The sequence below is a fragment of the Triturus cristatus genome, chromosome 7 (assembly GCF_964204655.1).
Source record: "Triturus cristatus chromosome 7, aTriCri1.1, whole genome shotgun sequence".
NCBI lineage: Eukaryota > Metazoa > Chordata > Amphibia > Caudata > Salamandridae > Triturus > Triturus cristatus.
In genome coordinates this window covers 433142120-433214208 of record NC_140590.1, presented here as the reverse complement: position 1 = coordinate 433214208, position 72089 = coordinate 433142120, and the positions used below count along the sequence as shown (strand labels likewise).

Genomic DNA, 72089 nt, shown 5'->3' with positions numbered 1-72089 from the left:
GCACGGACACCAACACACGGAAGTGTCCCCTGATGCCCGGTACAGGGTTTATCACACCTGACTTGTCACTACCCACGGTATACAATGTGACTATGTCATGTATGTGTGGGGGCTTCCCATCAGGTTGATGTTGGTGCACCCTAAAAAGCTGCAGCCGTTGCAGCAACCAACATGTGTCTGTGTGTAGATTGTCATTGCACACTGTTCCGCACACCATGCCACATGTGGTATCGGATGTGAGGTGCACATGTATGCATGGGACACGGAGTAGCGTGACAAGGACATGTCAGCATCCTCACAAGGAATGTGTGGTGAGTCATTACATGTGCACCTTCATGGCAAGGTGTGTGGGCTGTCCTAGTGTAATGTCATGTGACCTGTGGCTCCAGTGTTCCGCTACCAGTCTCTGCAATCGGCATCCTACTGCTGCTGATGTGTGGGCGTATGTCACTCCTGTCTTGCGTCTGGCTGTTCACTTGCACTGGGACACAGCTATTCCCATGGCGTGGCATGGGGAGGTTCTCAATCTCCGTGTGTAGCTGGGTCTTGGAAGGAGTGCCACCTTGCATCCATACGTGTCCTGGCCATGTAGCACATACCTGACTCCCTATGTAGCATGTGTGTATTGCCAGATTAACATGTGCTCAGTACACATGAGTTGTTGTCGTAGTGCACTCACTCTACCTTGTCACTTCCTAATTACTGCAGAGCGCCGCCTCTTGCCCGGATAATTCCAGACTTGGCTGCCATGCAGGAGAATGACAGCATCCGGCTCTACCGCTTCCCCCAACGGTTGATTCTGGAGTTGACGGCGAGACTGGCACCACACCTGCAACCGCTGCACAGGTATCCCACGGCACTGACACCCCAGCTGAAGGTAATGGCTGTCCTACATTTTCTTGCCACAGGTACCTTTCAATATACCATAGCTCATGTTGGTGGCATGTCCCAGAGCATGTTCAGCGGTGTGCTGCCTGATTTCTTAGAGGCCATGTTGATTCACCTGGATGACTTCATCAAGTTCCCAACCCCTGAACAGATGACAGAGGTCAAGCGTGGATTCTATGCCCTGGGAGGGATGCCCCATGTCATTGGGTCCATAGATGGGACACATGTAGCTTTGGTACCACCACACGCACGGGAGGTGGCGTACCGCAATCGGAAGCACTACCACTCCATCAATGCCCTTGTGGTGTGTCTGTCCAACATGGTGATTTCACATGTCTGTGCTCGTTTTCCAGGATCAGCACACGATGCCTACATCATGAGGCGTAGCGGGATGCCTGATATGATGATGCAGCTGCGCAACGAACGTCCATGTGTTGTTGGTGGGTACAGTCTGTCTGTCCTGTATTCTGTATAGCCTACCAGCACGACCGCTTCACCACTTCTAACGATGACCATGTGCTTCCCATGTAGGGGACGCTGGCTATCCCAACATGCCTTGGCTGCTGACACCTCTCCGCAACCCCATCACGCCTGCCCAGCTCCGCTACAACACCGCCCATGGCCGGACAAGGCGAGTGATAGAGAGGACGTTTGGCATGCTGAAGAGCCGATTCCGGTGCCTCCACAAGACCGGCGGTGCACTCCCTTATGCCCCGGCGAAGGTCTGCAAGATCTTCATGGTCTGCTGCATGCTGCACAACATGGCAGTTGAAAGAGCTGTGCCACTCATCCTGGATCAACATGACGAGGACCATCCACCCATGGAGGACGAAGGGCTTGGCAATGGGGCTAGTGATGTGGAGGATGTGGAGCCGCAAGAGGACATCCGGACTCGGCTCATACGCGACTTCTTTGCTTAGTGGTGAGTACCAGTGTCTGAGTGTGCACGCATTGGTCCCCGTGTGGCATGCGTTGTGATGTGTGTCTCCACCTGCATGTATGGCACGTGAGTCAGAGGTGTGTGTGGGTGTGTCACTGGAGTGATGGTGGCAGTGATGGTAGTATTTCCCCACTCATAATTGTGACCTAGCATGTTGTCATCCATACATGTGTCGAGTAAATGCACATGCAAGTGGCTGTGCTTTTTGTGGCTGACTTCTTGTGTGTCTCTCTTCCCCAGGTACCTGCGCATGCCGTCTGCTGGTTGCATTGTTGTGGCACTGCTATTCCTCATGGACATGACATCGTGGGCTGACTCAGCGTTACAGGCACGGACACGTTTGGAAGTCTCCATGGGGTAAGGGATGCATCTGGGGTGTATTGGGTGTGGCAGTTGTTCACGATGTGTGCACACTGCCCCTGTCGGGGTTTGGTTCCTCTGCAGCCATGTCGCATCCCCATGGGACACGACATGCAGCTGTGTACACCTGAATAGATGGTCTGCCTGGTTGACAGTCATCAGTGATGGGATAGGGGATTGTGATGATGGCATCAATGTGTGTGACACTGCCCTCGGACACATACGGTTAGCATTGTCTTGACATGGTGTGGGACTTCCACATCAGCGGATCTATGGTGTATGGCAGGCTCTCCGTGAGCAGCTGTGGGTGTTTAGCTGTTAGCCGACGCTTGTGTGCCAGTTCCATGGCTAACACGCATTTGTGCTGCAGAAGGGGGGTGCCAGTGTTGGACCCACATGTTACTCCACATGATGTGTTCATGTGTACTTCGAGTTGCCTCTGCAATCCCGAATACATGACTGATAAAGGTGTCCCTATGCCTCCAAGGTGCCTCTTCTCAGTCAATGCTGGTGTGTTGCCACGGTGCATCCTGCTTGTCTGGCATGGTATTCCCTGATTGTGGCTATGTGTCAATGTGTCGAGTGGCAAGATGCAAGCTGTGTGTGTGGGCTGAGACTGTGTATTGTGCATGATGTCCATGACTGTGTGGGTATTGTGACATGTGCCATCCCCATGCATCAAACGTTGGCCAGGCCCCCATTCCCTGCATCCACCGGACTCAAGCTTGCAGGACATGTTTCTGCCACCTGTCTACACATACCTGGGTGCCCCCCAGGACACTGGACTGGATCCCTGACCTCTGCGCATGACTGTTGCTGTACTCAATGTGTGTGTCAGCAAGGTTGTTCGGTAACCCCCTCAGCTGGTTGGGCCCATCACGGGTGTGTATGGTGCTCCATGTCTGTCTTGCCTAATACACTGTGACCCATGTGTCCTGTGCCAGACTCAGGCCCCAGGGTGTGGATGGTTGAAGATAATAGATGACTCAGGCATGTTTAGACTTTACAAGACACATGTTAGGTAATTATGCAACCAGCAGGCATCTACTGTTCATAATGTGATTTATTATTGGGGGGGGGGACAACAAAGTGAGTGTATTTCCGGGTATTTGGAATCCAAAGTTCAGTAGGGGAGTTGGTGTCCTTGCCATTGGAAATCCTCAGAGTCCATGCCACAGTCATTGTCAACATTGGTCAGCCAGTGACCAGCAGGGCCATGTGGCAGAGAATGTCTCTTGATGCTGTGATGCTGTTGCTCCAGTGGGCCAGGTGCCAGGCCAGGTGTCCTGGGAGATGGTGATGTAGCGCCGACCCTCACGGTCCTTTCCGTGGACGACCCGGCCTCCTGCGGGGAACCTCAGCAGCAGGCCGTGACGACGTCTGGGATGCTCCGTCGGATGTTTCCTCCTCCTCCTCCTGGACCCTCCCTGTGGGTGGTGATGTTCTCCGCCTTCTGGCACAGGGAGGGTCGGCCATGATGTCGGCCATCCGACGGAGTGTAGCGTGAATCCCCTGGAATGCCGTCACTTGCTCAGCCTGTCTGTCCTCCATCCTCCGTTGGTGTTCCAGTAGACAGGCATGTTGCTGGGCCTGCTGTGCCTTGATCCCCTCGAGGACGGACACAACCTGGGCCATGCCCGTGGTGTCCTCCCGGTATGTGTCCAGGATGTTACGGACATGGGACAATGCCGGATCCCCAGCCAACTGGTCAGGCTCGCGCCTCCGCCGTCCTCCACTCCCACCACCCCTGCCCACTTGCGCCTGGCCTGCCCTTGTGGGCACATGGGGTCTCCGGGTCCCCTGAGGGGTGGCATTGGCGTTGTCGCCTGCCTCCTCCTGGGTGCCCGGGACACCGTGTCCCTCCTGGCGAGCCTGGCTGCATTGTGGTGTTGGGGCAGGGATCGTGGGTGTCTCCTGGGATGTGGCAGGAGTGGGGGTGGTGGTTGGCACAGTTGTACCTGACGCAGGTGCTGCAGGTGGTTGGACACCAGAGGGGCCAGGTCGGTCGGGATCGTCCGCAGAGTGGTGAGAGTGGTCGCTGCCGGTGGGATCGGGCTCCTGCAGATCCAGGTCCTGTGAGTGTTCCCCCCCAGTGTTGGGGGGTGCACCACGACGTTGACCTGTGTGTGAGAGAGACAATGTTAATTTTGGTCCATGCAACATCCATGTTTCATCATTTTCAAAGTTGGCACATTTCCTCTTGGAATTAGGATCTGTCTTGCATTCCACTCACAGTGCACTTGTGCATGGGTGTGTCCCTTGGGCACCACTTTGGCCCCTTTAACTATGTGTGGCACAGTCTTACTTGATGCGTCAAGTGTGACTGCAGTCAGCAGTGGAGTGTGCAGGTGTGGCGAGCCATGCATTTGCGCCTTCCGTGCAGCACTGTACATGTGCACATGGAGTGGATCCACACACTTATATGATCCAGGTAGCTGTCCTTGTGCTCGTGTACAGGTTGTGACATGACCCTGTGTTTTGCCATGGTGAAGAGGGGGGGTTCTGGCACTGGCCACCCTTGTCTACATGCACGCAGTCTACCTGCTGACGAGCAGCCATTCGCACACGCCACACGGCTGATTTGCTCTCCCTGTGTCTCGCTCCCTCTCTGTCCCCCTCTCCCTCCCTCTGTGTGTCTGCCTCCTCCCTCCCTCTCTGTCCCCCTCTCCCTCCCTCTGTGTGTCACCCTCTGTCACCTCAGCCCAGCTTCCTGGGCACACACTGTTAGCAGATCTTTGAGTGGCCCTTGGCTTGTTGATGTGAGTTTGTTTCTGATCTCCAGGCACCCATTGGGTGTGATATGTGTCTGTGCGCTGCTGCTGTGGTTGTGTGTGCTGCCACTCTTTCACAATGTTGGCTGTTCATTAGCTGCTGTCATGTGCAAAACAGTGCCTTCACCCCCATGTGTTGATGCAAGGCGTCCGCCATTTGCTGGCAAGTCATTCCTGTGTTGGGACACACTGTTTGTCTGGCTGTGACCTAGGCCATATGGGCAGAGTGCATTGTTGTCTGCTTCGGAGTCGCACTATGTGATTTTTGGGGCCCAGCCTCCCGCCATCCGGGTTACCGTGTCATGTGTTGTTGTCTTCTGTGGCCTGTGACTTGACATTGTCCAGCTGGGTGCATGGGTCATGGTGGCAGCAGTGGCATGTGCCTGCTCATGGAGTGTGGTTGAGTCATGCGATGGCTTGTGGTGGTTGCGTGCCTGTTAGTGATTTTGGTTGTGGATGCAGTTCCCCCCATGTGAGGTGCGTTGTTTGTGTACTCACCCGGGTCTCGGAGTCCTTCTAATCCTTCGACTGCCTCCACCGGCAGTATGGCCATCACCCTCTCCTCCCAGGGATGGTACTGTACGGGTCTGCGGGAGGGCCCTCCTCCGGTGGCGTTGGCCTGGTCGTGTTCCTCCTGCCTCTTGGCTCTGACCCTCCTCCGCAGATCGTACCACCTGTTCTGGCATTCCTGCTTGGTCCTTCTGGTGTCCGCAACAGCATTCACAGCATCGACGATGGTCTGCCACATGGCTGTTTTTGCTGCCAGGCTGGTGCTTCTGACCAATGTTCCAAAGAGCTGTGGCTCGACTCTGAGGATTTGATCAACAAGGACCTCCAACTCTCGGTTACTGAACTTTGGATTCTTGGTAGTGGGCATGGTGAGGGGTGTGGATGGGGATGGTGGGGGGGTGTGTGGATGTTGGGGGGGGTGTGGATTGTTGTGGGTGTGTGTGTGTGAATGTGATGAGAGGGTGTTTGTGAGGGTGGTTGTGTGAAGGTGTGCAAGTGTAAGGTGTGGTGTAGCTTGTAGTATGGTTCTGTGGTGTCTGGCAGCAGTGAGTCTGTTGCAAAGGCTCATGGTTTGTGTGTGTGGGCCCTTTTTATTGGTCCATGGGTGGGTGTGGCAGTGTTTGAAGTTTGGGTGGGTGTGTTATAAGGAGTGGTGGTGTTTTGGGCCTCTGTTTGTCTTTGGCAGTTGAAGGTCAGTGAAGGTGTATTTGTAGTGTTTGTTGGCCATGTTTAGTGGCTTTGTGCCATTCGAATGGTGTATTCTTGTGTTGTTTTGTTTTGTCCTGGTTGTGTACGTGCGTTTTGAGCGTGTGTAAGGTGTGTACATGGGCCATTTGGTTGTACGGTGCTGTCCTTGTGTGTGGGTTGGTACGACTCGTACATGCGGTTGTGATGTTGGGGCCTGGGGTGCGCTCTATGCTTAGGAGGTTGTGTTGGGGGTAGGACCGGAACGTACTGGGGTGTACATGGATGGTGGTACGACACGTACAGGGGTGGGGGTATGACTCGAACTTACTGGGGTGTAGGTACACGGGGGTATGACACGTACAGGGGTGGGGGTACGACTCGAACTTACTGGGGTGTACATAGACGGTGGTGCGACACGTACTGGGGTGGGGGTACGACTCGAACGTACTGGGGTGTACATAGACGGTGGTGCGACACGTACAGGGGTGGGGGTGTGACTGGAACGTACTGGGGTGTACATAGACGGTGGTACGACACGTACTGGGGTGGGGGTACGACTCAAACGTACTGGGGTGGGGGTACACGGTGGTGCGACACGTACAGGGGTGGGGGTGGGACTCGAACATACTGGGGTGTACATGGACGGTGGTACGACACGTACAGGGGTGGGGGTAGGACTCGAACGTACTGGGGTGTAGGTACACGGGGGTATGACACGTTCAGGGGTGGGGGTACGACTCGAACGTACTGGGGTGTAGGTACACGGGGGTATGACACGTACAGGGGTGGGGGTACGACTCGAACTTACTGGGGTGTAGGTACACGGGGGTATGACACGTACAGGGGTGGGGGTATGACTCGAACGTACTGGGGTGTAGGTACACGGGGGTATGACACGTACAGGGGTGGGGGTACGACTCGAACGTACTGGGGTGTACATAGACGGTGGTGCGACACGTACTGGGGTGGGGGTACGACTCGAACGTACTGGGGTGTACATAGGCGGTGGTGCGACACGTACAGGGGTGGGGGTGTGACTCGAACGTACTGGGGTGTACATAGACGGTGGTACGACACGTACTGGGGTGGGGGTACGACTCGAACGTACTGGGGTGGGGGTAGGACTCGAACGTACTGGGGTGTAGGTACACGGGGGTATGACACGTACAGGGGTGGGGGTACGACTCGAACGTACTGGGGTGTAGGTACACGGGGGTATGACACGTACAGGGGTGGGGGTACGACTCGAATGTACTGGGGTGTTGGTACACGGGGGTATGACACGTACAGGGGTGTGGGTACACGGTGGTACGACACGTACAGGGGTGGGGGTACGACTCGAACGTACTGGGGTGTAGGTACACGGGGGTATGACACGTACAGGGGTGGGGGTATGACTCGAACGTACACGGGGGGGTTCGACTCGAACGTACACGGGGGGGTTCGACTCAAACGTACACGGGTGGGGGTACGACTCGAACATACACGGGGGGGTTCGACTCGAACGTACACGGGGGTACGCACCGTACATACACGGGTGGGGGTACGACTCGAACGTACACGGGGGGGTTCGACACGTACACGGGTGTACATACAGGGGGGTTCGGCGCGTACCTACGGGGGCTGGGGGGGGTCGGCGCGTACCTACGGGGGCTGGGGGGGGGTCGGCGCGTACCTACGGGGGCTGGGGGGGGTCGGCGCGTATGCGGGCACGTCTCCATGGTTGCTATGGGAGTTCGGTGCGGACGGTGATTTTTCCATACGGTTGTAACCTCGGACGCACGGGATGGATTGTGATTCCTCGGTCGGACTTCACCTTTCACGTTTGTACGGTAAATCGTACGAGGACGTGTCGGACACATTTTCCGACCCGAGGACGTGTGGGGAATGATTCCCAATGCGGTTCGTATGGACTTTTTACCATGCGAATCGTGATTGCCAGTTCGTAAGGCACTTGTACGATTCGTACGGTAAAAAGACCGGATACGAGTCGCACTGGGATATTTTTTACCGGATCGTGATCGGCACCTAGTGTTTAAATCCCTAAAACGTCCCGAGATCATCCATGAAGATCCATAAAGACCCCAGGATACATGCAAATACATTTACATTCATCCACATTTCACACCTTACTGTTATATAATTCTTGAAGATGTTGCCTTGACAATACTGATTCAGGATGATTAGGATCAAGGATTATGTCCAGTTCTCCTAGCTCATTCCACCCTAATAGGTCGGAACCACCCTTAGCCACAAATATAATGCTGTTAGACATTTTGTTATCAAAATGAAGCATAGTAATGAATTGACCCGATGCTTCCACCTTTTCGCCCCATATGCAAAGATCTCAACTTGTGACTCATTCAAAGATAGAACATTCGATCTAGCGAACTCAGTTTCCCCAATCAACAGAAATGGCCATTTCTTTTACCTTAACGTTGTTTATTGATGCCACAAACAGGAGGTTTCCTTTTCCTTACATCACATATAGACAATATATGTACTATCTCATCACCCTGAGATGATGGTGATAATATCAATATCACACTCTCTTCATCATCTGGCACGCTCTCCTTGACAGACTTCACACTCACTAGGTCACTGTGACTTTGGGGTCTATTAGGATGGCGGGTGAACTCCTGTCCTCCTGCCACCCTAGCGCCGCCGGGACCGTCCGCCAGTGGTGTGGCGGTCCCGCACTGTCAATTAGGATGCCACCACCACCGTGGCGATGGCATCCCGCATTCACAACATTGTGGCGGGCGGTGCTCACAGCACCGCCCGCCACAATGTTGTGAAGGGAAGTGGTGCAGCCCCCACCCCTCCAACCCCCTGGGGGCCCACAATGGGCTCCCGTAGCATTTACTGCATGCCTTTCCATGGCGGACTCTCCGCCATGGAAAGGCATGAGAAATGCCCCATAATAATATGGATGGCGGTGTCTTGCAGACACCGCCACCATATTGAGTACATTTTCCACCCGGTTGATATTTCGACCGGCGGAAAAGCGACGGACGGTCTTCCCATCCGCCGCGGTGCCCCCGCCAGACTAATATGGCGGGGGGTGAACCAGGGACATATTGTGGGCGGATCTCCACCGCTGGGCCGGCGGATCTCCACCACCATGCCGGAGATAAGCACCGCTGACCTGGCGGTGGAGCTCCGCCCGCCATCCTAATAGACCCCATTGTGTTTACTGCTGGGCAATTCTTCGCATTGCTCAAGTGTGACTTCTACATCTGAAACATGTCAAATCAACATGCTAACATGCCACTTTCAGATTTCCATGCTCAGTAAGTGTGTGTGATTTGTTAGATGCAACTTTTACATTTCCACTTGTTTGACAGTTTGATTAGCCTCAAGTATGGATACATTCCCACCCAGTTCCTTCATACAGTGTTCAGAATGATATATGCTTCTTGCAATGGCAAGCACTGCCTCTAAACCCAGATCATCAGTGGACAACAAGTTTTCCTGAATTTTAAGATCATGATAGGTACATGCAACAGCCAACGTGCAAAATGCAGCTACACAGTCGTCATGGGCCCTCCAGGTGCTTGCCAACGCTGAAGGAATTTGTGCTGTTCTAATACCACATTCTTCTTAGGATTAAACCTTTTGTCTTTTGTTCAGGGTACATACAACAGAAGCAGTTTCATTGACCACCTCACCGTCTCTGACCTCCCCAGAACCGACGCGTGCCAATACAGTGTCCACAGGAAGACTTTTGCATTTGCTTCTGCCCTCATTACCTAAGTTATAAATCAATAAAGATGTATTTTTCTTTGATGTATCCCAATCAATGGCATCGAGGTAAGCATGAATGCTTCATTTTACTGTGGCCAAATCAATGGAGGTGTGCTGGGATTGCAAAAAATTACGGTGGTGGAGTAATTTCTCCATGGTACACTACAATTATCCTTAACACATATACACTGGGCATATCTGGATAGATGAGTTGCTGCCACAAAGGTTCAATATATGTATTCACATGTATATGTGTAATATTGTGTAATTAACTTAAAAAGGTCCTGGTGTGTCTGTCACAATGAACAGGCTAAATTTCTCACTCTGGCAATAACTGGCAATCAAAAGCAATTACAATGGCCTGTATAACTATACTGCTGCTGCACAGGTTGTCATAGTAGAGTCCTCAAACCAAAGATGGCTGCCGATAATGCATGTATTTGGGTTTGAGTATTATGAGGTTCCCAAAGCTCTAAAATGGCCAACCAGGTGATGGGCATGCACGCACAAGGGAAAGGTTCCCAGTCCTTAAAAACGGGCGTTGATGATGCTAAGGGTGAGCATCAGCCGCTATGAGCGTTGCTTTGAGAAAGATTCCCAACCCTCCACAAAAAGCTAACCAGATGATGCGCATGCGCGTGCCTGGTCTCTTCAGTCAATGGGTGCCGAAATGCAGCAGCGCGCTTACCAGCTCATTTTCTGGTACATCAGTTTTCTTTTTTTCTTCTTTCTTCAGAGAGGATGGAATCCCTTCAGACAGCCTTTCACCCTCCAGGATCTTCATGGCCTCGGAGAACTCTCCAACCATCCTTGTGACCCTTGACAGCCTCTGTGACTCTCCAGACAGTTTAGCTGCCCTCCACTAACGGAGCCACATGCTGGGTCCCTCTGTTGCCGCTGGTCTCCACTTAAAAGGTGGAAGACAGATGTTGCAGAAGGTAAGTTTATTGTACATAGCAAAACTGAGACTCTTGCAGCAACTGTTGATCTCAGACACTCGCATTCCACTGTTTGATTTCTAATCTCCCAGAATGCTGTGGACATTAGAATGCAAACAAAACACAAGACCGAACAAACACCAAAGCCAGGCTTTTAATAAGACAAGAGGTTAATCATAGATTCCCAATACACTTAAGATAAATTGGACATACACCTATGGATTATAACTTTTTATATAGCATAGGCAGAAAGAAATTGCTGGCTGCATTGGTGCATTTCTGCCCCCCTCGCCTCAGCAAAAAATTATATAATATATTTTTGGCAATGTTTTGATTGTATTGTATGGACCGTATATGGTGGGAGACATTGGTTTCTGTCAGAGTCAAGGAGCTGAATACTGCAAAGGTGTATACAATGTAACACACTTCAAGTTAATATCTCCAGAATGGCAGAATTGAAGGAGAGCTCTCTATCAAATTTTACACCAAGATTTTTAACAGACTGCTTGGGCAAAGTAGAGGCACCCAAAGCTTTCAGTCAGGAACAACCCAAATCAAAAGGAGAGGGGTTTCCAAAAAGCAAAACCTCTCAATGGTCAGTTAAGCTTCAGGCATCTAAGCAGCATCCAGTCTCCTACTGCTTCCAGACAGACATGAAAGTGCACCTCAAGTGAGCTGTTGTCTTTCTGAAAATATGGCAATAATTGTGTGTCATCAGCATACAATACAATCCCAAAGTCCCATGGTTGAACCACCTCCACCAGAGCATAGAGTATGGCTTAATGCTGATCCTTGAGATACACTGAATCGTAGCTCTCTAAAGCTGGAGGTAAATGGGGAGAGATTGGCCATCTCTCAGAGGAAGAATTTTTACCACATGATTGCCCTATCCCTAACCCAAATTATCTCAAGATGTTCTATCAAGATATTGTGGGATACTGTGTCAAAAGCCACAGGCAAGTTCAAAAGGATAACAACAGTCTAAATACCCTCATCCAAACATACTTTGACAAATTCAGAGACCTCCAAAAGTGCTGATTCAGTACTGTTCACATGGTGGAAGCCTGCCTGGGTAGCATGTGGAATATTGTTAACTTCCAAAAATTGCATCAATTGTTTATTAACTATTTCTTTAAGGTCCTTGGCCATCAATAGAAGCAAAGAAATAGGTTTTAAATTATTAAGGTTGAAAATGCCCGTGCTTGTTTTTTTCTGTAGTGAAAGCATTAGTGCTTGTTTTAAACTGTGGCGAAAACTTGCAAAATGTAATGGTTGAGTAAATTGTTTATTATTGTAGATGTTCAAACAAAGAGCTCCTTTCTTTAATATCCACAGGGGTCATGGATCTAATCTGACCCATAGTTGGCCACCAAAATGCCCACTTCAGAATTTTCAAGCAAGAATGAAATGAAGGTATTTAACATTGCTACCACCTAAATATATAAGGGGAGCTAAAGAGTCCATGGGGGTAGCTTTCCCTGTGGAAAGGGTAGAATGAATATCCTCCTCCTTTATACAAAAATGAGCAGTTAACTTGCCCATTAAAGCCAGCAGGGTTAAGGGAGATTTTTTGCTGATTCGCCTCTCGGGACAGAAAAGATTTCATAATCTTAAAAGTCTCCCTTGATGAATACTATGATTGAGATATTAAACTGGCAAAGGTTTCTGCTTTTGTTTTTTAATCAATTTCCCAAAATATTTCAAGTTATCCGTAGATATCACCTTATCCATTGGGAGACAGTGTTTATTTTCCAAATACTCTCCAACCTTTTACATGCCTGTTTTGAACTTTGGCAATTTGGTCGAAAGGAAATCCAGACTGATGAAGGTTTTTTCCTTCTATTTCCCCTACTGTTGATCAGGTCAAAATAATCGAAAGCCTGATTAAGGAATTGATTAAAATGATTGGCATCCACCTCCATGTTACCCATCACCAGGCTGTACACACTGCCTAATCAGCTAACAAAACCATTAACATCAAGTTTATGTAAAAAACCCGATGGCACTTTCACTATTCATGGCTTCTGCACTGGTGGGGAACCAAAAGAACAGTCATTGGACAAGGTTTGACAGAGTTGAGAGAGTCAAGGTTTGTAAAAATCAGGTCCAAAGTGTGACCTAATTTAATTTATTTTTTGGGCCGGCGACCTTTGAGGTAAGATTAAGATCACAAAAAGCCTCTCTAAGGTCCTTGCCGGCTTTATTGCCAGGGTCATCCGTGTGCACTATAACATCACCAAATAAGGAGAAATTAGAATCATGTAGGTGACAAGGGGCAATGGCATTTAGTAACAACTCATCGAAATGACCAAAATATCCTGGAGGGGGATGTATGCAAGTCCATGAGAGAAACATGTTGTCAGAAATTTTGAGGGAGGAAACAAATCCGTCTGCATTGCCCAAGCCGGCAAAGGTTACTAATGGTGCCCTGGTAAAGGGATTGAAACACAACTGCAATTCTCCCTTGCTCACCTCCCCCTCAGGGCGACCATCATGGTCAAGATGTAGATTGGAGTATCTATCAGCTATGGTAAGGGCAATGTCTGGCCCTGTTTCAGACATTATCATCCAAGAGACTCCAAATGTCCAGCTTATGCATAGGAAACATTAATTAGTCCAGCTCGAATATGGTCCAATTTAGCATTTTCAAATGGGAATATACTGTCAAGTGAGCTGAATGACTTGAAAGATTGCTTCTCCTTGTCCTTAGATAATTTGATGTTGAAAACACATATATTGCATCTATAAGACTCTGACTTAATGATAGGATTGAGACAATTCTCCCCAATTTGTTCACAGACTTCCATTTTCTGCAATTTTCTCCAGTTTCCTATCCCAGGTAAGCCTTACCTGGCTATGTAGTTGGACACTGGCAGCATGCTGCACCGGCTGGCGCTGTCCATTGTTTTTTTTGTGGTTATATATCTTTATTGGCATTTACAACAATTATGACAGACCAACTTTGACAGTCGCAGAAATTATACAATCAGACTTGTCACAGATTCATAACCACAAGATTAACTGCAATAGATACAATCCATGCATATGTGTTAGGTCAACAGTTAGAAATGTTGTCCCCTCCTTGTGTTCTCTATCGCAGCAGTCCTTGTTTCCTCAGATCTTACTTCTTGAGGTCAGGTTTTCATTGTGTTCGAAAACATTCCTATATCAAATAAACCACACATCTATCCCACCTACAACTAAATCATACCCCCTCCCAAGTCTGGCATGTGTCTCTGTAGAATAAACTTGTGTCTTAGCCAATTATTCCTACCAATGCGCTATCTATTATGTCCACAATGAGTGATCCTCTTTCATCTAGTTGCCCCCTAGTTAATTACCCGACTGTACAGTCTCGGTGATCTCCACGCGTGGCTCATCATCCTTCCCCCTGTTTTTTTATGTAATCCAGCATTCCCCCCCCCAGCCCTCACATCATCTTCTAATCTTCTAGTTTTTCATTGTGTCTTATCTGTTGCAACCGGATCAACTCAGCCGTCGCCCGACTCCTTCATGTCCCGTACCCACTGCGTCATGTTGGGTGGTTTGTAATTTAGCCAGGAAATAGCTATTCGACGCTTCGCTAAAACCGGTCCCAAAAGGATAAACTTCCTACTAAGAGTTTTGTTTTTAGGTCGGGGTAGCAACCCAAGCAGCACCAGCCGGATCTCTCTTAATATGTCCCACCCCGTCGCACCTCGTAGTGCAGTCAAGACATCCATCCAGTATAATTGAAGCTCTGGGCAGGACCAAACCATATGAATATATATAGCATCTGGGACATTGCCCCAATCATTCCGGGTATAACCTATGTAACATCTTGGGGGTAAGATACGTCAGGTGTACATAATTACATTTAATAAGCTTGAACCTGACATTTGAGCTCACCTGCTTAACCCCTTCATAGATTTTTGTCCAGTCTCTCGCTGTTATGGGGTCCTCTGTCTCCCATTTTGTATTGTATTGTATTGTAAAATCACTTGTATAGCGCATGGCTACCCGTAAGCATCCCAGCGCTTTTGATACAGAGTGGGCCTAGGGTTAATTCACATCACATTGTTATACTGCATTAAATTCTGGGGAATAGAAACGTTTTAAGTTGCTTCCTAAACTTAAGGAAGGTATGTTCCAGTCTTAAATAATCCGGGAGGGAATTCCATTCTTTTGCTGCTTGCAGAGAGAAGAGTCGGCCGCCTGAGCGGGCTCGTTTTATCCTCGGGATAATTGCCAGATTATGTTCGCTCGATCTGAGCTTACGTTGGGGCCTATAAGGATGTATCATGTTTTCCAATATGGAAGGACCTTCTCTATGTAGGATCTTATGTGTAATGCAGAGCGACTTAAATCGCACCCGCTCCTTCACCGGGAGCCAATGAAGCGATCTCAAGGCTGGCTTTGCCGACATATATCTATTAGTGCCCGTTAAGATCCTAGCAGCATAGTTTTGGGCCACTTGCAAGGTTTTACAAGTGGAAGTTGGGGCCCCAAGATATATAGCATTCCCGTAATCGATTCGTGACAGGACCAGCGCCTGGACTACGGTCTTCCTTGCTGTTTCTGGAAGTTGGGACAAGATTTTACGCAGGGATTTCAGTATCCCATGACAGACTGCAGATGTCTTTCTGGCTTGACTCTCAAAAGATAAACCATTATCAAGCCAAAAGCCTAGGCTCTTTATTTCTGTCTTAGGAGATGGTATAGCACCCATACTGGTAGGCCAGGCGAGATGGTCGGGAATATCCTGTCTGCCTAAGAGCATCAGCTCCGTTTTTCCTCCATTGAGTCTCAGTTGAGACAGATTCATCCAATTTACCACCGTCTCCAGACAATTTGCCAGGTTGTTCGGCGGGGACTCTATTTGTTGCAGAGAAAACACCAGCTGGGTGTCGTCAGCATAACTTATTAGCTGGATGCCAAACGGGGCAACCAGTTCTGCCAGCGGGGCCATGTATACGTTGAACAGTGTGGGGCTAAGGGAAGAACCCTGTGGTACCCCACACTGTAACGGTAGCAGGCGGGAACAGCTATTGCCCTCAAACACCTGGAAGTATCTATCCTCCAGAAAGGATCTAAGCCACCTCCAGGCTTTTCCGGTTATCCCAAGATTCCGGAGTCGAGTCAGCAGCAGATGGTGGTTAACTGTGTCGAAGGCGGCGCTGAGGTCCAGAAGGATAATGGCAGCGCTGCCACCTGCGTCCAAAATCCTTCTGGCTTCTTCCACCACCTTCAACAATGCTGTTTCAGTGCCTTGTCCCTTTCTGAATCCTGTCTGGGATGGATGGAGGAGATTATGCTTCTCCAGAAATGCCGCCAGTTGGCTGTTTGTCAGTTTCTCAATTAACTTCCCCATCCCAGGTAACAAGGATACCGGGCGATAATTCGCTAGGTCTTCAGGGTCGAGGTTCGGTTTTTTAATTAGAGATCTGACCATGGCCACTTTCCATACCTTGGGAACCGTAGCCAAATCCAAAGAGGCGTTAACCATCTTGGTTACCGGTTCACTAATGGCAGGAAATGCCTGATTGAGAATTTTCATAGGAGCTGGATCTCGTGGCGATCCACTTTTTATGCTCCCCATCAGAGAGGGAAGAAGCTCTTCCGTAAGGGGGGCAAACTCTGAGAGTGTTGGACATTCACTTTTTTCCTCCCAAGGAGGGACCGGGTGGCATACCGTAGAGTCCACTACCGGAATCGTCTCCAGAATCTTATCTATTTTAGTCTGGAAGTAGTTTGCCATGTCCTCGCATCTTGCATTCAGCTCACCTGCTATTACAGGAGGATCCGGAATTTTATTAAGGAGCTTCACGATCTTAAACATTTCCCTGGGTGCATTGGCGGCGGATTCAATCTTATTTGCAAAGAAGGCCGTTTTAGTAGCGATAAGAGCATTTTTATATTTCTTCAGTAGGATTTTATAACTGAACTTCCTGTCGGCACTAAAATCCTTCCTCCAATGACGTTCTGCCCTTTTGCATTCTTGCTTTAGCAGCCTTAATTCTGAGGTGAACCATGGGTGTTTCAATTCTCCCTTCCTCATAGTTGAAGGTTTTTTAGGAATAAGTTTGTCCAAGGATTGGGTAATCCATTGATTAAAGTTATTAGCAGCCACCTCCACATTGGAGTTATCCAGAGGCTTGCTGCCTTCTAATAGTCCCTTCCAGTTGTCCACATCGAGTTTGGACCACGGTCTTATTAACACTCTATCTGAGGAGGTAGAAGTATTCATTCTGGGTATTTTCCAGTGGAAAGGAATCACCGAGTGATCCGACCAAGGGACACGATAAGGCTCCGAGACCTTTATGGTCTCAACGTTAGTGAAAATGGGGTCAAGGGTGTTACCTGACTTGTGCGTGGGGCTCCGCACCCTCAAATAGAGGTCATAACTCTCTAGGTCATTTTCCAGATCTTTCGCTGATCTATCCTCTGGCTTGTTAAAATGGATGTTAAGATCTCCCAATAGCAGGAAATTCGTGGCCGTACAGACCCCTCCTATCACTGCCTCCAGCAGGCTTTCCTGAAATGAGCCAAGAGGGCCTGGAGGTCGATAGATCAGAAGCCCTGTTAGTGAGCTCTCATCTGAGGGGTGGAGAGTAAAATGAGTGCTCTCACATCCCTGAATATTCGTATTCTGTAGACGGCAACTTATGTTCTCCCTGTAAATGATTGCGATCCCTCCCCCTATTCTTCCTGGTCGGTCTTTATGCTGTACTCTGTATCCTAGGGGTAGTGCCTCGACCAGATCTGGGGCAGAGTGTTCTCCCAGCCAGGTCTCCACCAGAAACAGGACATCAAGGTCACTGAAAGCAATTAGGAGTGAGATTTCCTCCTTGTGTCCAGGCAGGGATCGGCAGTTAAGTAAAGCCATCCTCAGGTTTTCCGACGGTAGGTTTTCGTCGGGTGCCTGTTCCGACGTGAAGAAAGGGCACCGATTACATGCATGGTGGCCTTTCGTCAAGTCTAACGAATGTAAACATCGGGGAGAGGTCGTTCCCTTATACACTAGCAGCTCGGTACGAGAATATACTCTTACCTGCCCAGAGCATCCGGGCCCGAGGCCCGATCGTGCGCGAACGGGCGCAAATGGGCTTTCCTCTGGCGCTCCTCCGGCGCTCATCAGGCGCTCCCGCTTCACGTTACCGCTGCGCGTCCTCATGGCCCGGTTATGAAGGCTCTCCTTCCAAGCGTCAGAGCGCTAGAGCGCTACAACAAAGATGGCGCCGACAAACGGCGCTTCCTCCCTAGATCCTCACCAATGATGGCGTCCTAAGTGACCCGGGACCCGCTCTAGAAGCGGTGAGTAACTCGCCAAAGCGGAATTTTACGGTGCAAGTGGGGGGCAGCGTATGCGCTCGCGGCGCGAATTAAAATCCAGGGAAAAATAAACAATATTAAACCTAAATACACAATAGGGATAATTATTTTTAAAAAGTATGTTTCGCTAGCGCAATGCGCTTCTGTCCTGCAGTGCTCAAAATAACGCAGTTTAACAAATGTAGCGCGTCAGTACCCCAGCGGGCTCCTTGTTCCAGGTTGCACCTACCTGAGTCCTCAGCTTATGAAGGCTCTCCTTCCAAGCGTCAGAGCGCTAGAGCGCTACAACAAAGATGGCGCCGACAAACGGCGCTTCCTCCCTAGATCCTCACCAATGATGGCGTCCTAAGTGACCCGGGACCCGCTCTGGAAGCGGTGAGTAACTCGCCAAAGCGGAATTTTACAGTGCAAGTGGGGGGCAGCGTATGCGCTCGTGGCGCGAATTAAAATCCAGGGAAAAATAAACAATATTAAACCTAAATACACAATAGGGATAATTATTTTTAAAAAGTATGTTTCGCTAGCGCAATGCGCTTCTGTCCTGCAGTGCTCAAAATAACGCAGTTTAACAAATGTAGCGCGTCAGTACCCCAGCGGGCTCCTTGTTCCAGGTTGCACCTACCTGAGTCCTCAGCTTATGAAGGCTCTCCTTCCAAGCGTCAGAGCGCTAGAGCGCTACAACAAAGATGGCGCCGACAAACGGCGCTTCCTCCCTAGATCCTCACCAATGATGGCGTCCTAAGTGACCCGGGACCCGCTCTAGAAGCGGTGAGTAACTCGCCAAAGCGGAATTTTACAGTGCAAGTGGGGGGCAGCGTATGCGCTCGCGGCGCGAATTAAAATCCAGGGAAAAATAAACAATATTAAACCTAAATACACAATAGGGATAATTATTTTTAAAAAGTATGTTTAGCTAGCGCAATGCGCTTCTGTCCTGCAGTGCTCAAAATAACGCAGTTTAGCAAATGTAGCGCGTCAGTACCCCAGCGGGCTCCTTGTTCCAGGTTGCACCTACCTGAGTCCTCAGCTTATGAAGGCTCTCCTTCCAAGCGTCAGAGCGCTAGAGCGCTACAACAAAGATGGCGCCGACAAACGGCGCTTCCTCCCTAGATCCTCACCAATGATGGCGTCCTAAGTGACCCGGGACCCGCTCTAGAAGCGGTGAGTAACTCGCCAAAGCGGAATTTTACAGTGCAAGTGGGGGGCAGCGTATGCGCTCGCGGCGCGAATTAAAATCCAGGGAAAAATAAACAATATTAAACCTAAATACACAATAGGGATAATTATTTTTAAAAAGTATGTTTCGCTAGCGCAATGCGCTTCTGTCCTGCAGTGCTCAAAATAACGCAGTTTAGCAAATGTAGCGCGTCAGTACCCCAGCGGGCTCCTTGTTCCATGTGCCTGCATTGGTAGTGTCTGGGCCACTCAGTCGTCTCGGATTGCTCCATATAGGTGCCACATCAATCTACGCCCTTTGGCCATCGATATCATAGTCCGTAACACATTAAAAACAGGGGGTTCTTCAGGGAACATGGGCCACAATTCCCTAGCCACCTGGGCGATTTTCCCATATTGCAGGAACTGTCCTGGTCCCAGCGGAAAGATTTCTACCGCCTGCTCATGTGAGATGTACTGTTTATTGATATATAGATCCCCCATGGTGAGGCATCCCCCTTGTGGGAGGGCAGGTTTGATAAACAGGCGAGGAGGCTGAATATATTTTTCAAAAAGATGTTGTTTATTATCAATGAGGGGTTTGTCAAGTTGTTCCGAGCTTATTTCCTCCTGCTCTTCTCCAGATTCACTCTTGGTTGAACTGGACGGGGATTCCGAAGTAGATGTTCCGGGCTCCTCCTCAGTCTTGATGGGGTCTCCCCAGAGGCTCATAGGAGAGGAGAAAAAAAGGGAGCCGTCAGTTACTCTGTTTAGACAGGTCGTTAGTCTCTACCAGTCACCACACCCATGAGTGATTAGAGGTCCGGTGTAAGGGAGTGTCCAGGGACAGTTTTCAGTGTAATAGTGCTTTATAACAGGGGAGTGTGTGCCTGAAAGGTCCGGAAGTCAAACACGTGTCGAAAGAAGGGAAAAGAAAAGGGTGATCAGCGTTCAGTGCCTGTACCAGTGCCTATACATAGAAGTGCCACGTCTTCTACATAAAAATTATAATGAGGGACCACACACAAGAACTTCTTAGGTGAAGCTCTACAATCCGCTACCCTGGCCCATCCCCGGATACACCTCCCTCCTCCCCTCCTTATCCCCTGAGACGCTAGGACTCACTGGCTCTGCCGCAACTCTCCTGAGTTGCGTCTGCTCTCTAGCCTCCTCCGGTGGCACCACCACTCCTCGCTCCACCGCTCGTCAGGATCCTCGTCTCCTTCCCGGCCGTCCTCGATCTCCGAGTTGTCCTGGCTGTCCACGTCGTCCTCGCCGGGTCTTCTGTAGTCTCCATCTTCCTAAACCTTCACTCTCGCTCCTTCTTCTTCACTGCCATTGGTCCAAGACAATTCCTTCCTGTCTCGCCCTCCTTTCATTGGATCGGAAGAACCACTTCCGGGTTCACCTCCGCCCACTTCCGGTCTCCTCTCTTAGTCCCTCTGTGAAGAGACAGCATACGGGGATGTTGGTGGTTGTTGGCTCGAGCCGTCTTTCAAGTCCCAAGATGCGTTTTGCTGACCCAGGACTCCGAAATGTTCTTTCCATGGCGACCCGAAGGTAAACCCCGCGTCCTCTTCCTCACATCCCTCCTCCCATCTGCGTACAGACATGGAATCAGATATCTGGTAAAAGGGTTGGACCGCCCACAGGGGCATTTCAGGGGCGTAGGGGGCCCTTTTAAGCACCCTCCGGACAACAAGCTCCCAGATCTCCGCCACATGGTGATAGATATTTTGACTCGTTGGAATCTGTGCTCCCATCATTAATAATTCAGGAAGTGTTACACACCCGAAGGTCCCCGCCAGCAGGGCCTTCTACCAATTCTCATCATCGTCAAGTCAATGGGCCCGATTCACAGACCTAACTTAAGACAAAATCCTAAACTTACTACTTTTGGTATTCACAGAATTTAGGAATTTGTCTTAAGTTTGTCTTAAGACGGACTTAAGACAGACTTAAGGCAAACTTAAGACAAAATCCTAACTTAAGTCTGTCTTAAGTCTGTCTTAAGTCTGTCTTAAGACAAACGTAAGACAAAATCCTAACTTCTGTGAATACCAAAAGTAGTAAGTTTAGGATTTTGTCTTAAGTTAGTTCTGTGAATCGGGCCCAATGTACCTCGTGCTGTAACTGCGAAGCCGCATAATAAAATTCCAAACATGGAACTTCCAGTTCAACGGTCTTCCAGGTTCTCTGAATGGTGGCCAGGCTTACCCATCGACTCTTATGTTCCCCTAGTAAGTCAGTTAGGAGCCTGTATAACGTTACAAAAAACTGTCGGGGATCTTAAAAAAAGAGTGCTGCATTGCAGAGAGGCATCTGGGTAAGACAACCCTTTTAGACAGGGCTGTTGTCCCCACAAGGGACAGAGGAAGCTCATGCCAAAAGCGAACCGAACCACGCAGCCCCTCAATGATTGTCCCTATGTTTAGCACTAGGTATTGCTCGGCCTTATCCGCTAGTCTAATTCCTAGATATCTCAGCACGGATCCTGCCCATGGGACTCCCATCTCCGGCAATCTCTCATCCGGAAGCGAAGCCAGTCTACCCATTGTAATCAATTTAGACTTCCCTGAGTTAATCCGCAGTCCTGGCACGTGTCCAAATCTTCCAAGAACATCAAGGATCATCGGTATCGCCCGAACCGGGTTTCGGAGGTACACCAATGTGTCGTCCGTATACATGTACACCACATGAGTAGTCTCCCCCAGCGTGATCCCAAAGGCCTCCATCTCCGTTCGCAGGCTGACCGCCAGGGGTTCCATTGCCATTGCAAAAAGAAGTGGCAACAGGAGGCAACCCTGTCTAGTGCCGCGTTCCAATTTGAAAGCTTGTATAATAACTGCACCCACTTCAAGAATTTTGGCCCCACACCAAATGCGCGTAGGATCTCCCATAGGTACATCCATCCAACCGAGTTGAACGCTTGTTCGATATCTAATAGTGCTAGGGCACATTCTTCCTGTCATATGAAGGGTGAATGCCACACGTGGGCCAGCCGCCGCAAGTTATGGGCTGTGTTGCATTTGAGAATGAATCCCCCTTGATTAGGATGTTTTAAATGTTCCAACTGTGGCTGCAATCAAGCCCCCAATGATCCCGCTAAGGACTTTTATGTCTATATTCAACAAAGAAATAGGCTGTATGACCCCAACAGCTGAGTATCCCTTTCCACTTTGGGAATCCAAAATGTCCAGTGCCCTCATTCATGCAGGACAGGAGGGTATGGTTCTGTAATGCCTCATGATACACCTCCAGTAGGCGATCCGTCATCAGGGACGCACATTTTTTGTAGAATTTGGCCGGTACGCCATCACCTCCAGGGCTTTTCCCAGACTTCAGGGATTTTATGCTCTCCAATACTTCCTCTTTCGAGATCGGGTCATCCAATAATTGGCTAACCTCTCTGTCTAACTAGGGTAAATTCAGTGTAGCGAGGAATTCCCCCACTCCTTCCAGAGCGGGCATAGTGCGCTCTGGGTATACCCCGGCCAAATGATCAGTTAGGTTGTCTAAGATTTTTTCCAGACTATACACCATTAGTGGACATCATCTGGACGATGGGGGCCACTGGTTTCTCATTACTGATAAATTTGGCAAGTAGCGCCCCGGAACGATCACCCTTCCCATGTAGCTGCTGTCGACATGCAGTGTAATGTAATTTTTCAAGCCTACATATTGTTGCCAACAGCTTCTCCGGTGTCTCCCGCCACTTATTCAAGCAACCAGGGTCCGCGTGTAGCCCCACCTCCAACTCTGCAAGGCTCTTTTTGAAAACTTTTATATCAGTCTCAAGTTGCTGCTGTACCCCGTACGCCATACTGATGCAAAACCCCCCGATGACTACCTTCATTGCCTCCCATTCCATACCCCTTGAGGAAGCCGAATCCCATTTTGTTGAGAAGTAATGAGAGATCTCTTCTTCCAGCTTCACAGTGAAGTGTGGGTCAGTGAGTGCCTCTGTTGACATCCGCCATGTAGGAACTGCCGCCCTGGGTCTACCAGTGCTTAAATTTAAGAGCAAAGGGGATAATCCGAGAAATATCGCGGTAGATACGTTATCTCTGCAGTCCTAGACAGCAAAGGCGATGACAAAAAGAATTGGTCCAACCTACTGAATGTATTAGTAGCAGGGGTGTAACAGGAAAACATCCTACTGTCATGATGCCTGACCCTCCATGCATCCAAGACCCCCATTTCTCTCGTAATGTCCACTAAGGCCCCAGTCTTGCCCAGTTAGGTACCCATCTTGGGAGGCTCACGATACAGCATCCCTTCTATTACACAATTGACGTCCCCAAAGAGGATTATGTCCCCACCCAGGTAGGGTGTCGCTGCAGCCATTACGTCATAAAAAAGAAATATGCACGTCCAAATTGGAGGCATATACATTTATAAGACAGATCTCATCTACGTAAAGCATACTGTGTAGGATCACTTAGCGGTCCTCCGGGTCAAGCACATGATGCATATGTTGCACGGGAATCCCCGGGCTACCCAAATTAGCACCCCTCATGCAAATCCAGAGTATGAAGTGGCATAGCGCTGTCTCCACCGTCTGCGGCGAATATATGGTAACACATCACCCCAAAATATGTGTCTCCTGCAAGCCCACTATACCTAATTTATACCTCTTCAGGTAGGCTTGCACTTTTCTACGCTTTTCAATCATTGCCATCCCTTGTACATTCCAAGTAAGAAGTTTTGTTAGCGAGGGAGCCATAAGATCATACAGTTGGTATCACTTTGCCGTTCCCACCCCAGCATATCAGTATTAAATTGAGCGCACTTTAGAAAATTACCACCCAGACATGGATCCCCTAAACACCCTTGAACCCCAAAAAGAACAAATAAAGCAGTTTGAACACCCGCAACTCCTACCCACCCGCTGCGCAGTGCAACAGGATTATCCCTCCCACCAACGTAGAGAGCCAACAATCTCATCTTCCGCCCTAAACCACCACTCTCTGAATTCTAAAATAACATATACATACCCTGCAGCATTGCCCACATTTGATTTACATAGTCTAAAACTGTCATGAGATAGTGCTGAACAGGATCTATGAGATAGGTGCTGTGCAAGGGGCTGGACACTTGATGGGGCGCGAGACCAGAGCCTCCAGCTCCCCAGACGGGTCCCAGCCGCAATAGAGAGGCGAGTCCCCTCCCATCCGTGGCATATGTATGCAATGTATTCCTCAGCCATTACCCAAAAAGTAAAACAGGGAAGAACAAAGCATCTATATTACTTCTCTGTACAATCACTTATCTGAGTTTTCAGAACCCCAAACCAGTTCTCCCAGATCTCCCTCGATCTTCAATCGACATGAGTGTCCGGGATAACCTCCGACAAGGTTAGGTCAGAGTCTGGCGAGCCATCCACCACCTGTAGGGTACCATCCTCACACACTTGAACCCTACCAGAGCTGTGTGAGTCTTTGTGTCCTGTACCTTTAGACGGTGCACGTTGTCTCCCAGGCACGTCCCCAGAGTCCGTAAATGATCCTGAGTTGGACTGCGGTCTCCATCGGGCCTCAGAGCTCCCTGTGGTGTTCATCCAGTCTGAAGCTTCCTCAGCTGATCCAAAGAATAGAGTCCTGCCCTTGTGTTTGACCCTGAGCTTAGCTGGGTAGAGGAGGCTATATTTCTTCCCGGCCTCCCTCATGCGTTTCTTGACCGCAAAGAAGATGCACCGCCAGTCCTGCACCCTTTGCGTGTAGTCAGGGAAGATTGCAATGTGATGCCCTCATAGTGCAGGCCGTATCTGGAACAAGTGGATTGCAGGAGCATATCACGATCTCTGAAGTTAAAGAATCGGGCGATGATGGCCCTTGGCGGAGCCAACGGATGTGGGGAAGGGACCAATGCTCTGTGTGCCCGCTCAATGTTAAAGAACTTGGATGGTTTGCCTGTTGCCAACACTTTTGTTATCCAGCCCTCCAGAAACAGCTCCGCAGAGGGGCCCTCCACCCGTTCCGGAAATCCCACGAATCGTAGGTTGTTTCTCCGTGAGGGTACTTCCTGGTACTCTGCTCATTCATCCAACTTAATCGTCTTCCTCAGAAGCTCCATAACTGTCTCCCGCAGGGTCTTAACCTCCGTCTGGAGCACATCCACGTTTTGTTCTGTTGTGGTGACCCTCTCCGAGATCTTACGTAGGTCACATCGGAGAAGGTTGACATTGTTCGCCACTGTATCGATCCTGGTCACCATCTCATCCCTCGCAGTCCGCACAGCCATCAAAATATAATTTTGGGAGGGGTCTCTTTGTTCGTCCCCTCACGCCATCTCAACACCATCTTCGCCTCGTACATCCCTTAGGATGATTAGGGCCATGGGTGAGAAGTTGCGCATGATTTGATATTTTATTAGATTGCACTCTGGTTTCTTTATTTTTATCCATGTTTAGGAATGATGCCGCGCCGCACCTGGGCCAGTCAATACATCGTAAAGTGTTCCACTCACAAACTCTTCACGGGCCCGGACGTCCTAAACCACAGCTCGTGGCTGGTGGTATCACTGATCCAGGCAGCACACCCCTTCCAACAGCCAGTCTCTATCACTCTGCTGAGCTGGGCAAAAAGGCAAGGGATATCCCAGTTATTCCTCTCCTCCACGTAACAGCCACCTGCGCCGGGGGCCTGTTGTTACATCTCCTGTCGTCTCCGGCCTTTTTGGGCCAACAAATATAAACACCGAAGGCAGACCCTCCTGGGACCCCGTCTCTGCCCCAGCAGGTAATGACTCTCCCAGCTGGACCTTATAATATGTTCCTCAACCACCAGGATCACAGAGGCTGGGTGGACCCACCCTCTAGAGCAATGCCTCTCATACCCCTGCCCACAGACTGCTCAAGGACTGGGTATCGATTTCCCCTCAGGTTCCGACGGTGAACCAGGTGTGTTCCAGTGGATAAGTGCCCCTCTGCTGTAGGCCTGCTGCACTCCGGGGATCATCAGTTCTTATATTGCCCTCCCCCGCATTTGCGGCTCAACGGGTGTGAGCTACGAGGAAAAGGCCCTTCATGGATATCTCACCCCCCATCTGGGGGCCTCTCTACCTGCCTGGTGTGGTCCTCAGCTGGCTATCTTCAAAGACCCAGGCATCCGCACGTCTCCAATGTCCCCTCCACTCGATTTTCCCGTGGGAGTTTGGCCGAACTCCCACCGGCACGAGCAGGGCCCAGGTCGCGGCGGCGTCAGTTCTTGAAGCGGTGCCCTGGGTCCGTACCTCCTGACGTGAGATCACCGGCCTGAAAATCCTAAAGGCCACCTCCGCTGCACTCGCGGTGATGCCTCTCCAGCGGACAGGATTCCAACTGAGGTAATCCGCTGATCGCGGCTTCCAGGAAACACCACCGGTTCCTCCGTTGCTTTCAGGATGGCGGCCTCGTTGCGGAGTCGCCCAGCTTTCGCCATTCAACACATCCACTGTGTGTCCTAGCAACTGACTAGTTTTTTCACATCACACCAGCCACTCCCCTTGATCTCAATCAGTAGAGCCCTCTGACTAACCACAATGGTGTCTCTGAGTGGGGCCAAGGGAGCATGTAAGAATGTCTGCCCAATAAGATATCTCTTAATGGGACGGACTCAGAGTTCTATCAGTTCGACTCTATTCCCCCCAATGTTGTCATATAAAGTGTGTTTCCCCTTACACAGCCTCCCAACAGATTTAGAATGTATCAAATTCAAATTGGGCAATTCATAATATTTGAAATCAATTCACTCACAACTTTATTAAACATTAGATGGGCAGATTATTAGATGTGCAAAAAAGATAGTGGACAAAGCCAACCTCCTGGAAATGCTTCCATGCTGCCAACTGCATTTTTATGGTAGGCATTGCATTAGCCACTTCCCTTAGTCTTCAAGCACTAGAGCGCTCACTAACCAAAATGGCGTCTCTTAGTCGGACCAAGGGAGCAAGGAAAAATGTCTGCCCAATCTGATATCTCTTAATGGGATAGAAAAAGAGATCTGTCATTTTTACTCTAAAACCAACCCCCCACCCAATGTTGTCCTGTGAAGTGTGATTTGCCCCTACACAGCCTCCCAACAAATTTAGAATACATAGAATATATCAAATTCAACTCAGGCAATTCATAACATTCAAAATCTATAAATCTAAAATGTAATTACAAATTAGATGTGCAGATCATTAGAAATTAAAGTGCAAAAAAGCTAAGTGGCCAAAGCCAGCCTGCAATAAGATATAGTACATAATTCAAATATGGTTTAATGTGTACACCCCAAAACCAAAGGAAATGATGAACGGAGTGTTGAACATTGCAAGCACTCACCCCCAGTCAACTGATCTGGGTTTAATCCATCACCGTTCTTTAGCCCACTCTGCCACCCCAGTTCAGAGATGGCCACAAGCAAATCAGTCTGACCCTGTGCCTCATGGGAACAGTCCAGCCCGAACTGCCAAGCCATGTCTTCCCTGGACCAGAAACAAGCTTCCTAGGACCGGTTTCTGGCATTTCAGCCGTCTTCAGCCAGGCTTGCTTGTATCCAGTGGCAAAGTGAGCAAGGGACTCACGTCTGAGCATACCCTGCCAACATATGGCGAACAAAGCAAAACCAAAGGAAATGATGAACGGAGTATTGAACATTGCAAGCACTCACCCCCAGTCAACTGATCTGGGTTTAATCCATCACCGTTCTTTAGCCCACTCTGCCACCCCAGTTCAGAGATGGCCACAAGCAAATCAGTCTGACCCTGTGCCTCATGGGAACAGTCCAGCCCGAACTGCCGAGCCATGTCTTCCCTGGACCGGAAACAAGCTTCCTAGGACCGGTTTCTGGCATTTCAGCCGTCTTCAGCCAGGCTTGCTTGAATCCAGTGGCAAAGTGAGCAAGGGACTCACGTCTGAGCATACCCTGCCAACATATGGCGAACAAAGCAAAACCAAAGGAAATGATGAACGGAGTGTTGAACATTGTACACCCACCACATTATAAAATAAAAGACACCTAAAAGAACTACATGTAACATCTAAAATGATCTACCAAAAACAATATGAACCTTCATAGGGAGGATCCTCTAGAATTTATTTTCAAATCATCTTTTGCTACACTGTCCTTAATTGTATCCACTTTGTCTGGGGGTATACCATGGAAAAGATGATCATTTCCAACATATACACTTACAATTAAATCTGGAAAAATGATCAATCGCATCAGTTTGACAATGCCAGACCTATTGGCTTTACCAATTCCTGTTTACAATGTAGTACACACCATTGAAATGCAGCCAACATGAGAGAGTATAGCAGAATAGGCCTAGTGCACCCAATTAGTATGTTTATGATGCTAATGTGTGTAATTTGAAAAGCTCCACAGGGCTTCCTGACCACAGGGCATTAACATGTTCTTAAGATACTGACCTCTGCATCTTCAGGTCTCCTTGGTTTACTTTCCAGATCTACACTTACTCTACATGACAGTCAGCTTAGTAGGGAACACAAGGCACTGCACTGGGGGATTTGTGCTTGGGGGGCCGGTAAAGCATAGCACACTTACACAGGAATGGTACTCCAAGACTGCATCATCATAGGGTATTGTGACTGGTGTTGAGATTTGTGCATGGTGTGCATGTCACATGCTTGAATTCTGCAGGGTCCACTCAGCCCTTCTGCAGTTCAAGTCAAGTCTAAAGCAATGTTTATTTAGACCATAGTCTTTAAACAGCAATAAAACAACAATTATAAAGAATAAATCAATGCAATTTCATCAATGAAATACTGCAGTTGATCAAAGGAGGTGATAGTAAAGCATGTTGTTTAAGGATATGTGTAATTAGTAGTCTGTGGCAGCAAGTGCTATGTGTACAGGGGTTCATTTTATTGAATGCATTCCTGTGCTGCCTGAGGTTCTTTTGTGTCTATGATGATCCTGCTGTAAAACAAGGCATCCCCATGCTGGCTGCTCAGCACACAGAACCCTAAAGACAAACGCTGTCTTTATGTATATGTATAAATGAATATGCTGTTCTTCTTTAGCTGTCTTTATATTCTCTTATATAAGGGGAGTGTAAAATAGCCCCTGGGGTTCACCTTGGTGGTCTATTTATAGGAGATTGTTTCAGATGGGCACTGTGGAATAACTCCTTTCTAATAATATCCCTCACACACAGTATGAATTAGAATTATGCTGGGCAGGGAGATTGCCAAATTGTTTTGTCCTAATAAAGCAGGGGGTGTCTCCATATGTGTCAACCAGTGATGTCCTATAAAAGGACCCCTGGCATTGTTCTCCCCTATGCTTCCAGAGAGACCACGAGGTAAGTGGAGCAGCCAAATCATGCACTAGGGCCATCTTCAATTCAGAGGCATGTATTGATCTATTGTCTAATAACAAGCTAATTGCTGAGGGCAGCTGTTTTAAAATCCCTGCCAGCCCTGGATCACACTTTGGATCTGGCAGATAGGCTGTGCCTAGATTGTTAATGCATGTATAATTGCAAGCCCGGAAGACGGCATGTCTTGGAGTAACAATGACTCCCATCTTCTTTGTTTCACAGCTGACCAGACTGTGCGTGCTGTCTCTTCATTGGTGGGATAAGAGGTAAGAGATTCATTTTCAAACCTCATGAACATTTGTATTATATTGCCATCCCAAAATGTAATTGCATGGTTCTGTCAATAAAAATAATGCTTCAATTATAAGAATGGTACACTGGGTTAACTGTCCCATGTTCAACAAACCGTTGCAATACACATTGAAAATGATGTAGCACACACCACAAGGTGACTTCTCACCTGCACATCACAAGCAATAGGTGTTAGCTGAGTTTGGTAAATTTTTTACATATCCCAGTATGTTAATATGGCTATTTTCAAAATCTGCGTGCAACCTACAAAAATACAGTTGAACTGCAAAGGCTGACACATCCATGCGAGACTAATGTAGGCAGCACTATTAAGTGGACAGTGCTAAAATCTATATTTGTGAATAGAAACAGGGCCTGCTCATCTGTATCACTGTAAACTAATGGGCAGTCATGTTTGTTAGTTAATTATCCCCTTCTTAAATGACTGATTAAATAGTCAATTGAAGAATACCAAATTACAGATACAAACAACTATATTAGTATTCTAGAATGCTGCTTTCCACAAGGTCTTCTATTCGCCCCCTCTCTTTTGTCCCTTCCATCACTTTTCCTACCACTCTCGAACCATTGGCCTTTTCCTGCTATTCCTCTTCTGCTCCTATTGTCCTGTCCAGTTAACCAGATCCCAAGATTTGCCATATATTCTACTCTGACAATGCTACAAATGTGATCCAAATAAAAGAAGCATCAACCACCCACCCAGTTAGTAAATAACAGACATGTCTCACCACAAATGTCTAAGGCCCTTATTATGAGGGCGGTCGGGCTGATCTGCGACCACTGCAACTGCTGCAATCCCTGGCAGTTGTGCAGTGGTCCTGAGGCTGCATTATACTTGGCGGGGCCACTGCAGCCCCGCCAAGCATATTACGAGTTTCTTCACTGCCACACTTTTCATGGCGGTGTGACCACCATGAAAAGTGTGGCAGTGAGGAAACAAAGGGGGGCCTACAGGGCCCCCTGGTGCCTCACACCAAGTGGATGCACAGCATAGATTGCAGCAGTCCATGCCATGCAGGTAATTATTTAGAAGTTCCCATGGCGGTGCCTACTGCACCAAAAAACAGTGCGGTAGACAGGAGTAAACTAAACTCCTAATCTGGTGGGCGGTTCATAAATCGGTTTGGCAGTGCGGGAATGGGGCAATCCTTCTCCCGCACCACCAAACGCATAAGGCCCAAACACACTTCTGACATGTCTTCATCATCCACCCAACAGAATGCTCGACCAAAAATACTTACTTAATAACACTTTGACAAATTAACTTATAGCTTGTTTTTCTAAAAAAAAAACATTCTTGACAGCCCTGGTGATACCCTCATGTCACAACATGGTGCCGAAGCCATATAGTTGCAAAGAGATGCCACCTCAGACGCACTCCACATGCACCACACCACCAAACATCTTAGAACTATTCAGATAAGATTAGAATAAAATACTACACTGTCATGCACACATTGCATCATAAGTATTTTCCCAGCTAGCAAAAAGATCTAGAAGCAATCTGCATCGGCGGATCAATGGACAAGCTAAAAAAAAACTCAATTGTTTTTGCACCCCTATACAAGCACATCACTTTAGCAGGAGGTTACCTGAGATGGAGATTTTATTTACATTTTTATTTTGGCACAATTAGCATGGAAGCAAACAGTTTAAAAAAAAAAGAAAGGTTTTATTGAAAACAGTAAGTGAAATACTGGCCTATACAGTTAGTCTACATTAAAAAAGAGAACACTATTTAGCTCTATGATTTAAAATATGGGTTTCAGATAAAACAGTTTGTTTTCTTTACAAATACATTCTAGGATAGGAAATCATAGATTTTTGAAGAAAGGTAGATATAGCAATGGGTCAATCAGAATGTTCAACTTACATGTAAAGCCTATTGATTAAACAATACATAGTGGTTATGCTTAGAGATGTTTGTAGATACGCCTACAATGATCAGTTAATAATGGACCCTAATCACATTTAGAGCGCTCAGTGTTTGATATGCTTTCAAAGATAAACTGTTGATTACATAACAAACAATGGTAAGTTCAGAGATATTTGCAGCTATAACAATGAACACTGATTGCAATTTGAATGTTCTGTATTTTATGACGGGCTTATTAATAAAACAACAGGTAGTGGTGATATTCTGCAGAAGCTGTGCTTATGATGTCATGAGCACTAAATGTTTTAAATATGTCACAGGTCACTGTGGATTTCTCCTATTCACATAACCCCGCCCACCAACAAACATGCGCACACACACACATACACACAATCATATGTATTTTTACAAGAACTGTGTCATGCTGCCCTTCTAAAATTCATTTATTGCTAAGAAAGCAATTCAGCTTATATGAAGCTGATGCCTGCTTTATTTGTATCCACAAGCTTCATAATGTGTTGTGTGTTCACTATTCATACTGTATAATTTACATTGTAGAACGTGGTGCCCATCAAAAGAAGTTCTGACCAAAGAACGTAATGCGTATCTGTAAAGCATACATTCTCCCCTAGCTGCTTATTGTTATCCAACTCAATGGTACCTGTACCACCAACTGAAGAAGGATGAAAGGCTGAGTAAACCATCCGTCTCTCTACCCGAACCACCTCCCCAAGGGATTTTGACCTACCAATATTAGCTCAGACACAGACTTCTGGAGTAGATGCATTAGCTCACGGACCCAGCATTTATATTTTTCACCCTAATTATATATAACGGTGCATTCATAGAGGCCTTTAGTGGTTAATTTTGCGCAAACTTTTGCAGAGTCCCTTAAAACACACAGTGTGATGTTTGCTCAGCAGGATAAGTGGATATTATTTTTTTAATTAAAGACTTATGAAGGAAGAAAACACTAACAGCGGTTCCAAAATGGCAGCTCACGCATACCAGCGTGCCTTACAAAGCATAGAATGTTGGTATGTCTCAGTAACACAAACCCCTTGACAGGTGGGCTGCCCTGGAGGTCATAACATCCGCACTGTGCCCACTCCATGCGTCATAAATCATTTACGGAGCGCAAATCATTTGTGTCATGAATAGTCATAGATAGGTCTCACAAATCATTTGCATTACTGGTCATAAATCATTTGTCATAAATCATTCGTTGGTCATAAATCATTTGCATTACTTGTCATAAATCATTTGTCAAAAATCCTTTGTTGGTCATAAATCACTTTTATGTCATAACTCATTTGCATATCATAGAATCGTAATCATCCTGACAGTTCGTTTTTCCACTGTTTTTCAGAAGTATCTCATTTCTTACCGTTTTTGTGGCCAACCATTGGTCTGTTGGTTTCCATGACTCTTTGCATGTGGGGGGTAACTCCACGGAGTTAGGCCCCAACTCGTTACCTTGCTAGTCTTTTCGTGCCCTGCCATCTGGCATGGTCTGTTCTGCGAGCGCCTTCTCCGTTTGCTACCCCCTATTGTCAGGCCTACTCACCCTGCCGTAAGGCATCCCAAAGTGAGCATCCCTCCTTCTACACACCGCCCTGTCAGTGTGCCTCCATAACCAACCAATTTACCCTTCTTATCCGCCAGCATACACTGCTGGTGCATAGGTGTGGGAGGGTGGGTCCCAAAAATCCTTTGGCGCCGCTCCCCGGCTCCACACTGTAGTATTGAGCTGTAGTGTGGGAAGCGGTGCCTTATACCCCCCACACATTTTCACCAAGACAGGGGGTTGCTATGATTGGGGGGGTTCCAAACATCACCTGGCCTCCCTATTGGCCAGGTGACTAGGCACCTCACTGGTGCGAGTTTGCCGCAAAGGAAGCACTCCTTCTGCTTCGGGGTGCTTCCGGGCAGCTGGAATTGGATCCTAGCAGGGCTCCAGCATCCGTTATGGTGCCGACCCTCGAGGCCCCCTTGGAGGGCAGCCTCTGGAAAAGTAGCAAGTATGTCACCATAAATAATGCCATGGGAGAGCCACTATTACTATAAGCTTAAGGACATTCATTTGAGGGAGGCTGCAAAGAAAAAGGTGAGTTTTTGAAAGTTTTCAAAATAAGATTTTAGTTCCCCTACAAGACACTGTTGTGATGACAATTACTATTTAAGTACTCCCTCCTTTTGCAGCTCAGCCACATTATGGTACAGGGAGGAAAGAAAGAAAGGGAGAAAAGGGGGAAAAAGGGTGACAGTGGATTGTTGAAGTAAAGGAGTCCAGAAGTAGCCAAGTAGAAAGTTCCAAAGATGATGCTTTATTAAGTTCCAGTTACACAAGATGTAGGATGGTAGATAAGATGGTACGTTGGTATAATGTAGCCCCAAAAGCAGCAGCCTCCATGCTGCTCAGCCTGCAATCTTCAACTGACACACACCAGATCTCCAAGCAACCCATGCATTCATGACATCATCACACATTCTACACTGAACCAGGCTGAACAGTGGGAGAGGTGTCAATGAAAGAAAGACGATGAGAAATCACATTACAACATATCCTCTTTCTTTACAGCAACAAACGAGAAAACTAAGGAAAAGAACAATAAGTAAAGAAATGCAAAGATGTAAATGCAACAATTGAGAAATAGGATGAAGTAACACGGCATAAAGTGGACAGGTCCCAAAGAATGCAAAACATAGAACTCACAAACACCCATCCCCTATTTTGACAAAGAAAAGGCACAAACCAGAAAAACATATGCCAAGAAATACCCTAACAGGCAACCACCAAAGGCACACCTGTGAAAAATAAAAAATAAATCATAAATACACGCACAACCCAGAAACTGCCAGGAGAAGAGTCCAAGCAAACGACATACATAAAGAAAACAAACTGTGGGAAAAACCCCATATGACGCAAAACGGCGCTATAAAGCACACTGCACATCATGTTGTACATACCCCTTGAAATACCAGAAAAGGCAACATAGATACACACAAACGCACTTAAGTGAACAAAGATGCAAGACCATGGAACCTTATGGTAAGAAGAAAGCAAGACAAACATTGCAAGCAACACACGTACAACACTCGTACACCTGACGTCTCAGGCACCCCTACAATCTGTGCATAAGATCCCATCACCGGCAAAACACAAAATAAATTGTAGACATGGATAAGCCGTAAAGCACACAGCGAACCAGCACTGTAAACCAGACCGGACCAAAACACAGAAAGTAGAAAATAGCATACGTACATAGTAAGTAGTAAATAGTAAGTAATAACCCAAACGCAAAAGCCTCCGTAGAATGCCTAAAAGGACAAGAAAAAAACAGGCAAGCACTCAAAGCAATAAGCACACTATACTGAGGAAAACACCACCTCACACACAGTAAAAGAAAAGCAGACTGTACTGGGATACACTCACCCAAAAAACAGCAAAAAATCCCACATGTAAACAACCTAATCACGCAAAGACTGGTAAAGGACCAGTACGTGGAAAACACTCTAGTCAACCCAAAAACGCAAGGACTGCGCTGTACGCATACAAGGCAAGTAGAATCATAAGCAAATACTATAAGGAATAAGCATGAACAGCACAAGAGGAAAACTGTACTAGGATAACGACAAACTAAAATGTAACCTGTATCCTGTAATTATATTCAAAAGGCAAAACCACAAAAACGAATTAATTTCATCATGTAGCACAAGGGTTAATAACCTTACACAGTATCAAGCAAACATTTAAATAGATAAATAAAAAGTATTTTACTCCGGTGAGCGATATCTCACCCAAAACCTTCACAGTGATGATGGGAAATGATTTAAGCGAGAATTCAACATGTTACTCGCAAACAGGAATGAAAGTAGGTCCAAAATGTAGTATCTCTCAGTCCGGCATCCGCAAAATAAAGTCAAAAGAAAGCAGCACGCAAAACTGGAAAAGCACCAGATAAATCACAATTGTGCCAAAAAAAAACAACACGGTCTATAAGTCAAGGAATACCTGTAGCTGAACCTTGTAGAGAACAATCCAAGAAAAGCAGAAAAATGTAGACATAAATGGTGCGACATCTTTGGAGACCTACATTTTTCACAACTGCAAACATTTCAACATTCTCAAAACTTTATTGAGAGACAATGTGGTTGGAAGAGCGTGAACTGCAGTGATGCTCCAATCCCAAAATGGAGGCACGCACTATGATGCCGCGCCGAATGGCTCCCAGCATCACCATGCTCCCAAAACGTCAACAACAGCCAGGAACCTCGAAGGAGAACACACGTCACAGAGAATCTCATGGAGAAATGGTTGAACGAAGGTAAGACAGCGCACGCACAATGAATGCGCGCTGTGGACAACTCGTGCCATATTTTAAACATCGCAGAGCGGTTGAACTGGCTAAAATTAAGGGGCATTGAAACGTGAGGATAGACGCGAGAAAAGTATGAAAGTGACTCACATAAGAAAGAAGTGGTGCCCACACAAATTCCCAAGTGGCAAAGCCAGTCAGAAGAACAGCAGTCAGGCACCAGAAGACACACAATATAGGGCAGGAACGGTAAATTTCTAGACTCTGTATTTAGACACTTTTGACACGTAGTCGGACAAACTCTGTATGGAGGTACTCTTGACACGAAGTGCATCAACAGTTGACACAAGTTACTCCACTGAGACCTTGAGACAGGGACACACAATCTACATGAGCTGGAATGCGAAACTTTCACTGGTTGACCCACAGGAAATGCAGTCCAAGTCCAAGCACGTTCACCATACTTAGTAGCAAAAACACAGCTGTCAAACACAAGCAATACATCACTCACCAAGCTTGTGAAGTAGAATCTTGCATGCCCAAATTGAGGCTGACTGATATTAAGGTCACTGGTGGGGCTGGGGACTGTCAGTTTCTTTAAGAAGAATACAATACACACGTAGATACTTCAAGCTTGAATTTCCTTGAGTTGCAGTTCCTTTGAGAAATTCCTTAGTTCCAGTTTCAATGTTCCTTGTATAACACAGTTCAAAATTTGTAATTTCTGAGTCCAAATCGTCGCCGAAATGTTGAAGCAAAGGAGTCCAGAAGTAGCCAAGAAGAAAGTTCCAAAGATGATGCTTTATTAAGTTCCACTTACACAAGATGTAGGATGGTAGATGAGACGGTAAGTTGGTATAATGTAGCCCCATCAGGAGCAGCCTCCCTGCTGCTCAGCCTGCAATCTTCAGCTGACACACACCAGGGGCTGATTCACAGAACTAATCTGAGACAAAATCCTAAACTTACTACTTTTGGTATTCACAGAAGACATTTAGTAGTAGTAAAGTTAGGATTTTGTCTTAAGTTTGACTTAAGACAGACTTAACACCGACTTAAGACAAACTTAAGACAGACTTAAGACAGACTTAAGACAAACTTAAGACAGACTTTAGACAAACTTAAGACAGACTTAAGACAGACTTAAGACAGACTTAAGACAAAATCCTAACTTTAGTACTACTAAATACCTTCTGTGAATACCAAAAGTAGTAAGTTTAGGATTTTGTCTCAGATTAGTTCTGTGAATCGGGCCCTACATCTCCAAGCAACCCATGCATTCATGACATCATCACACATTCTACACTCAACCAGGCTGAACAGTGGGAGAGGTGTCAATGAAAGAAAGAAGATGAGAAATCACATTACAACAAGGATGTTAGCGTAGAAGGAGATAGTGTGACTACTAATATACTATGTTCATAGCATAAACTATAAACTAAATTGCATATATATGAAAGGTGTTGTCAACTGATCCCAGTGGAAGGATGAGAAGCTGCACCACAAGGATGAGAGGCTTCATCAGCCCTTTTAGAACTCAACCCGTGGCCTGGGGAGTAACTAAGGGGCATATGTATCATACTCCCCTTTAGCGAATCCTAATTTGCGAGATTTAGCGATTCGCAAATGCAGATTCGCTAAACGGGATGTATAAAATAAATCGCTAATCATTTGCGATTACTTAAAAATCGCAAATAATTAGCAGAATCCCGTATTGCGATTTCTTAATAGCGAAATTCGCTAATTAAGAAATCGCAAAAACGGGAATCTGCAAGCCTGGTGCAGGCTGATGACATCACAAACAGGAAACTGTAGTGATTGCCTGCACCTGCTCACCTGAGCCACACCCAGAGGCTGCTTGTGGAGTGTGAGGAGGCTTTCCTGGAGACAGCAACCAGCAATGGATCCCAAACAAAACCAGTAGGGCAAGGATGCAGAAAAAAGAAAGAGAAAACACAAGTTTTCAGAAAAAGAGCAGGAGGTCCTCATTGAGGAGATGGTCTGCAGCCATGAGCTCCTCTTTGGGAAGAAGGCACTCAAAGTCCCAGAGGCCAGGAAGAGGAAAATCTGGCTGGAAATACAGAGCAAGGTGAATGCTGTTGGAGTCACCACACGCACCATCGAGGAGCTGTGCAAGCGGTGGTATGATATGCGCCAGAGGTCCAAGGAGAGGGAGGCAGCCAGACTCAAGGATGCCAATCAGACTGGAGGAGGACCATCCACTGCAGAGCAGCCAACCCCCCATGAGGAGCTCGTGGAGTCTACCCTCCTGCCTGAAAGCGTTGGTGGATTGGCTGCAATAGACAGCTCCGACCCCTCATCCAGCAGACAAGGTAAGATGCATGCCAAATCACCCTGCACTCCTCCCCATCCCTTGCACACTCCCCCAAATGCGCATAGTAAACTCCCAACATGCCAATCCAGCCCAGGTCTTACAGCACACCCAGCAATGCATCATGGGACTCGTAGTACTGTGTCTGACTGTGTGTCCATGACACCATCACAATTAAATGCAACATATGTGTTTTGGGGATCATTGAATGGATATGTGTCAGAGGTTAGCCGTCAAAGAATAGGAACTTTATTGAGTGCCACATGCAGACAGTAACACAAACTCATGTAGTCCCCTTTACATCCACAGCACACGGCATGCCACAAGAAGAAAGCGCAGAGGGAGAGGAGCCTGCAGACCCTGCGGACTCCAGCGATGACACAGAGCAGCAGCCAATTCAGCGCAGGAAGCGCGCACATGTGCCCCCACTGCCTCCATTTGAGGACGAAGTCCCAGCAACAGGCGATGACACCGACAGGAGAGAGGGGAGTCAGGGTGTGACAGACAGGCCCCGTCATGACGCACCAACACCAAGGCAAAGGGAACAAGCCACATCCAGGTCAAGGCCCAGGAGCAGCACTGCAACAGAAGGAGAAGGCACCGTGTTCTCCGGCTTGGAACAGTGCATGCTGCAGGAACAGCGCCTGCAAAGCAAGGCAATGCGGTCAATAAATCGCCAGCTAGGCCGCATACATCAGGACAATCGCAACATGGTAGCGGCAATACATGAGCTCTGTGCTACTTTGAGGGACACCCAAGCTGCCAATGACAGGGCTGGACGACGTGCCAATGCACGGCTACACAATTATACAAAGGCAGTCAACCGCCTCTGCACCACCACCAGCGCCCTCACACGCAGAAGCGTAACCATGCAGGTGGACATGGCACATTGCTGCCAGTACATTGCACGAGGGCTAGAGCAGGTAACCACTGCTGTGGAACAGCTGCAGACAGCCAATGCTGGTGGCAGCGCACTAATGGCCTCTGCTGAGAGTGAGGACACATCGAGTCGCAGCAGCATCACTCCAACCTTGCCAGGTGAAAGACGCCGCAGTGGCAGACAGGTAGCAGGCCAAGGGCGCACCATGGGGGGCACTCACCCTGGACGGCACCGACGGAGGTGATCATCTGCGGGGACACTGACTGCAACACGGGTGCATTTACCCGAAAAGGCTGTTTGCCCTATTACTTGTGCCTTCTCTGCACTGTGTGTACAACATGTGCTGCGGACAATTACAAATTCTTTCATGTGAAGTGTGATTAAACACTTGACACATCATCAGGCTTTGTAGTCTCATTTCCTCAATACTCACCTAAAAGTAGTTTCGTGTGATCTCAGTCCGTCTCTGGCATCCAGCAGCTGCCCCAACTCCTGGTGCTGGTCTGGCAGGGGGAGCAGGGCGCTCGTCATCCGATGTGTCTGTATCGGTCACATCAATTGTGGTGCCTTTCCTCATTGCCATGTTATGTAGCATTGCACAGCTTGCCACGATTTTACAGCAGGTCTCAGGGCTGTATTGCAGTGCGCCTCCACTTTTATGCAGGCACCTGAAGCGGCTCTTCAGGATTCCGAAGGTTCGCTCAATGACACAGCGTGTAGTTCTGTGTGCCCTGTTGTATCTCCTCTCACTTGCATTTGCAGGATCCAGATATGGGGTCAGGATGAAGTCGCGCACTGCATAGGCACTGTCACCTGCATGGACAAAAACACAATAGGTGAGTCAATGTCCCCCCCCCTCAAGTGATGTAGTGGATGTATTGATGTGTGCAATGTATTTACCGAGCAGGTACCCCTCCCCAAACTCTCCAGCACTCAGACGTCTGTGTATTCCACTGTGTCGGAAGATGAAAGAGTCATGTGTACTGCCGGGGTATTCGGCTACGATGTCTGTTATGAGATACTTAGCGTTGCACACAATCTGTATGTTGAGGGAATGGTACTATTTCCGATTCCTGTAGACATATTCAGTTTCTGCTGGGGGTGTGATGGCCACATGGGTCCCGTCAATGCAGCCAATGACGTGGGGGAAACGTGCAATCTGGTAGAAGTCCAGTATCGTTTGCTGTAATGCCTGTTGGGTGGTGGGGAAGTAAATGTGATGTGAGAGCCTCAGTAGCATTGCATCTAGGAAGGCATGGAAGAAGCGCAAAAGTGCACTCTGTGACACCCCACCAACCTCCGCTATGACCCGTTGAAAACTCCCTGACGCCAGGAGGTGCAGGGAGCACAGGACCTGCACATGTGTGGGAATTGTTTGTGTCCTGCGAGTAGGGTGCTCCAAGTAGGGTTTCAGCTCCTCAATCAGGTCCATTATGGTCTGTGGGTGCAGTCTGTACTTGTCATAGATGTCCTCTTCAGTGTTCTGGAAAAGGGTGATGCGCAGCCTGAAGATACGTTCCTGTCTCATTCTCCTGTGAGCAAGGGCCCGAATACGCAGCCTCCTGGCTATCACGTACATTGCAGCCATTGTGGGTGTGTTTGTTGCATTGTGGGCTGGTTTTTGTACCTTGCACCAGTTTACCACCTGCAAGCAATTGGTGTTAATAGCGATTTCTTAAATTGTGATTTTTGCGAATTCGCAATTTGCGACAATTTCATACATGTGTTTGCGATTTCTTAGCTAGCGATTTCTTGTTAGCGATATTCGCAACGCTAAGGAATCGCAAATTAAGTATTCGCTAGGAAATTCGCTGTTTTCTTGTTTCGCAGCCTAAGAAATCGCTAATTTAGCGATTTCTTATTTTTCTGTTTGGAAGTGTGTCATACATATGAAATAGCGAAAAATCAGTCGTAAACGCTGTTTTTTGCGATTCGCAGCGTTTGCGACTAATTTTTCCTTTCATACATATGCCCCAAGGTGATGTAATTTGCCAATCTCTCAGGATAGCTACCAGAGTGCCCTAAGCTGCAAACAGAGGACAGAAAATAGGTATGATTTATTATGAATTAGAGGAAAAAACTTCAAGGGGTGCTGTATGCAAAGGTGGAGAGGTTCATTGGAAGATCACACTCAAACACGGAATTCCGTACAGATTCTCTCATTGAGCCAAACAAGGTTATCTTAAAGACTTCTCAAACACGGAATTCCGTACAGATTCTCTCATTGAGCCAAACAAGGTTATCTTAAAGACTTTCTAACAGTGAAAACGGTCAACTTTTAACTAAGAAATTAAAAATGGTAGAATGAGAAAAAACAAAAGAGCCATGAATGCTATTTTGATCCACCCGCTGTGTACTCTACTCTGCCCCTTGGTGCAGAGAAAAACATCTTTGCAAACTACTATTTTCAGGTCCTTGGGTAAGGCATGGCCAAGGACCACACAAAAATAAGCACAACACGCCCAACATGTGTGGTGGGAAATATCTGGTGTAACAGGATAAAGATCTACAACCAGCTAGAATAACCCAATCAATATAAAACACTCCCCCTCGCATGCACCTCCTTCTGTGTATACAGTTTAACTTTGTGTGTGGCCAATTGGATGCCAGCAATAATACTTAAGCAAGAGAGAGCAGACCAAAAAACAGCAGTGAACCCTTCGTGTATCGCAGACCTTTATCCAGAAAGCATTTCTCTTTGTATCTGCACACCTCCCCACTCACGTCTTATTGCACTTCCACGTCTACTCTTTTACCGCATTTCTTCATACAACAGTTACATTCCTTTATTGTCAGCTGTTATATTTTCCATGAAAACATTTGAAAACGCTAACAAACCTAAATTCCACTTTCTAGCATCAGATTGTTTCTGAGTTAAAATCCTTACTTGATTCTCGTGCTCAGTGACTTCTCCATGTATAGGATCTCATGTAGAGGTATTTCATTAGGGCATTTAATATTGGGTAATATGAGTAACAGTGAGCAATCTACAAGTGTCCCTACTGACTAACAACCAGTGCCCAATTGAAAAGCCAATCTCAGCTGCAAGTTGTCAACAGAAGAAAACACGCCATATCACTTAAGAAAGTGAAACTAAACCTCAGCATACCAGAAGCTGCACATACCATTACCATCATCAAGGGGGCATGGGCCCAACATCAACCAGTCCATCACAGTCGTGCACCCCAGGAGCACACACCAAACAAGTACACCTCATAGAGAGTAGTCACATACAGTCCAACAAATCAGACATACACACTCTCTCTGCTACTCCACACCCTGCTTACATTGACTATCCAGTCAGTCAATCGTATATTCCAAACAGGCCAATTGACAACCCAGTCCCATGCGGAAAACACACAGCACTATGGAGTTCTAGCACTGGCAGCCATGCTCTACACAAATAACTTAGCAAAACATTCCACAAATGACTATTGAAATCATGGCGACAAAAACAGACGTTTCCTCAGAATATGAGTTAAGTTAAAGATATCCAGATGTTCCACAAGTAATCCCCTTAAAGAAAGCAGAGACAGAGGTGTGTGAGTATTTGTATAGTGCATATGAGGCGAGGCCCTTGGACAGTAGCAGGGCACTTTGCATGACAACGGGTGAGTGAGCCAGGCATGCATGATCACAGAGTGCACGTGACCATGTTTACATATTTCCGGGACACACGTGTCCAATAATCCTCAAGGGGTGGGTTAATGCGTTAGCAGGAGTGGGAAACCTACAATGAGGAGAAGGGGGAATCAGTTGGTTGTAGTCACTTGGTGGAAGGGATATTGAGGAGAAATTAGGTTTTTGCTCCTTCCTGAAATGTAGCTGGGAGCAAGAGGAGCATTTCAGAGACAGGGTTTCTCCTACTATCAGTTCACTTATCTACGGGATGGTGATTGGTTGTTACGTCTGACGTCTCACAGTCAGGACTTCCAATCGTGACAAGACTCCCGTAACGGGTTAGAGATGTTTTTCCTTTGTATTATGTTGTTTTAAAGAGAAGAGTTAGTCTCCACAGTGGCATTTTACAGAACGTGTCATGAAATGCTGAGGGAAAAACAGCATCGAGTTGCAGCTACAATCTTCTTTTTGACCTGGATTCTGTCATCATTGACATGCAGGGCCTGATTCTTCATGAAATAAATCAATCTAAACCAGGAGGTTCATGACCTTGCACGGATACATAGTTATTTATTTCAGGAATTCAGAAGCTTCTTTCAGGTCAACGTTGGAAACATGATCCAGTCACCAGTTTCTAGGTGTAATCCTGGAAAAAAAATTGTCAGTGTAATTTTTTGCAAGCAATAGTATACCTGTATTGTCACATGCATGCCAACATTTTACAAAACTGGAAAGTGTGAGATTTTGAAAAATAATTGGGGAAATATATTTTCCCACCTGACATATATTTAAGCAGAGGCAATTTCAGACTGAAAAAAGCTAAAATAAAGTCATTTTTAGCTTATAAAATCATGAATATGCGGCATGAATTGGGTCTGTTGGCATGTATGTTGTCAGGTGTGAAAACAAAATAGACCTAGTGCTTACTTTTTAGTTTTTTTTTTTAAATGGGAAAAATATTTTTCCATGTGGTGAAACTGCTGTCCAACATATTAGGAGGTGGGACGGTGTGCTTGCCCTTCACACACTGACCAAAATGATTTATTCCTGTCTCTGTCAGGAGTAAGGGATCCTGGCGGGGTCTCATTCACCCAGATGCGTGGACTTCCACCCTCTGTCAAACTTCCACGGGTGTCAGGACAGATTTCTTCAGGCTGTGTCCCATTCTTGGAAGAACTGTCAGAATGTACTTCAGCTACATATATCTTGTTGAGACAAGAGTCTTTGATGCATTGGTCACAGTGACTGCAATTTTCGGTACTATTCATTAAGGCTACCACAGTAACTGGTTTCTGAGGTTCCCTGGGCAACAGGCAGTACTTTTTACAAAGACTGACGATTGCAGCTGAGTTTCCTAAGCCCCAGAGTACATGCATTTTCTAAAAAGTTGTGATGTGCATGCCTAATGGAATAGGTTGCCTCAAATGTACTGAATTTTTGAAGAACAATGTATCGCTGTGCAGTGGGTGTGGGAAGTCATTAATCGACTTTTTTCTACACATACCTATGTGTGTCACAGGAAACAAAATTTGAGGTTGCATCGTTCCCCTTGTAAGGCAGATCATGTATGTGCACTGAGGTTGAGAATGAAGGGGGAGACATCATTGGAAGTAAAGGCATAGAGGATGAGAGTAAGAACCATGGAAGAAGTGAGTCTATTAACTTCATTTTTTGTTTTACCCTCAGGGCACTACTTCGCGGACTGCTGCGCTACCCTCAATAAGCTGCAGCCATGAGTTAAGATGCTGAAATGGCTGTATATGGCGTGGCCACTCAGTTTCTTCGCAATACTGAAAAAGAAAAGATTGAAACCCAGAACAAGCCTTTTGATGCAAAACCATCAGTCGTTGTGGCTAATCCGAAGGAAGCCTATGTGAAAGGTACACTTCAAAAGAAGTAGGGAGAGAAGACCACAGTCAAAACGGAAGCTGGTCAGGTAAGTGAACACAGGAGCATGTACGGACAGGAAGAAATTGAGGAAAAGGCAGAGAATAATTATTTGGATTGGTGATGACTGTAGAAAAAAGAGGAACTGAAGAAAGACTATATCATATTATTTATCAAACCTTCACAATGCTATTTTGCTCACAATATGGCACGATTAGCATACCAGGCCAAGCCACACGTTGAAGTTTGATACTTGTGAAATGTCCGTTATATTACACCATGTAGATGCAAGCACTCTTTTATGTGAAAGACGATTAGTTTGTGGTTATTTGAAAAGAGGGGAGGAGCCAGGAATGTATCTTTCAGTATATGGTTCCAGTGTTAGCGTTTTCTTGTAAGCTTTACTTTACTTTTTCTTTACTTTAAGTGAAGAACTTAGGTGTTTGGTTCAATGCGGCCCTAAGCTTTGATCATCAAGTTTCCACACTGGCTGGTACCTAATGCTGTTGCGAAAAATCTTACACTTACTACCAGTGGCAGCCAAGAAACAGTTATCCAGGCACTGGTAGCACTGCACATGGATTGTATTGTGCTGTATCTTGGAGCTTCCCACGGTAAACAAAAAATGCTGCAGAGGGTTCAGAAATCTGCTGCCCGAATGTTGCTGAAAATTCGAAGGCAAGCGTCGCCGGGCGATGCCCTAGGGAAGTTACACTGGCTTCCAGTTCAAGAAAGAGTGGCTTTTAAAGCACCCTGCTTTTGCCATAGAATTAGCCAATAAGGAATCTTATATCTTCAGGCACTGCTATGCTGAGGATCCCTAAAGCATATAGGGCTCGCTTAGGGTGCAAATCTTTCTGGTTTTTGGCAGCGAAAAAGTGGAATTTTCTTCCCTTAGGCTTAAGGATGCAGCCTTCTGAGAGTAAGTTTCAGAAAGATCTAAAGACAAGGTTCTTCAGGCAATCTACTATCAGAGTACAATGGTCTAAGGGTGTTCATGTGTAAGCAGAGGCAAGGAATTTCATTAGCGCGGGGACACTACGTCGGGAGGAACCAGGCGCTTTATCAAATACTAACATAACTTCCTGCCTTTTTATCTTATCCTATTCTGCATGCCACGAAGAGGGACTGACCGTTAGTGCTCTGATATCCGTCAAGCAGGAACATATTTTATTCTTCAACACCTCTTCAGATTGGATGGAGCTGATGTAAACAAACCCCTTTTTCACTTCTATAGATTTTTAAACTAAACAAAGGGTGGTCAAAAAACACATATAATCTCCAAAATGGTGAACAGATCTGGTCAGATGCATGTAAACTAAGCATGCCTGTACCTCTCAGAGCTCATGCACTATATATCACTGTTAAATAAATAAATCAATACATTTTCTGTCTTTCACTGGAGATGTGCTAAAATCCACTACATTAAAAGTCTTTTGGAGTACATCGCTCACTTGTGGACACCAGATTGATGGCTACTTTCACAAACTTTTGATATATGCCAGCTATGGTGGCCATGAAGCTAGGACTGGAAAAGTATTTCTATATAATACCTCTTTAAAAACAATCGTTCACAAATACTGTTTTCATCTCATGGCTTGAATCTTGAAATATTTGCACTTTTCCCAATGAGTCTCTTCTATGCTCATGTTTGTCACTAACAGGTTGGATCACACCAGAGGGGATTATTTGGACCACCACAATAATCTTCTTTTAAGACTCCAGTGACTTTTCTCAGCAATTACTCCAATGTCATCAGCCACATTACCTTTTAGTATCTGTGGCACTTTGCTCCCTCCATTGACTGGCAGTGGTTCAGTCAAGTAAAATGCCTTATGTGTGGTTCATCAGGCCTTCTATGAACAGTGCCCGCTGTTCATCATCAATGAGTTCATTGAAAATGCATTCAAATTTTTATTTTAATTTCTAAGGGTAAATGTGTATAACTCCTCTTATCAGTAAGAGGCAATAGTCTTCATCTTAGCTTTATAAAGCTTTTGTGAGCACACTCATTCTTCGAGTTGGAATGCTGATCATCCCATTGAGGCCTGTGGTTTTAATGCAATGTGCAATACATTAATATAACATAATATTCTTCTTGAGAATAAAATATAATGTATTGCTACTTGTGGTAATGGACATTTGTGTTTCTTTGGCAGGAACCAACTGTGAAAGATGACCAGGTCTTTCCAATGAACCTACCAAAATTTGATAAAATTGAAGACAGGGCTAGGATGACTCACTTGAACGAACCAGCCATGCTGTACAACCTCAAAGAGCACTATGCAACCTGGATGATCTATGTGAGTAGAGTTTCAAGTACTAACCAACTTTTGATGACGTGTATACGTTGCAGAAAAGGATATGTGAAAGTAATATGTTGTGATCATTGAATATTGCAGACTTATTCAGGCCTCTTTTGCGTCACTGTGCGGCGACACAGGCCCCAGCTGAGGACTCACAGGAAGGGGCGGAAGTGACATTGCAGGACATCCTATCTACCTTGAATAAAGTGCACACGGCCCTTGACTCCCGTATTGGTGCACTGTCGGTAGAACTCTCACTGATCCGCGCCGACTTTAAAAACATGAGCGCACAAGTCACAGAAGTAAAATCCACAACGGGAACTTTGAGTGAGGATTCCAAAGAACTTAAGCGGCAGGTGCGCCAGCTCAAAACCAAAAGTAAAATAATAGCTGCCAAACTGGAAGTGTATGAAGGCCGCTCATGCCGCAATAACGTCAGAATAGTTGGGGAGGCGGAGGGAAGGGGGGCCAGCAATGGACCTCTTTATTGATGATCATATCAAGCAACACCTGCAACCTAAGGGTCTATCTCACTACTTTGCGGCGTAGAGGGCGCACAGAGTCCCAGGTGGTAGACCCAAACCGGGGGCACCCTCAAGGCCCATCCTAGCCCGTATTTTTAATTTCCGCGGCCGTGACCACATCCTGCAAACAGCGAAAATGGCTCCGCCTGTACGTATTGACAATAACATGATCACTTTCTTCCCAGACTATACAGCGGCAATCACAAAGCAAAGGCGTAGCTTCTTTGAAATTAAAAAAGAATTGAGAAACAGAGAATTGAAATACTCCATGCCGTTCCCGGCTCGTCTCAGGGTGGAAGCGGAGGGGAAGGCATGGTTCTTTACTACACCAGAAGAGGCCCGAGAGTGGCTCGAGGGATGGTGCACAGTCGCCAAACCTGGGAAGACGAACAGCACACAATACCACCTACCGACTGCAAACACTCACTCCACGCCAGTGGAAACATCCTCCTTGCAGGCCTCAATTTCAAGTAAGCGGAGAATGCATGCTGACCTACTTTGACAGCTGAACTGTACAGTCCTTGGTCCCAGCGGGCGCAGCGGCTAATTAAAGACTTCTTTGCTGCTACAGACCTTGGGTTTTGAGAAATCTATGCCTATAGCAAGTTACAACCACTGTACTAAATGTACTGAGGGAACGCTGCTGCTACAGTTTAATTGGTATATACAAAGTACTAGAGATGATCTGTGGGGGGTGAGGGGGAGACTACCCCCATACAAAAGTAACGGGAAATGGGGAATAGGCACTCTGCATTGTTTGGGAGGCGGGTAGTTCTAATTCCGTCATGCAGGGAGGCAGGGAGGGGGGAGGGACGGTTGTTAGGGACTATTGATTCTTTTTATGTTTGGTCTTTCTGGTTTAATTATGTTTCCAATGTGACTTCCCACTATTCACAACAATTTCCATTGATATCCGCACTAAGGATAACTGGCACTAACGGTTCACATGACACCGAAGTCCACACCTAATGTCCCTGACACTCCCAGGGTGCACCCCACACGCGCTCCATCATTATCGCTTGTCTCCTGGAATGTCAATGGCTTGAGTGACAATCTAAAGAGGGGACTGGTTCTGCAATATCTCAAGCGTAAGGCTCCAGCAGTGGCGATGATTAAAGAAACACACCTAGTGGGATCGACTTGTAAAGCTTTAGACCGCTGGGGTTTCAAATTAGTGGTATTCACATCAGGTTCACGGGGGTAGGAATCCTGGTCAAAAACCACTTCCCACTGATTGTACAAAGTACTTATAAGGATGAGCAAGGCCGCTTTGCTCCAATTTGTTGCCAATGGGAAGGGCGTACACTCAATCTGGTCACCGTCTATATTCCTCCGGCACTTCAGTCACTGGCTTTCCCAGCACTAGAAAAATTCATACTCACGCTTCCGCAAGGAGAACTAATAATGGGGGAGATTTTAATGCAACACTCGATGATACCCTGGATCGAACGCCCCCTAAGCTACAACACCACCCTTGCACACACCTTGCGGGCTTTTTAGTTGCCTTTGGCCTGATAGATACCTGGCACTTTCAATTCCCACAAGTGCGTCAATACATTTACCACTCTGGAGCTCATAATAGTCTCTCCAGAATAGACTACATCCTGGCATCAACAAAGAGTGTGGGCAGATTCCAAGAGATAGCGCACCTACCCAGGGGCATCTCTGATCACTCCCCCTTACTCGCAGTCTATGCATTACAGGTCCCAACATGCTGTTGCATGTATTCAGTATATCCTGGCTATTTGCAAAACCCCAAGATCTGGAAGGGGTTGCTTACCGCCACAAAACATTATTTCATGGAAAACGAACCATCAGTGTCCTCTCCTTTGATTCTATGGGAGGCTTACAAAACGGTCCTACGGGGACAGGCAATCTCTTTAATTTCCAATCATAAAAAAGAAAAGCAGAAAGTAATAGAAACCCTGGAACTGAAAGTGACCCAACTGGAGGCAATGCATGCCCAAGGAGTACCTAGGGGAAGAAGCCAAAACTAGACTCACAGCAGCCCGCCATAGAGTTTATGAGACCGGGGACAAGGCAAGGAAACTCCTTGCCTGGCTAGACAAACTGGGACGAGCGGATAGGTGGGTGGCAGAACTCCGTTTAGGCGATGGGGCAATTACATCAGACTCACAAGAAATAGTAAATGCCTTAGCAACACACTACGAACATATTTACACATCCACGACCAACACTGACATACAAGAGGCAACGGCGTTCCTACAAGATATACACCTACCCACACTCACATGGGAAGATACCCAATTATTAGAAGTAGATCTAACCACGGATGAACTAACACTTGTGACGGCAGAAATACAGTCAGGGAAAGCCCCGGGTCGCAATGGCATACCTATCGAACTCCACAAACGGGCCTCGCCTATCCTTGCCCCCCAACTATTAAAAATGTATGAAACCAGCCGAGGAAAGGGAGAACCCTCCAAAAACCATTGCATAGCCACGATAGTAGCCATCCATAAACCGGGTAAACTGCCCACCGAAAGAACCTCCTACCGCCCCATCTCTTTAATCAACGCAGAGGCCAAAATATTGTCCAAAACGCTGGCTAACAGATTAACTCCAAATCTCGCGAAACTGATCTATCCGGACCAATCCAGATTCATGCCAGGGAGGAACACAGCATTAAATCTCAGACGCCTCCATAGTGTTCAAAGCCGCAGCCATACGATACAAGAAGAGGCCGCCATACTGTTCCTTGATGCAAGAATGGCCTTCGACACGGTTGAATGACCATTCCTGTTTGCGGTACTCCAACGTCTAGGGTTTGGCCCAAAATTCTGTTCCTGGGTCTGACTGCTATACACTAACCCGTTGGCTCATGTGGTGGCCAACGGACATATCTCCGTAGAATTGCCCCTGGGATGTGGGACAATACAGGGCTGCCCCCTATCCCCGCTTCTTTTTGCCTTGGTACTAGAGCCTCTGGCAGCCTGGTTAAGGAAAGACCCAATTATCCGTGGGCTCAGATGGACGGAGGGATGGGAAGACCGCATATCCCTATATGTGGATGACATTCTTATATATATGCAAAAACAACAATTGATGGACAGAATGCAAAACAATGTCATACATTCACCCCAGTACAGAGATCTGGGCCTAAATCCATCGTTTTTTTGCTCACCATGCCATTCCAGTTTGAACCCAGCCATATGCAAATCAGTCTTGACCCTGTGCCCCATGGGAACAGTCCAGCCCGAACTGCCAAGCCAGGTCCTCCCTGGACTGGAAACAAGCATCCTAGGACCGGTTTCGGGCTTTTCAGCCCTCGTCAGCCAGGATAGCTTGATTCCAGTGGCATGGAGAGCAAGGGACTCACGTCTGAGCATACCCTTCCCACTCGGGGTGACAAATGCAAAAACAACAATTGATGGACAGAATGCAAAACAATGTCATACATTCACCCCAGTACAGAGATCTGGGCCTAAATCCATCGTTTTTTTGCTCACCATGCCATTCCAGTTTGAACCCAGCCATATGCAAATCAGTCTTGACCCTGTGCCCCATGGGAACAGTCCAGCCCGAACTGCCAAGCCAGGTCCTCCCTGGACTGGAAACAAGCATCCTAGGACCGGTTTCGGGCTTTCAGCCCTCGTCAGCCAGGATAGCTTGATTCCAGTGGCATGGAGAGCAAGGGACTCACGTCTGAGCATACCCTTCCCACTCGGGGTGACAAATGCAAAAACAACAATTGATGGACAGAATGCAAAACAATGTCATACATTCACCCCAGTACAGAGATCTGGGCCTAAATCCATCGTTTTTTTTCTCACCATGCCATTCCAGTTTGAACCCAGCCATATGCAAATCAGTCTTGACCCTGTGCCCCATGGGAACAGTCCAGCCCGAACTGCCAAGCCAGGTCCTCCCTGGACTGGAAACAAGCATCCTAGGACCGGTTTCGGGCTTTCAGCCCTCGTCAGCCAGGATAGCTTGATTCCAGTGGCATGGAGAGCAAGGGACTCACGTCTGAGCATACCCTTCCCACTCGGGGTGACAAATGCAAAAACAACAATTGATGGACAGAATGCAAAACAATGTCATACATTCACCCCAGTACAGAGATCTGGGCCTAAATCCATCGTTTTTTTGCTCACCATGCCATTCCAGTTTGAACCCAGCCATATGCAAATCAGTCTTGACCCTGTGCCCCATGGGAACAGTCCAGCCCGAACTGCCAAGCCAGGTCCTCCCTGGACTGGAAACAAGCATCCTAGGACCGGTTTCGGGCTTTCAGCCCTCGTCAGCCAGGATAGCTTGATTCCAGTGGCATGGAGAGCAAGGGACTCACGTCTGAGCATACCCTTCCCACTCGGGGTGACAAATGCAAAAACAACAATTGATGGACAGAATGCAAAACAATGTCATACATTCACCCCAGTACAGAGATCTGGGCCTAAATCCATCGTTTTTTTGCTCACCATGCCATTCCAGTTTGAACCCAGCCATATGCAAATCAGTCTTGACCCTGTGCCCCATGGGAACAGTCCAGCCCGAACTGCCAAGCCAGGTCCTCCCTGGACTGGAAACAAGCATCCTAGGACCGGTTTCGGGCTTTCAGCCCTCGTCAGCCAGGATAGCTTGATTCCAGTGGCATGGAGAGCAAGGGACTCACGTCTGAGCATACCCTTCCCACTCGGGGTGACAAATGCAAAAACAACAATTGATGGACAGAATGCAAAACAATGTCATACATTCACCCCAGTACAGAGATCTGGGCCTAAATCCATCGTTTTTTTGCTCACCATGCCATTCCAGTTTGAACCCAGCCATATGCAAATCAGTCTTGACCCTGTGCCCCATGGGAACAGTCCAGCCCGAACTGCCAAGCCAGGTCCTCCCTGGACTGGAAACAAGCATCCTAGGACCGGTTTCGGGCTTTTAGCCCTCGTCAGCCAGGATAGCTTGATTCCAGTGGCATGGAGAGCAATGGACTGTTTCCATGAGGCACAGGGTCAGACTGATTTGCATATGGCCATGTCTGAACTGGGGTGGCAGAGTGGGCTAAAGAACGGTGATGGATCAAACCCAGATCTGTTGACTGGGTGTGAGTGTTAGATTGGTTCTGATGCTCCGTCCATCACCACCCCCTTTTGCACCTCTTTGTTCGCCATAAGTTGGCAGGGTATGCTCAGACGTGAGTCCCTTGCTCACTTTGCCACTGGATTCAAGCAAGCCTGGCTGAAGACGGCTGAGATGCCAGAAACCGGTCCTAGGAAGCTTGTTTCCGGTCCAGGTAAGGCATGGCTTGGCAGTTCGGGCTGGACTGTTTCCATGAGGCACAGGGTCAGACTGATTTGCATATGGCCATGTCTGAACTGGGGTGGCAGAGTGGGCTAAAGAACGGTGATGGATCAAACCCAGATCTGTTGACTGGGTGTGAGTGTTAGATTGGTTCTGATGCTCCGTCCATCACCACCCCCTTTTGCACCTCTTTGTTCGCCATAAGTTGGCAGGGTATGCTCAGACGTGAGTCCCTTGCTCACTTTGCCACTGAATTCAAGCAAGCCTGGCTGAAGACGGCTGAGATGCCAGAAACCGGTCCTAGGAAGCTTGTTTCCGGTCCAGGTAAGGCATGGCTTGGCAGTTCGGGCTGGACTGTTTCCATGAGGCACAGGGTCAGACTGATTTGCATATGGCCATGTCTGAACTGGGGTGGCAGAGTGGGCTAAAGAACGGTGATGGATCAAACCCAGATCTGTTGACTGGGTGTGAGTGTTAGGTTGGTTCTGATGCTCCGTCCATCACCACCCCCTTTTGCACCTCTTTGTTCGCCATAAGTTGGCAGGGTATGCTCAGACGTGAGTCCCTTGCTCACTTTGCCACTGGATTCAAGCAAGCCTGGCTGAAGACGGCTGAGATGCCAGAAACCGGTCCTAGGAAGCTTGTTTCCGGTCCAGGTAAGGCATGGCTTGGCAGTTCGGGCTGGACTGTTTCCATGAGGCACAGGGTCAAACTGATTTGCATATGGCCATGTCTGAACTGGGGTGGCAGAGTGGGCTAAAGAACGGTGATGGATCAAACCCAGATCTGTTGACTGGGTGTGAGTGTTAGATTGGTTCTGATGCTCCGTCCATCACCACCCCCTTTTGCAATTCTTATATATATGGCATCCCCGCAACGCTCCCTGCACAGACTCCTAAACATCTGCAAAATATATGGTGCAGTGTCAGGATATACCATCAACTGGGGCAAGTCAGTACTATACACGCTGCACGGACCCCCTCCAGTACTGCCAAGGGGATGTGAGGTACGGATAGTCATGGATGGTTTTAAGTATCTGGGTATTCATGTCACGTCCGACCCAGATGATTTCATGGCCAAAAACCTCCAGGAACCACTGCAGAGATTATAGCAAGATGCCAAGCACTGGCAGGCACTGCCCCTCACTCTACTGGGCAGAGCAGCACTTTTTAAAATAATGGCGCAACCCAGATTTCTTTTTGCCCTCCATAATACTCCCTTCAGTGTTCCGCCTTCATACTTCAAAGCCATAGACTCAGAAGTGAATAGCCTTCTGTGGGACGGCAAGCCAGCTAGAATAGCAGCAGTTGAGCTGGGTAGGAGCTGGAATGATGGCGGTATCGCACTCCTACACAACCAAACAAATTCTAAGAATGACTTGACTACAACCCACTTTCATTTCTAAGTGCCTAAGCACTCTCAACTTTAGTGCTTCACACTCAAAGGAAAAGTGGATTACACACCTTTACACAACTTGCCTGGTACCGCGGTACCTGTCGTATCTGTGGATAGTGGGGGACTGGTGGTGAGATTGATAGGGGGTGCCCCATTTATCAGTACTTTATGCATGGGCTTCAGTATTTTTGAATATATATATATATATATATATATATATATATATATATATATATATATATATATATATATATATATAAAATGCAGTACATTTAACTAAGTGAAACCATTGGACTTTGGGTAAGGTTTTGACTACTACTCTAAAGCAAATCATGTCCAGATTTAACTTTATTTTTCTACTACTGAGTCAGCCCTTGTTCATGCACGGCCACTTTTTATCTTTCAGGGTAGGCTTCACTTCTGCCAATTGCTCAAGCCAGCTACTGTGTTTCAGACCAGACAGAGGGGACATCAACAGATTTTGCGTTGACAATCACATGCAGACCGTAATGAGTTTTAGCATTTTGAGGTTGTCGCAGAATGATCTAGTGGGACTTTCAAACCCTCACTTCTTTTGTGATACGTTATATAGGAATGTTTGTAAGTGGCCAAGCTTGAGAACTAGTTTGTGCTATTGGGGATCAGCTGTAGATGTAATGAGTGGATACAAACTGAAAGAACAATGGCCTCACTTAGTTCAAATTCAGTCAAAATCCAGTACAGGCTGTTGAGAGCATATGCCAAACAGTTAAATTATAGAAGACATTCGGTATGAAATTCAAAAAGTCAACCTTAGAATAGTTGACATTCTCAGAAAGAAGTCGAAATAATATTGACATCAGTGTACCTATATTACATATATTGTGTGTTCATTAAATATTTACTATTTTTTGTTGAAATGATGACTACGTGAAGAACTATCACATTGGCAATCATCTGTTGTAAAGAAGCTCCTCAAATAACTGGATTTTGTGTGCTAAGTCACTTTCAATGCTTACTAACATATCTCAAATTAGGTTTAATGACCTTTTAAAGTATGAACATCTGTAATTTTCATAGTAAGCATTATATTATTTGTTTTTCAAGGCAGCAGTGACTATACATAGTTGATGACAGACTAGCAAAAGCATTAGAAAGCATGGCAACATCAGTAGATACGTTGTTGAAGTTAGCGTGCAGAGTGCATGAATGAACTAATATAAATTGTGAACCAGGACAATGTGATTGTCTTAATGAGAAAGCTCACGTTAAGCTTTCCGTTACATTGCATTGCCCCTTAAGCTTTCAAATGTTAGTTTTGTTTCCTATTAAAGCAATTGTACATTGAAAATCCTAAAAATTACTAGAAAATAATTGATTTGTAGGTGAAACTATTAATTCACAATGTTTAGTAAACATAAGTGCAAACAAAAACATATTTTAATTAAATCCCCAGAGAAAATTGCAATATATCTTCATTGTTAATAGGAAAATATGATATTACCAGACACAAGTGTTTCAGCTGGGTCCCTAATCAACTACAGTACAATTAAGCAGAAATGGTATTTGAATAAAATTACAATAATTACATGGTTGACTTGTCGTAGGTTGCTGTTCAATTTTGGTAGGGGAACTTTCAGGCCACCTAGAAGAAAAAGATGCACTGGTCTCTCAGCTTTCAAGAGGCAAGCAGGCCTTCACCCAACAAATTGAAGAGCTAAAGAGGCAACTTGAAGAGGAGATAAAGGTATGACTTCATCAGTGAGAATTATTTAGCTCAAAGGCAAGTAATACAGTGGAGGAAGAAGAGGAAGAAGGACTTACAGTGAGTGACTGCTAGTATACGAGTAATGAAAGGTGTTAGCTTGGACAAAGAACATACAATCATCCTATAAATCCTCCCACCATTTTTTAAATTTTAGTTTGAATAAAGAATATACACATATGAAAAACAAGTTTCAAAAGAGACAGTTATAGACATTCATGTGAGAACATGTATATATCAACATTTCTCTTGAGAAAATGGCAATTAATCTAATATGGTGTTAAACAAGGAAACAGAGACACAGGACTACAAAAATGGTTACAATTATGTATTCCAGCTATGTTATCCTTTGCCAGCTTAAGCTATGGGTGGTGTAGATGACATAGTGCCTAGTACAGTGAGTGAAGAAACACAATGTAAATGGTGCAGAGAATTGCAATAAAAACAAATGAGCTCATTAATTGGTAAACAAGTGGTGAAAATGCTTTCAAGGATCAAAAAGTCCAAACTGTCATGGTAATCACTGCATATATCAAAAACAATTAAGTGTTTCTACTTTTACTTTATTTTCATAAAAAAATATAACATTTTCTCTTAAAAACCATATCAATATTTGGACTTAAATTCATGTTGAGTGAGCAGCACAAGTGAATTTACTAAAATCACAATACAGTTAATAATTTGGCATAATTTTTAAAGGTGACTACAACATCCATAAATTCCTTCATAAATAATCCAACATCTCTCTGGTGGCCAGAAAGAATAGTGGCACATAGCTGAGTGTATAAGAATATATTTGTCTTGGATAGAATCATCTTGCATTTTAAATAAATGCATACCTATATCAGAGTAACACTTTGTCAGATATTCTACTGTACATTTCCTGCATTAATAATAAGGAAGCTTGTTTTGAGGAACTACGTTCATATAGCAATTCAATTAATTCAATGTGAGCATTATTTTTACAGGCAAAGAATGCTCTTGCACATGGGTTAAAGTCTGCCCGCCAAGGCTGTGACTTACTACGTGAGCAATATGAAGAGGAGCAGGAGACAGAGGCAGAGCTGCAACGAGCAATGTCCAAGGCCAACAGTGAGGTTGCTCAGTGGAGGACCAAGTATCAGAGAACAGAATACAGCATACAGAAGAACTTGAGGATGCAAAGTAGGGTCCCCTGAAGTTAACATTTCCTGACAAAATATATTTTGCTTTCATTTTCATTTTTTTTTAATAGTATCTCATTACATTTGAATATTCCTTCAGAAAAAAAACCTTTCTCAGCGTCTTCAGGAAGCTGGAGAACAAATTGAAGCTGTAAATTCAAAATGTGCCTCACTTGAAAAAACAAAGCAAAGGCTTCAAAATGAAGTGGAACATCTCATAATTGATATGGAAAGATCCAACAGTGCCTGTGCAACTCTTGACAAAAAACAGAAAAACTTTGACAAGGTATTACTGAACCAGGTTTCAGCTTTTTGCCTGTTGTCAGTTGCCTAGTTGTTACATTTATATAAAGTGTAATCTGTATTTTAGATTCTTGCAGAATGGAAACAGAAATATGAAGAAACTCAGGCAGAACTGGAATCTGCCCAGAAGGAGTGCAAAAGCCTGAGCACACAACTCTTCAAGATGAAGAATGCCATGAGGAGTCTCTGGATCAACTTGAAACTCTGAAGCGGGAGAATAAAAATGTACAGCGTAAGGTTCTTTGTCATTTACATTCAACAAAATTGTATTATATCAAACAGTAGTATGTTGTATTGCTAAATCTAGATCATAGATTATATTAGTTTCTTCTTTTTAAAAACAGAGGAGATTTCTGATCTCACTGAGCAGGTTTCAGATGGAGCAAAGTATGCCCATGAGCTCCAGAAAGCAAAGAAGCAAATTGAGCAGGAAAAGAGTGAAATTCAAACATCTCTTGAAGAAGAAGAGGTATTTCATTAGTATCCTTCCCACATCAACTTACTAAGCAATTTGTCTTTTTTCAAACAGTACGTGTGGTGTATTTTTTCTGGCTTCTCCAGTTTAGACTATATTCTATAATTGACTTTATCATTTAAACCTAGGCTTCACTTGAACTTGAAGAGGGAAAATACTACGTATCCAACTAGAGTGGACACAAGTAAAATCCGAGATAGATATGAAGATTGCAGAAAAAGATGAAGAAATCGACCAACTGAAAAGAAACCACCAAAAAGTGATAGACACCTTGCAGACCACACTGGATGCCGAAATCCGAAGCAGGAATGATGCCATAAGGTTAAAGAAGAAGATGGAAGGCGACCTAAATGAAATGGAAATCCAGTTGAGCCATGCCAACCGCCAAGCAGCAGAATCCCAAATACAGCTGAGGAATGTAAAAGGGCAACTTAAGGTAGTCTTTTCTATTATATTTTATATTTTGTGGACATTTTCTAGTATTAAATCTAAAGAACAAAGATACTATTGATTAATATTTGTAAAATCTAAAAGTTAGGTCATCTTTTAACAGGATGCACAAATTCATTCGAATGATGCACTGCGTGGTCAAGAAGACTTGAAAGAACAACTGGCCTTGATGGAACGCAGAGCCAACTTGATGCAGGCAGAAATTGAAGAGATGAGGGCTGCCCTTAAGCAGTCTGAAAGGAGCAGGAAAGTGGCTGAGCAAGAATTGCTTGACACAAGTGAACATGTTAAACTCTTACATTCACTGGTACTGAACTCCAGAAGGCCAATGCAAACACAGACATACATTTACCCAAATCTCTGAGCAAAGATGTGAATATATCTCTCTGTACCCTTAACTAAAACTGACATTTAATGTTGACAATAGTATAAATTGTTCTTACAGTTAGAAAGACACACATACTGTAAATTGTGAATCCATCCAATTCCCTTACATCATTAGAGCTAATTTAATAGAAATGAAGATATCACAAGGATATTATTCATGTTATCATCAAATAATTATCTAACTATTGTGCCAACCCTTACCAATTATATTAAAATACAATTTCAGCTGGTTTAGAGCCTATTGTAGTCTTAAGTGCATGTACATGATTATGTAACATTTACACTGAAAGGGAGATCTGAATATCGAATAGGTAGGTGCATCCCTAAGGTTCAATCCTCTCCACTTATTAATACGTGTGTCAGGCACTTTCTGTAACATTGCCATTATTAGACATTTATGGATACAAAGACAAGGCAGACAGGCAAGAAACGTGTTCTTGACCTGGTGGCTACAGTAGGCAAAATGCAAGATACACACTCATGAGCTCTATCAAGGCCATCTTAAAGGTCATTGTGTTTTGGGAGAGCAATGTATGAAATAATAAGACAGCACAATACTTCTCTACAATTGTATTTTTAAATGTGTAGTATCAACTGACAATCTTAAAAATCTTTATCTAATGCTGACATATTGTGCCACCTAATTGACTCCTACAATCATCATAGTTTGCTGTTTACTTTAAATACACTAGCATTTTGTCCCTAATGAAGTTAGATAGTTAACTTTTTAAAAGAAAAACAATAAGGCTGCTTTGACCTTTGAGGTGAAAAAGGATTTGAAATAGTTAGCAATTCTTTTAAGCAAGATTATGGAAAATAACCTTTTACCACTTTTAAACAGAACTCAAGCTTGATTAACGCAAAGAAGAAACTGGAAACTGATATTGCCCAGCTTCAAAGGGAAGTGGAAGAGGCCATCCAGGAAGCACGCAATGCAGAAGAGAAGGCTAAGAAAGCCATCACTGACGTAAGTCTTAGCCAATCAGAGTAGTAGCCAATTTAGTAGCTGGATCTCTTTGTTCTAATTTCTTGCCTGATCCAATAGGCTGCTACGACGGCCGAGGACCTGTAGAAGGAGCAGGACACAAGTGCCTACCTGGAGAGGATGAAGAAGAACTTAGATCAGACAGTGAAGGATCTTCAGCACCGTCTGGAGGAGGCTGAGCAGCTGGCATTAATGGGTGGCAAGAAGCAGCTCCAGAAACTGGAAGCCAGAGTGAGTATTTCTGCAAATAGGATTATGTCTCTGGTAAACATGATAAAACACTTGGATTACTCGCTCTCCATTTCTATATTAATTTTAGATTCGTGAATTGGAAAATGTAAATCGCATCCTACTCACCCTTGCGGGTCTCAAGGCGCTGGGGGTCAGCATGGAAATTAAGTGAGATATTGCCCAGAGTCACAACGGGCTGAGCTGCCGCCAGAGCCAGGGATTGAACTGTGAACCCTTTGCTCTGAAGTCAGCTGCCCTGGCTGCTGCTCCACACCTCTCATGAACAAAAGTTAAGTGTGGAGGCTACAAAAGGCTTAAGATAATGTGAAAGGAGAGTTAAAGAACTTTCATAGCAGGTACTCAAAGTATTCCTGAGTCTTGATTTTTATGTGGTGGACATCAATAATATGCAAATTCAACTTGTAAAAGTAATCTGATAGTAAAGCAAGTTTCATAGTCTACTCAGCTTTAAGGTAATTTATTCGTTTTTATTATAGAGAAAACACAATAAAAATTTGATAGAAAACAGGACATAGTATTTCGGAAAGAAAATGTGTTTTGAAAAACAAGAATTATATTGCTCATTGAAAACAAAAACAGTCTAAGGCCAATGTTAATGGGCAACTCTATACCAAGATGATTATTTTTTAGTGAAATTGTTTTCTTTCCTAATATAATTAAACTGAGTGGACAGGATACTCTGGATGTCGCTTACTATATGGATATTTTGGTACCTGAAGAATCAGCCACATAAATTAAGATGATCGAGGAAACAAAGATATTTGACTGATAAGTTCACTGAAAGCAAATGCCCTGTCCAGCTAGGGACGCATGCACTCAACCCTTACCTTCTAGGGACCCATATTTCCTTTCAATGAGGTCCAATATTTATGCATTAAACAAAGAGCGTATTCATGCACTATATTCTGATGATATGGTCTAAATATTTTTGACTAACATATTTGCACTTTCATAAAGAGATGTGGCAGACTACATACACTGCACTTTTTGTTAGAGAAAAATGATGTTTGCAATAACTAGTCAATTCAAGAATAACATTTGTATCAACTGAAAATGGTCAGTGCAAAATTATCTGGTAACTAGTGGCAAATTGCTCAGTCACAAATTCACAGGATGTACTTGTGTCACTTTACTTCAATCATTTGGCTAGTGCACTCTTTTTACCGCTAAAATTATAATTGTATAAATCCATCTCTGTAAACCACACCAGCTGGTTTGCAAACAAAGCTGCATTTTACAATGCAAATGATCTGTTTCATCACAAAATATACAATTACAGAGATGTCAAAATCTCCTTCCTCAGGAAAATATGCAATTCGAAAAGGATCAAAAAAGCCAGTTTGTGAACCAGAAAGACTTTTTCAAACTGGAAAAATTGCTTTTGTACATTGTAAAAAGATATTTTGCAGTCACAAACCTGGAATTTTGTGAGATGAAGACTTTATACCTGTAAAATATCTTTGTACATTTGACTTGTTATTCTCTGCTTTGCATGCTCTGTATGCTCTGTAATACAGGTTACATGTCTTAGTAAGTCTGTTATTTAGAAATAGTATAGGGTTTTATGCAGATTGTTGTGTTAATCACATTATATTTTATTACTAAGTATGAGAGTATCTGAATACAAAATGCTAAAAACCTTAAAGCATTCCTTTATTGTTCTAGCATATATTTTCCATCATTATAACGAAAGACAAGGCATATACATAGAAACTTTGTGTGCACCAATCTATATCGTCATTACTAGGTGTGGGTATTACTCGCATAATTTTGTCTATTGTAAATACCTGAAATTACCACAAAAGTATGCAAAATTGAACACAAATGTGCAAAATGCATCTCCCACTCACATAATTACCCAAACGGTCCACTCAGGTAAAAATTAATTGCAAAAATGTAATTTCCAAATTGATTTCCGGTTGCCTACGTTTAAAACACTGCAGCTTGCATTTGGATTTGCAGTTTTGTGCTAAACAAATACCTGAACGTTCCACTCGGGTAAAAAAATCTATCTGAAATATTTGTTTGACCTCCCATGTTAAAGGAACTGCTGTTCATGTGCAAAACACTGCTGTTCACATTCAGATTTGTAGTTTCCCACTCAAAAATTACCTGAACTGTCCACTTGGGTAAAACATATAAGGGTGCTTGCGTTAAAAAAAGACCACAATGGTACATTTGCACGATGTGCTGTAATTGTGTAATCTGTGTAATTTCACATAAAGTTTGTTCTGTAAAATTACAAAGATTAAGCCAATCATTTGGGTGTAATTAAACTTTTGTCAAGGCCTAATCAGTACATAATTTCCTATAACTGCTTTTTCAACAGTGTACTCATTGAACATATGTATTTCGTACTCTCTCATCACTTTGCACTTTGGAGGAGTTTCATAATATTATATGTGATAAACACTTGGCAATAGTATTGCAATCACCTCTTCACTGCACTGTAAATTACATAAATAATTACATTTGTATATCCATTTATGCTTCTCACCAAAAGATATTATTGCAGGGGTTAAGACTATTAAATATATACTTAGCTCACAATTTAGTATTAGGTTGAAGTCACGGATGCCATATAATTGAATGTTGCTATCCTAGACCTCGATATATATTACCATACAGTTATCACTTTTCAGATGTGTTGGTGCAGTCAGTCGTGACATGTTTTTGAATCCCATGAAGCATGTTTTGAACATGAGTGTCCAGTATTCCTAAAGTGCCTCTCTTTAAAAAACCCAGTATCTGATGAAATATTATTTGATGCATGTAAACTAAAGTTCAGTAAATTAGCTGAGATTAGGAAGTTGATACACTTGCTTTCCATTGGTGAAGTTTGTTTGAAACAAAGTAATATTATTTTACCCCATTGGCTACTTTCTTTTTTACAGTCCTTACTTTATGAGTGTTTTAATCATGAACAGGTACCCTATACCTGCCCTTTAACTAGAAGACATACTGCCCACAGCTTGCCCTGCAATGGCTAAGACGGAAACAATGAGCCAATAGCAGCCCCAATGCTTGGCGCCATAGCTTATTAATGCAAATGGCCCCTTGTTGACCAAAATAGGGACTATGGGCCCCGTTCACAAAGGTGAACTTAGACGTTTGGTCTAAACTTAGACCAAACAACTAAATTTGAGACTTTGGGAATTCACAAAGGTAATTTGCGAGTAGTATCTTAATGTGCGGTGTCGAGGCAGAAATCTGCTCCGAAGGGATATCTAAAGATACTACTCGTAAATGGATGTATGACGTTACAACGCATACTATTACAACGCATACCTTTACAACGCATTTTTTACAACGCACAATCCATTACAACGCATGACATTACAACGCAGGACACTACAACGCATTTTTAAAAACTACCTTTACAACGCATATCCATTACAACGCATACTACCTTTACAACGCATACCATTACAACGCATAATATTAAATTGCATTTAAGGTAAGTATTAGATAGTATAGGGTTAAAAATTACTATTCTAACTTCAGGGGGTGCAACAGTAGGGTAAGTGTTGGATAGTATAGGGTTAAAAATTACTATTCTAACTCCAGGGGGTGCAACAGTAGGGTAAGTGTTGGATAGTATAGGGGTAAAAATTACTATTCTAACTCCAGGGGGTGCAACAGTAGGGTAAATGTTGGATAGTATAGGGGTAAAAATTACTATTCTAACTCCAGGGGGTGCAACAGTAGGGTAAGTGTTGGATAGTATAGGGGTAAAAATTACTATTCTAACTCCAGGGGGTGCAACAGTAGGGTAAGTGTTGGATAGTATAGGGGTAAAAATTACTATTCTAACTCCAGGGGGTGCAACAGTAGGGTAAGTGTTGGATAGTATAGGGGTAAAAATTACTATTCTAACTCCAGGGGGTGCAACAGTAGGGAAAGTGTTGGATAGTATAGGGGTAAAAATTACTATTCTAACTCCAGGGGGTGCAACAGTAGGGTAAGTGTTGGATAGTATAGGGGTAAAAATTACTATTCTAACTCCAGGGGGTGCAACAGTAGGGTAAGTGTTGGATAGTATAGGGGTAAAAATTACTATTCTAACTCCAGGGGGTGCAACAGTAGGGTAAGTGTTGGATAGTATAGGGGTAAAAATTACTATTCTAACTCCAGGGGGTGCAACAGTAGGGTAAGTGTTGGATAGTATAGGGGTAAAAATTACTATTCTAACTCCAGGGGGTGCAACAGTAGGGTAAGTGTTGGATAGTATAGGGGTAAAAATTACTATTCTAACTCCAGGGGGTGCAACAGTAGGGTAAATGTTGGATAGTATAGGGGTAAAAATTACTATTCTAACTCCAGGGGGTGCAACAGTAGGGTAAGTGTTGGATAGTATATTACTATATTATGCGTTGTAATGGTATGCGTTGTAATGGTAGTATGCGTTGTAATGGAATGCGTTGTAAAGGTAGTTTTTAAAAATGCGTTGTAGTGTCCTGCGTTGTAATGTCATGCGTTGTAATGGATTGTGCGTTGTAAAAAATGCGTTGTAAGTGTAGTGCATTGTAAAAGTTGCGTTGTAAAGGTTGTTCCCCCTCGTAAATGCCCTTTGTGAATTCCCAAAGTCTCAAACTTAGATGTTTGGTCTAAGTTTAGACCAAACGTCTAGGTTTACCTTTGTGTATTGGGCTCAGTATGGGTTGTTTTTGTCACTCCTGTCTGAGCCCGGAGGATGCTAGGCCACCGCTCTTGGTTCTGTTTTTTAAAGGTACTGTGTAGTGCAATTTTGACTGCCCTCTAGGAAACCGGGTTTGTACGATGGAGGCAGATTAAATAGTTCTGGCAGCTATTAAAAGTCACATAGGACGCTTAGCAGCCTGTTGTTTGACCTGGAATGTTAGCAGGATGGCTAAGTTAAAGTAAAGCCCTAATATGAAGGGGGCAGCTGCAAAAAAGCTGGTAAACCTGATGCGTATATTGAGAAGGCAGTGGCGTCCTAGATAAAGACATCCTTCTTGCCGAATTGTGGCTATCAACTACCATTCTGTCCAATGACTGTGGAGCCTCATTCATCACATTAACCCGGGCCCCTTCTGACAAATGTGCTTCCCCCTCTAATACGCAGGATGTGTGGCAAGTTTCATCACCTTGCAGTAAACGGAAATGAGGGACAACTCACAGACAAACAGTTAATTTAACCAAGCCACCAACCTCTAGGAATCCAATGAACGATACCATCTTCAATCATAAGAGGTCATTGGTGGTAGATTTGCCCAGTTTAGCAAGGGTGTTGCCGACCTCCTTGATTCCAAGTTATCAGGGCTGTATAAACGTTTGGGGTGTATTGAGGTGAAACTTAACAAATTTGATGTTAGGCCTGCCGAAAGCCTAGTGGGAGGGGGTGGCTCCATAATTGTCCTGATGCGATCAGGACACACGGCTCCTGGTTGAGGGGAAGGGGCAGCTGCCCATTTGTGTGTCAAGTGGAGCTCCTGAGTCTGGTGTAGCTACTTCTAGCTGTGCAAGGGAATCTGAGCAGCCTAGATTACAAGCTGGGGGCCCCAGGACAATGGGAAACCCCAATTTACCTCCCAATCAGGTGGGTTCAGCTATGGGATGCATCTCTTGATGCAAGCTCCCGCCAGCAGCATGCCCCTATGTCATAATTATGGCAAATATTCCAATTCTATGCCCCTGTGAGTCCACTGTGAAGTTAATCAACAAGACTACTCACTGGATTAACAAGAACATAGGGTGCCAGGGAAACATTATTACTGAGCTTCTAATGGCGAGAAAGGTGGGCTGAGTTGGGAAGATGCATAAAGAATTTATGGGGGATTGTGCTATTGTTACCTATAGAAGACCTAGGTTTGCAGGTGATCTTATTCGGGCCTCTTATCAAGGTCAAAACAAATTTTGTTATGGTACAATATTGCCCCCTTGGCTACTTCTACAGAGAGTTGGTCAAAAATTCACCTACACAGGAGAGTTTTCCCTGCTTATGCCTGCCCAGTCATTTTCCCACGATATTCCCACTCAAAATGACTTTCTCTCCTTGGGGATTTGTCAGAGAATGACTGACTAAGCGTTTGTAATGTGATAAAAATGACCCCTGTCCAGGATGTTAGAATTGGAATGGGCCCTTCCGTTGTCTGGCCCTGCCCGCCCCTTGACATGGCAAATTGCAAGGATTTGACAGCCGTCAATTTTAAAGAACACTACTTGTCAACTAGCAAGGTGAATCAAGCTATCTTTTGGAATATTGCTGGCCTTGCTAGAAAGTGGGCTTCGAGGATTGGGATAACATCATACGTAAATTAAGATATTATTTTTTGCAAGAGACTTGGACCACTGAAACTACACCACACGGTTTCTGTGGTACCAGCTTTGTTGAGCAGAGCAAGGGCAGGATTAACGGTCTGCTGTAAAGTCACTCTGGAGCATAACAATAGTCTGGTCCCTTGCAGTAGCAATTTATTTAAAGCTTTGTTATCCATGTGGCCTGATAGTTTGAATATTGTCTAAATTACCTACTATAATGGGTATTTTGAGTCTCACCATGCTGCAAATTTTAATATGTTATCTGATTTTATTATCAGCCTTGAAATCCAACTTGCATTTTTGCACAAAGTGTATCTAATTATTTTAGGTGTGAATTTTAATGCTAATGTTGCGTTAAAACAGGTGGTAAATGAGTGCACCATGTTTGACAATATTAGTATAGGTAATGATAATCAGTCCAGGGACCAGAAGGCCCATGTTCTCTTCCAACTGATTAAACCGTTCGAACTTACCAACATCAGTGAACTTTTGGACGCGACCTATTCTTCTAAGGCTACTTTTGAAAGGTAGTAACGCTCTGTCATTGACTATATTTTTGCCTCCCGTGAACTGCTGGCTAGGTTTTTTAGGGCAGTTATAGATGTAAGCTGACATACTGACCATAGGGGCACATGTATAATAGTACAAGTTTGCAAGTCTTTAATAGCACATTTTTGCGAATTGCTATTAAGGACTCGCAAACTGCTATGTAGGTAGGAATCTGCTAATATTTAGAGATTCCTACGCATTCCTTATTTACGACTCGCAAATTGCGAGTCGCAAATAAGGAATGGCTTCCCAAGAGGCCCATAGGAATGTATGGGAATAGCGTGCGCAATTTGCGAGTACCCAATAGGTAATCGCAAATTGCGCACCCAATTTCAGGGCTGCAAGGGTTCCTAAAGGACACCCTGTTGCACCCCTGCAATATGCAGGTGTGCACATGTGGCACACATACATGCCCAGGGGCATGTATGTGCACCACAATGCACTTTGAAAAATGCATAAAATTGCATTTTTAAAGGAAATCGCAATTTACCAACAAACTGAAGTTGGTGGTAATTTGCAATTCCTTACAGAAAAATTGCAATTTGCGATGTCCCCCAGAATAGCAATTAGGGAATCACAAATTGCGATTCTCTAAATGCTTGCGCAAAATAAGGAATCGCAAATTTTGCGAGTGGGTTTCAACTTAAGCGATCGCAAACGCTGAAATTCAGCGAATTTCAGCGTTTGCAAACGCAATTTACCTTGATACATCTGGCCCATAATCCCTTAAGCCTTGGTTTATGTATCATTGATTTGCCCAATTTAGGGTCAGACTAATACCAATGATTTTCCCTGATCGGGACCTCCAAGTGAGACATGGCAGACTTCAGCAGGGGAAAAAAACAATACTCCCCAAGTGCAGGGAGAAAAATCCCGGAGCATCAACAGCACTATATATTTGTTTTTCTGGAAAAAAACAGCTTTGAACGTTCACTTTTGAAACCAAGAAATGTATGTCAAGTGGGACCTGCTTGCCATTCATCTGTGCCTTCAGTGCAACTGCTGTACTGGCAGATGCACTGAAGGCAAAAAAGATCCCTGCAAGCAGGCGGGGATCACTCAATATGGCAGATTTTCCTAAGGTAGGCTTCTGGGTCACTCCACAAATAACAAATGAGATCTAAGATCTGTTGTTGACACATATGATATGACACTAACATGTTTTCTGGGCAGAACAGGACCTGCAGTTTTTACAAATTGGAAACAACGACCTAAAGAGGGTTGAAGTTCACTCCTTCTATTACTGTTGAGACACATCTGCGTCTCTATGTGGGAGCAATCTCGCTAATGGCAGTTAAATGCTGCTCTATAAGCTATACTTTTTCACACCTGACATCTAGGCAGCCCATTTTACCTGCAGCAGATACTCTATAATTTGCAGGGAAGGATCTATCCTCTTGTTGTCAGTATTCCTTTTGTTAGACCATGTCAATAACAGTGCTTCACAGACTATGCTTGCTCTCCATTGCCTTCTATATTGTAATTTATTTCCATCCTGTGCTTTTTTTACCCTCTCTAGTCAGAGGAAGGCAGGAAGGATGTTCTGAGGCTGCAAGATTTGGTCGATAAGCTGCATCTCAAAGTAAAAGCTTATAAAAGACAAACTGAAGAAGTTGTAAGTGGAATTTTAAAATATGTTAGAAATTGATTCATATTTTTGTTCTATCAGATCTATAATGAAAAATATTTGTTTGATGAAATAATCTCCAACAGAACAGTGTATTCCATCAGTACGTTTGTCGCAGACACAATTTGCCCATGATTTAAGTATGATTTAGGATAATTAAAGCAACGAAAAGGCAATTGCAGGACAAGGCAAATGGTTAGTCAAATGGATGCCTTGTTTATGCAGTTATAAATGTCACACTTTCTGGTGCAGACATATCAGTTTAGAAACTGTTGTGTTAGCTATTCTCAGACAAAATGTTGAGAAATGCAGTTGGGTGGCCAAAGAAAAATGTATATCTCACAGTTTTGGTATGGCTTATTCCACGTGGCCATCAAATCCAGGTAATGGTGCCCTCAAAGGTTCCTACAGTTGTGTTCACCAGCCCACTAACGAGCCCCAAAGTTGAGACGAGAATGCTAAGCAGGGGGCCTCGGGATTACCATTAGGAATGGAAACTTTAGACAGTAATGTAATAAGGAATGGAAAGGGTCGGTGTGTGAAGGGAGGAACAGCGAAAGTGTGTAGCCAGTGAAGGCAAAGTCAGGATGCTTGAGGGACAGTACTTGCTTTTGGGAAACATTAGATACATTTTAACAGGTACTTTGCTTAAAAAGCAAGGAATTTAGAGGCAATGGGGGGACTCAAGGTTGCAGGGTGTGCCACTTCCTCACTAGAAAGGTAAGTGAATTGGATTATGATTGAGACAGAAGGAAGTTGTAGGAGAGATTAGAGTTATTTATGGGGGTACTACCATTACAATGTACTAAACAACTTGCTGACTTTGTAGCAGGAATAGAGTTAGCAGATACACCGCACACATCTGAATCTAAACTGGCAGATTAATTTCCATTGGAGAGACAATTGATGTTCACGGTATAGAATTTATTAAAAAATATATATATATATATAAAAGTTAAATCATTAAAAACAATTATTTACAGTTTACATCCTATTTAGTAGACAGGCTTCCATTATTCTTTACATATCAGTGCTCATTTGACCAAGAATCCTTCTACAACTAGTTCTCCAAGTGGTTCTCATTTAATAATATAAATTGTGCTCATGCTTTCCAAAAATATAACTTCTCTTAAATGTATTTAAAACATAAATTATACACAAGCGCTCATTTCGAGTCGTAGGTAAAATCTTATCACTGTGTAGAAACGGTGTGCCGGAATTATTGCACAGGGTATTTCCCCAGACTGAGGTATTTACTGCATTCACTAATTACCACCTTCCCTCCCCCCACAATTTACCCAGATAGATTTCGCCTGTGAAACCTAGTGAAATTTACTGGAGTAAAATGCTTAGAAAAAGTCAAAAAATTCTGAAGTTGGCGTGGGAAATACCGATCTGCAAAACATGTTTCATTGCCGTCTACAAAACAGAGACTAGCAGTGATTTTCTGCACCTCGTAAATACCCTAATGAAACTACTCATAAACAGAGCCTAAATATTCACAGATACCATAACACTAATGATCCTACATTCACATCTGACCTTGAGTTCATTTACAATGTTCTTGAAATTCACACAAAATAACAGGAGCACGCCTAGGAAACTTTAACACTCTCAATGCATTTGTGCATGCATAAAAATGGACATGCAGGGGCAGATATACTAAGATTTTACGCTTTGTTTGCATCACAAAAATGATGCAAATCGGCACAAAATCTTTTTGCCCAATATTCTTTCCAAAGCTAAACTTTGCATTACCTAGCGCCAAGGTGGCGTACCATGGGTAGTGCATGGGCGTTCCCATGCAACCACCCAAGGTTTCTGACGGTTAACCCAATCTACTAAATAAAGTAGACAGAGTTTAGCCACAGAGAAAAGTGCACCCTTCAACTAGGCGCTATGAAGGAGAAATGCTTTCTTTCTCCTTTATTTTCTGACTTTGCATGTGTGCTGCCTGTAAAGGACACATACAAAGTGGGAACATGTTTAAAATTAGTCTAAGCATAGTATTTTGTACTGGAAGGGTAGCCTTCCAGTACAAGACCTATGCTTGACTCATGGAGAAACCCTTGCACTATGACGCAAAGGTGTCTCCGTGGCGCAAATCAGCTAATTGCAGTGCCTGGGCTAGGGAGAGGGGAAGAGAGTGCCATATTTCAGTAAATTTCACGCTCTCCTGCTCTCTCCTTCTTTCGCAGTGGAGCACAACATTTGCGGCTGCTGCACTGCGCTGCATGAGAAATTGGTAAATCTGTCCCCTAGGCTTTAAGTCCTTGAGAAAAAGTTGTTTGCTATATATTTAGTTGAACCCCATTTTTCTTGTGAAGTAATTCCATCCTCTATAATCCCAGAGATTATAGAGGTTTTGACTCAGTGTTCCCATCTTGGCTTTGTCCATACTCATATCCCTTATATGAATAAACATCCAACTGTAGCTAGGAGATTAATATGTGTCTTGAAAAAATGTGGGAATTCCAGGAAACGCGTGTTCACTGTTGTACCAATGGCTTTCAGGCTCAGTCTCTGTAGATCAGAATTGAAAACCATATTTTACAGACTGCATTAACATGTGGTTCCTTTTTAGGAGGACGAATCCAATACCAACCTTTCTAATTATCGCAAGATTCAGCATGAGCTGGTAACGCAGAATCGCAGGTTAACAAGCTCAGATTTAAATCCCGCGAGATCACCAAGATTGGCAAAAGTGAAGAATGAAAGAGTTTCAAAGCAGGCGGGTCGCCAAGAAATTTGAAAATGTGTCATTCCTTGTGACCCGTAAATACCCTGTACAGTAGCAAATACATTTTAAAAAAGTCTCACTTTCATTTCAACTAAAATTGATCACATTGCTCGCAGAGTAAGTTTGCGAGAGTTATTGCTTTTTTCAACATCAAATTCAGTGAACCTTACGACTCCATGTTAATAGTCCAGTCAAGGTCTTTTGTAGGTTTTGGGAGCAAAGGATGAAGCACACCTTAATATTAATAAAAGGCAGACTCACAAGGCATGAATTCCACACCGAGCCCATAAGCGATCCCACCTACGCTTCTATCAAAAAGATGCAACATGATATCATTTTACAGTAAAACATTCAGGACGTTGAACAGAAAGAGTGAACAGGAAGTTCCCGTATATTACTACTGCATTTTTTATGTACGCCAGTTTAATTACGGCACTATGTGGCTAGAATCATCTTTTCCTGGTGCTGCTGTTAAAGAAGCTATGGTGTCACTTGAATGTGTCCAAATGCACATATCATCATTCCCTGCTTAATGGCTCCAAAGGAAATCTTCACCTGATTACATTGCTCGCTAGGGAGATCGTGGGGTAAAGACTTACAATAAAAAAGTAAGGACATCCATTGAGTGGACTTGTGGGAAATCGAAAGGAACGCCTGAGGGACATTGGAAGGGATACAGGGAAAAGAAACGGAATTGATGGTAGATTCTGGTTCTTTTTGGACAATTGTTCCCAAAAATGTTTATGAACAAAATTGGCCAAATGTAAAACTACTTCCAAAAGACATCAATCCTGGGGGAT

The 72089-nt window shown here is 45.1% G+C and overlaps 1 pseudogene; it reads left to right on the top strand.

Moving 5' to 3' along the window:
• The first annotated feature begins 47808 nt into the window (after positions 1-47808).
• On the top strand, positions 47809-71264 carry LOC146809883 (uncharacterized; annotated as a pseudogene).
• The last annotated feature ends 825 nt before the right edge of the window (positions 71265-72089 follow it).